General features: G+C 52.2%; 2 protein-coding genes across 3 annotated transcripts; one reads left to right on the top strand and one right to left on the bottom strand.

Moving 5' to 3' along the window:
• Positions 1–7,966: 7,966 nt before the first annotated feature.
• Positions 7,967–29,401, top strand: LOC140905785 (uncharacterized). Of its 2 annotated transcripts, XM_073329257.2 has the most exons (5): positions 7,967–8,339; positions 19,680–19,804; positions 23,901–24,027; positions 24,765–24,866; positions 26,035–29,401. In XM_073329257.2, exons 2-5 carry the CDS (start codon positions 19,781–19,783, stop codon positions 26,880–26,882), a joined length of 1,101 nt encoding a protein of 366 aa, XP_073185358.1. In that variant the 5' UTR covers positions 7,967–8,339; positions 19,680–19,780; the 3' UTR covers positions 26,883–29,401. The 2 variants fall into 2 exon arrangements, with proteins under 2 accessions (XP_073185358.1, XP_073185361.1); XM_073329260.2 differs by lacking the exons at positions 7,967–8,339; positions 19,680–19,804 and adding an exon at positions 24,606–24,663 and having other exon boundaries at positions 23,944–24,027.
• A 10,877-nt stretch (positions 29,402–40,278) lies between these two features.
• On the bottom strand, positions 40,279–69,382 carry LOC140906197 (uncharacterized). The gene is given in 19 exon segments (XM_078851344.1): positions 40,279–40,507; positions 41,382–44,880; positions 45,200–45,541; positions 46,175–46,279; positions 48,102–48,812; positions 51,571–51,690; positions 52,118–52,231; positions 53,439–53,552; positions 54,227–54,353; positions 54,904–55,305; positions 57,617–58,065; positions 58,100–58,615; positions 60,461–60,486; positions 61,556–62,345; positions 62,348–62,779; positions 63,374–63,487; positions 65,420–65,533; positions 66,770–66,896; positions 68,599–69,382. Coding segments are annotated over 18 exon segments (5,862 nt in total). The 5' UTR covers positions 68,896–69,382; the 3' UTR covers positions 40,279–40,507; positions 41,382–43,918.
• Between the last annotated feature and the right edge of the window lie 1,063 nt (positions 69,383–70,445).

Genomic DNA, 70,445 nt, shown 5'->3' with positions numbered 1-70,445 from the left:
CACCGCTGCCGGGCGCGGTCAAAGTACCGTGGTCAAACAATGCCTGACATGGACCGCTCTGGTCACCGTTGTGAACTCTACTGCCCCGGGATCATGGAGACCAGAAGCCCCCCACCCCCCTCCACTTTAAAACCCTGCACATTTTCCCGATTGCCCAGCTTGGTGAATACATCTAGCGACTCTCCATTGCTGCGTGCAAGTGCCCAGCTAACCATGCTGACGACGCGCTCCAGACGCACTCCAGGAGATCTGGGTCTTCCTGGGCCGGTGGGGAGAAGAGACCAGCCACAGAAAGGTGGACCTCTATGACCAGATTGCTTGGGGGATGCAGGAGAAGGGGTCCGACAGGGACCCGCAGCAGTGCCCTGTGAAAGCAAAGGAGCTGGGGCAGGCATGTTGGAAGGCCAGAGAGGCCAACAGTCAAGACGCAGACCTGCTGCTTTTACAAAGAGCTGCATGCCACACGTGGCACAGACCACCACCGTGGATACCGCCGAGCAGCCTGAGTCACAGGCCCCTGCTGTGAGCACGGAAGAGGAGGAGGAGGAAGATAGGGGACAGGTGACTGGGAGGCCCAGCTATGCCACAAGCCAGGACCTGTTTGAGACGCCACCGCAGTCCAGTCCTTCCCGGCAGCCAAGCACAGGTGGGCCCGACGCAGGGGAAGGAACCTCGGGTAAGTGTGTAAATGTATTTCCCATCACAGCGATGTACCAACGGCGCCTCCAGCTTAGCAGTACACAGCTGTCGACTGTTCATTAATTTACTCGTACTGGAGAGGCAGTGACAGACCAAAGAGAGGGAGCCTTGTTATCTGCCCTTTGTTCCCCTGTAGAGTTAGGCAGGGCAGGCATGTGGACCAGTTCGTTTATGTTCACAGGGACGTCCCTTGGATCCTCGGGAGAGAGCTCAATGCAATGTCCATGGCGGTGCTCTGTGATCCTGTCCCAGAGGGTTCTAGGGATGGGTGCCTTGTTTCTTCCTCCCCAGAGGGACACTTTCCCACCACGCCAGTCAGTGATAACTTCGTCAGGCACCACTGTCTCTGCAGAGTATACGGGCCCAGGTGGCTTAGGGATGCCAGCAGCAGCTGTGCTCTGTGCCTGGGTTACTCAGGAGCGAGAGATCTGCTGCAATCACCACTGTCTGTGGTGCCAGGATTCAGTGCTGCTGCTCTGTACTCATAGCTTCATGCAACCGAGTAATTCCCTCCTCGTTTCCCTCACCCATGATGGGCCACACTCACCAGGGCGGGTGCTGTGGGTGGGGCCGGGCACAAGCACTCCGAAGCAGAAGTGTTAATAAACACGTCTTGTTTAACACTTTAGGGAAGCAAGGGAAGTGGGCGTTCCCTTGACTTTTGCTCTCTGTTGTGAGTATACTGACAATGGTACCTCTGGGTGTTTTATCTGTAGCAGGTGCTACTGGGGCCTTGAGAAGTTCCCCCTCGATACCACCAAATGCTTGAGCCAGGTAAGGAGGAGAAAGAAGAGGTCTCAAGATGATGCCATGTTCAGTGAGCACCTGCAAGCTAGTGCTGCATCAGCCTGTGAACAGAGGGGCTGAAGGATGAATTGTGCAGGTAGCCAGGAGAGAGAACGGAGCCTGTCTCCTGTCTGCTCTGAGTCCCAGTAGGAACCAACTCTAAGGGGAAAAACAATTGAAGACCGTTGGCAGTTTTTCAAAGAGACATTATTAAGGGCTCAAGATCAAACTATCCCACTGCATAGGAAAGACAGGAAGTCTGGCAAGAGACCACCCTGGCTTAACCAGGAGATCTTCTGAAATGATCTGAAACTCAAAAAAGAGTCCTACAAAAAGTGGAAACTAGGTCAAATGACAAAGGATGAATATAAACAAATAACACAAGTATGTAGGGACAAAATTAGAAAGGCCAAGGCACTAAATGAGATCAAACTAGCTAGAGACTTAAAGGGTAACAAGAAAACATTCCACAAATACATTAGAAGCAAGAGGAAGGCCAAGGACAGGGTAGGGCCATTACACAATTGGGGGGGGGGGGAAATAACAGAAAATGTGGAAATGGAAGAGGTGTTTAATGACTTCTTTGTTTCGGTTTTCACCAAGAAGTTTGCTGGTGATTGGACATCTAACATAGTGACTGCCAATGAAAATGAGTTAGGATCAGAAGAGGGTAAAATAAGGAAAGAATAAGTTAAAAATTACTTGGACAAGTTAGATGTCTTCAAGTCACCAGGGCCTGATGAAATGTATCCTAGAATACTCCAGGAGCTGACTGAGCAGATATCTGAGCCATTAGCAATGATCTTTGATCAGTCATGGAAGATGGGAGAGATTCCAGAAGACTGGAAAAGGGCAATTCTAGTGCCCATCTATAAAAAGGGAAATAAGGACAACCCAGGGAATTACAGACCAGTCAGCTTAACTCCTGTGCCCGGAAAGATAATGGAGCAAATAATTAAGCAATCAATTTGCAAACATCTAGAAGAGAATTAAGTGAGAAGCAACAGTCAGCATGGATTTTTCAAGAACAAATCATGTCAAACCAACCTGATAGCTTTCTTTGACAGGGTAATAAGCCTTGTGGATAGGGGGGAAGTGGTAGACATGGTATATCTTGACTTTAGTAAAGCTTTTGATACTATCTCGCATGACCTCATAAACAAACAATGGCATTTTGGGATGTATAAGTAGGGGCATTGCCAGCAGATCGAGGGACGTGATCGTTCCCCTCTATTCAACATTGGTGAGGCCACATCTGGAGTACTGTGTCCAGTTTTGGGCCCCACATAACAAGAAGGATGTGGAAAAATTGGAAAGAGTCCAGCGGAGGGCAACAAAAATGATTAGGGGACTGGAACACATGAGTTATGAGGAGAGGCTGAGGGAACTGGGGATGTTTAGTCTACAGAAGAGAAGAATGAGGGGGGGTTTGATAGCTGCTTTCAACTACCTGAAAGGGGGTTCCAAAGAGGATGGCTCTAAACTGTTCTCAATGGTAGCAGATGACAGAACAAGGAGTAATGGTCTCAAGTTGCAGTGGGGAAGATTTAGGTTGGATATTAGGAAAAACTTTTTCACTAGGAGGGTGGTGAAACACTGGAATGCGTTACCTAGGGAGGTGGTGGAATCTCCTTCCTTAGAAGTTTTTAAGGTCAGGCTTGACAAAGCCCTGGCTGGGTTGATTTAACTGGGGATCGGTCCTGCTTTGAGCAGGGAGTTGGACTAGATGACCTCCTGAGGTCCCTTCCAAACATGATATTCTATGAAACTAGGAAAATGCAACCTAGATGGAGCTACTATAAGATGGGTGCAAAACTGGTTAGAAAACCATTCCCAGAAAGCAGTTATCAGTAGTTCACAGTCATGCTGGAAAAGCATAATGAGTGGGATCCCACAGCGATCAGTTTTGGGTCCTGTTCAATATCTTCATCAATGATTTAGATAATGGCATAGAGAGTACACTTATAAAGTTTGTGGATGATACCAAACTGGGAGGGATTGCAAGTGCTTCGGAGGATAGGATTAAAATTCAAAATGATCTGGACAAATGAGAAATGATTGGAAGTAAATAGGGTAAAATTCAATAAGGACAAATGCAAGTACTCCACTTAGGAAGGAACAAGCAGTTGCACACATACAAAATGGGAAATGACTGCCTAGGAAGGAGTAGTGCGGAAAGGAATCTGGGGTTCATAGTGGACCACAAGCTAAATATGAGTCTACAGTGTAATGCTGTTGCAAAAAAAGCAAACCTCATTCTGGGATGTATTAGCAGGAGTGTTGTAAGCAAGACACAAGAAGTAATTCTTCTGCTTTACTCTATGCTGATTAGGCCTCAACTGGAGTAATAAGAAAAGGAGTACTTGTGGCACCCTAGAGACTATCCAATTTATTTGAGCATATGCTCAAATAAATTGGATAGTCTCTAGGGTGCCACAAGTACTCCTTTTCTTTTTGCGAATACAGACTAACACGGCTGTTACTCTGAAAAGTGGAGTAATGTGTCCGGTTCTAGGCACCACATTGCAGGAAGGATGTGGACAAATTGAAGAGAGTCCAGAAAAGAGGGACAAAAATGATTAAAGGTCTAGAAAACATGACCTATGAGGGAAGACTGAAAACATTGGGTTTGTTTAGTCTGGAGAAATGAAGACTGAGGGGGGACATGATAACCGTTTTCAAGTACATAAAAGGTTGTTACAAGGACGAGGAAGAAAAATAGTTCTTCTTAACCTCTGAGGATAGGACAAGAAGCAATGGGCTTAAATTGCAGTAAGGGAGGTTTAGGTTGGACATTAGGAAAAACTTCTTAACTGTCAGGGGGGTTTAGCACTGGAATACATTGCCCAGTGAGGTTGTGGAATCTCTGTCATTAGAGATTTTTAAGAGCAGGTTGGACAAACACCTGTCAGGAATGGTCTAGATAATACTTAGTCCTGCCATGAGTGCAGGGGACTGGACTAGATGACCTCTCAAGGTCTCTTCCAGTTCTATGATTTCTATGAAAAGGAGAGGGAGATGCACCAAGATATAATGGGGCTTCTCTGGCAGCAAACACAGATGCTGCAGTCTGTTGTGGACCTAGAGGTACAACAATTCCAGGCTCACCTCCCTTTGCAGTCCGTGGAGAATGCCACTATAACACCTCCCTCAACACTTCACATGGCTTCCGGGGCTGCATCCCTACCACTCCACTGCAGGGAACATTAAGGATAACCACAGCTTCATATACACTGACCTGTGAGAGCCATGGTTGCTGGATGTGTAGCTACAATGGGCATGAATGTTCCTTCCCATTCTCTAAGCTCTGTTTCATACATTTATTAAGGTATAATGTATTTGCTTTAAACCTGAAAAAAAATTGAAGTTTTTATTACTCATTTTGTGCCCCATTGTCCTCGGCTGGCCACTTGCTCCAGGAACTGACCCTTCCTGCCCATGCATGCCATGGTCCATTGCCTCCAGGAGGGCCCACAAAAGGCTAATCTGTCCCTGACTCCACCTCCACCCTGATGGCAACTTTCCCCCCTTTGCTTCACAGATATTATGCAGCACACAGCAGGCACCTCAAACCATTGGGATTTTTTTCACTGCGATCCAGCCTTGTGAGTAAACAACACCAGCACCCTTTCAGTCTACCAAAGCCACATTCAACTGCCATTCTGCACCTGTTGAGCTGGTAGTTGAATCTTTCCTTGGTGCCAGTGTTCAGCTTCATGAGTCATAGGAGTAAGAGAGAGGCTGCATCCTCCAGGATCACTGTTGGCATTTTAACATCCCCAATGGTAATCTGCCCGTCAGGAAAGAAAGTCTCTTCTGCAGCTTTCTGAACAGTCCTGTGTTTTTAAAGATGCGAGTGTCATGTACCTTCCGTGACCCGCTAACACTTATGTTGGTGAAGTGTCCCTGGTGATCCACCGGCATTTGCATAACCATAGGAAAATAACCCTTTCTGTTGACTTACTATGTGGCAAGATGGGTTTATGCTCTGGTGTCCCTGTGCCACAGGGCTGGGGTGAGCTCAGCACACAGATCCAGGAATATGGCCTTGTGCATCCAGAAGTTCTGCAGCCACTGCTAATCTTCCCAATCCTGCATTATGGTGTGAAACCAGAAGTCAGTGCTTGTTTCTCAGGCCCAGACACAGCGCTCCACCATCTGCAGCTGCTCCGTGAATGCCACCAGCAACCCTGAATTGGTTCTCGCTGTGTCCCTCTGCAAACTGTCCGTATTCCCCATTGAGCTGGTTCATCTTGTGACTCTGCAACGACTGGCAATTCATGGTCCCTGTGCTTGCACCACTCACGACGCTGTGGAGGCTCCATGCTTCGGCCAGAGATGACAGCCAGGGAGGAGAGCCCGGCAGGTTGGTGAGATTTTTAAAAAAGGTGTGAACATTCTGGGATATAAATGACATTATGGGATGGAGACAGGGAAGGATGACCATGGAGAAGTGGGGGCGGGGAGAAAAGACTCTGAAAGGTTCCTCTAAGCGGCCAACCTTTAGGCTCACGTCCAGACTAATGAGTTGATCTGGCTGGAGAGGACAGGCCAAGGAATTCACGCCAGTCCCCATGCTGAGCCAGTAATCCCCGGTAGCTTCCCCAAGGAAGGAAGCTTAGGAGGCACACTGAGCACCCACGTACGTGAGTCCCGGTGGCCTGGAGAGCGACACGCTGGTCCTGGCCGCTGGGCACTTTGGGGAGCGGTTTGATATCTTGGGAGCAGGTTGTTAAGCACATCAGTCCCTGCTCAACACCGTTGCCTGCACCCCTTCACTGCATGGGGTGCTGGGCCAATAACTGAGTGTGGGAACAGCACTGGCCCATGGTAGCTACTGCGTATTGCAACCAGTGACAGATGGTCCCCGTCCCCTAGACGCCCCCTTCCCCCCTGGGCCCTGGCCACACGAGCAAACAGGCTGTGGAGTCCCAGAGCCGCTGCCTGGTCTCTGCCAGCGAGGCAGCCGCTAGCCATGCCCAAGCCCTGCCTGGAGGGGGCCCCGCAGCCCCTGTTACCAGCCAAGGGCTGCAGGAGCAGCTGCGCTGCCGGGCTGGGCCTGGGCAGAAGGCTTTGTCCTCCCCAGGGTTTTCGTGGCTTTGCACGGCGGCCCGGGCCACAGCCTCTCCTGCCCGGAGGCTTGTGACACATGGAGGGCGGAGGACCGCGGTGTAAGGAGAGCAAAGTGAGAGGCCATTGCTAGGCTGCGGTCCAGGAGAGCTCTCCAGAGAACGAGCTCAGAAGGTGGCCGGGGCAGCACTAGGGCAACTGCCCCCCGCCCAGAAATGGCAGTAAACTAAAGCCACCTTCGCACCTGTTCTCTGGGTCCAGCCCAGCTGGGAAGTAGCTGCCAGACTTTCCAGCTGCCATCAGGGGACCATGCTCTCTAGGTCCAGCCTGCAGAACAACTCCACTAGGGGGCTCCAGGGGTAAGGGCCTCATTTGCTATGGGCAAAGGGGGGCAGCTGTCCCCCTCAGCCTCAGTTTGCCCCTCCCCACCCCCCCATGACTTGTCCTAGGTCTATACGTTCCTCTCCCCCACCCTCAACTTTGCCGGCCAGAACAGAAGCCCATATACTGCTCTATAGACCTACACAGCTCTGCCCCCCACCCCCGAATTTTTCTGAAATGACGCCCCTGTCCAAATAATGGAGCAGGCAGGCAAGGACGTAGAGCTATCCCTGGGGAGAGGCTGGCAGATGCATCGAGCGGGACATTGGTCGTGCTCCATCCTTCACTAGCTCGGCAAGGAGAAGCTCCCAGGAGGCTCTAGCCATTGTAAATATTTGAAGAACCTTTAGGGTGGTGGGTCGCTCGGGCCGGGAAATGGGAGGGAATGTCTGCGCGGCAGTCGGGAGGGGTGACAGCAGCACTTGGGAGCATACCCCAGCTAGCTAAAAAATAGCACTATGGCCCTGGGGCACTGGGGGCAGCATGGGTAGCCACCCGAGCACAAGCCAGGCCTGGGCCTACAGACGATCTCGGGTGTACCCTCAGAGAGGCAGGAGTGAACCAGGGAGCTCAGGAATGAACCCAGTGCTGGAAATGCCAGTTTAACATGGGGAGAAGGCATCCAAATGGCACTCGCATTCTTAAAACCTCACAGTCCCCAGTTCTGCTCGGGGTGCCCAGCTAGACTTGGGGTGCCCAGTTCCGCTCAGGGTGCGCAGTTCTGCTCAGGGTGCCCAGCTAGACTCATGGTACCCGGTTCCGCTTGGGCACCCAGTTCTGCTCCGAGCACCCAACTAAGTGCAGGGGCAGGGCCCTCAGCTAGTAACAATCTCTCTGAGCCTGGGATGGCTTCCATCCATGTCTGATTTTCTCCAGATTTCTTATTAACCAAAGAAGAGGTCAGCTGGCCTGGCCCATGTCAGCTTGCCTGAGCAGAGCAGCAGGGAGAGACAGAATACAAAGCCCCCTTAGCCAGCCAGCCGCACCCCCACCAGTCTGTCCAGAGCATCTGCGTCAGTAGGGCCCAGGGAGCCGGCTGGGGTGTCTGGCCGTTGGCGCGTCCTGCCGTGAGCAGGTGTATCTTCAAATGGCACGGTCTGGCTGATTTCACCCAGCTCTCTGAGCCCAGCTGCCCCCTGCCTCTGAGTCTCTGCTGCGAAGCCCTTCACATGAATAGCCTCGGAGCAGCCTGGAAGCCGGATGATCTTGCACAGAAGGGCGGTTTCTCTCCGGGAGCAGGAATCTCATTGTCCAGGAGCTCGGGGGACGTGCAGGTGGAAACACATTTTTCTGGTGTATGCCGTTAACATGGTTCCACTGATGGGCTGACGTCGCCATTGGCCCACAGGGCACCAAGCCAGGAGTGTGCTGGCCGGACGCTCAGGACAAAGACACACTCACAGGTAAATGGTGTCTAATAAAGTAGGCTCCCCCATTAGCTAAATCACTTCTTTAGCCGGCTTTCCTCCCTGAAGCCCAGGCTGTGCTCGTGCTAATGCTGAACCCTTTCACAGCCATCAGCTGTGAGGGGGAGTGTGGTCTAATGGTTAGATCAAGATAGTGGGTGCCAGGACTCCTGTGGCAGCTTCCCGGCTCTGCTACGGAGTGACCTTGGACAAGTCAGTTAATCACTCTGTGCCTCAGTTTCCCTCTCAGTGAGGTGAGGGTGGCAGCTTTGCCCTAGGTTGCCGTGGAGCTGCAAGGTTAATGAACAGCTGCCTGCAGAGCAGTGGGAGGAAAGGCCTTGGGGCTGTGAGCACAAACTGTTCTTTGCTCTAGTGGACTAACCAGCGTGAGTCTCAGATCCAGCCCAAGCCAGATTCTAGTGGGCTCTGAAGATGGCCTTGTTTCATTACTGACCTAGGGGAAAACTCCCCTGTCCGCTGCATGCTGAGCCAGGGGCCAGCTGGGGTCAAGCCATGTGGCTCGGCTGAAATCAACGGAGCTACGTGGATTGACACTAGCTAAGGATCCTGCCTGGTGGCTTTCGGTGCCTATGTGAGATTCATGGAGGGAGGAGAGCAGCATATCAAAGTCATGAGGGTTCACCGCATCTTGCCAGCTCAGAAGCCATGCAGGCCTTGTTGTTGAGTCTTCTGAGATGAGCTACATGTGATGTGTCCACGTCCCTGGTTTTTGGGCAAATCGTGAGCCAGAAGACCCTCTGTCGCTGTAACAAACTGGCTCTTATGCTGCCCCCCACTGGATGGAATTGGAACTGTCCCACCTGTGTGTCACAGACCCTATCTTGCTAACTGAGATTCTCCTTCAATTATGCTTGTGGAGCGGACTGATCTCAGTTCTAGCCCCACTGAGGCCATGAAGTCCCACCTGGGCAGCAGGGAGCAGGATTCTCGCAAGTCCCAGTTGGCTTTGCGTTTGTGCAATGTTTGGGGTTTGTTTGCCAAGCCGGCAACAGCGTTAAATCCAATAGCAAACAGCGGGTGGGTGTAACTGCGAAAGCTTTATCAATATGCCGCAGTTCAGTGGAGTGGCCGAGCGATGGCAGCAAAGCCAAAGAAAGCAGCCGTGCTGCACGGACACCAAGAACCGTCTGGTGTCAAAGCGAAAGACATGCTGGGCCCCGGGGATGATCTCACTTGGCAGCAGGGTGTCAACGCTGAACTCTGAAAATCTGTTCCTGCCTCTCATGAGCTATGCATGAGTGGGATTGCTTTTGTGTACCCGTGGAATAAGACACACTGTGAGATCAGTGTCATGGGCCTGCTGCCCGTAGTACGTTCCCCAGCTCTGCGCGCGCACACACAAGTTACAAGTATCTGAACAATTAAAAACGGGGGGGCATCTCAGGAACGCCTGGGTTAAGTGACCAATTTGCACCACTCACTCTAGCCTGGTCGGCCTGCTGATATACCAGTTGTAGTTAGATGAGGCCCTGAAACAAAAACCCTGTATCAAGGGCCTGGTATGAGGCCTAAGGCCTGAACTAAAGTAATGGTCAAGACTTCGTTAACATAAAGCAAAGTTAAGCTGTGAGCCAGAGGCAGGCCCTGCTTACAAAAGCCGGCAAGGAGAGGGCTGATGTTGCAAAAACACACATAGCCAAAAGGTCCTAGGTACTAGAGATATAAACATGTGTCAGGATGGTACCGAGAACGCTCGGATATGAGCACATTCCACACAGATAACAAGGCGCATGCTGACCCATCCTAAAGACAGGGGCAAAAGGGTAATATGATGGATGGGGTTGTTTTGCTCTAACCAACGTGAACAAGGTGAGAGGTGGCACCTTACTACGTAGAGGGTTTGTACCTCAATACATCAGGAGTGAGGTGTAACTTGTTTGTAGCTCTGCATAAGACTTTACCCCGAGGATATGTCTCTGTCTGGCCTGGGGCAGTGGTAAATCACGCCATGGACTGAGCCAGTCCATTGTCAGGGAGCACATATGTACTAGCAGAACTGTAGACATCTGATCCGGGGCGCTAGAGACTGTGTTTCGTTTGGCAATAAACCTGGCCGGGTGCCTTCGTACCTTGTCGGAATCTGTGGTCCTTGGGGTTTCTCTCGGGGTCTGCTGTGTCAGCGATCCGCGCAGAGCCGGAGCAGCACACAGAGGGAACACACGCACGCAGCTGGCTGTTATCAACATTGGACACAGCAGAGCACCACACCGGTGACGTCTGACAACGTTGGTGACCCCGACCGCTGATCTGGTGAGTAAGTGAGCTGTCTGCTGTAGCAATCGCGATCTAACATGACAGAAAACCACGAGCTGAGGAACCCCCTTATCCTCTCCCTTCAAATCCCCACAGAGTTTGATAACTCGTGGACCCGCTGGATTGCCAGTAAAGGGGGTCCATATGAATTTAAAAAAGAAAGTGGGGAAACTTGAACTGGCATTTGTAAAGCAATGGTAGAAACAGAAGCTCTAAGAAATAATAGAAGTAAAAAAGCTAGGATTTTGCAATGAATGTCCATGGCAGTCAGATGGCTTAAACAACACGCCGACATACTGGCCAGGCACGTAATGGAGCAAACCAGGCAAGTTCAAGGGATAACTAAAGCCTTGGAGGAAGCAACCCAGGCAGTCAAGCACTGGAAAGCCCAAGTTTTTTTAACAGGGCAACAGGCAGTCCAGACTCACGATCTGCTCGAACAGATAAAGCAGGAAAACAAAAAATTGGAGACAGCTGCGGAAAACCTGCAGAAGAAAAACGTTCCGTCCCCTGTTGCTCAACAGACTTTGAGGGTTTTTCCAGTCCCAGAAGGATGGGGGCAGAAATGGAAGCAGGTGGCCCTAGCTAAATTAAAAGATGGAACATGGGACAACTGGAATGGAGGCTGCACTGGGGACATGTGGATGACCCAGCTGGATCATCCTCTCTTGACCCGTGGGCAGGGGCCACTGCACCGCAACCACCACCTTATGATGAGAACCAGGTTTTGGACAAACCCTCCCCAAAGCCTAGACCAATTCCTGTTAAAACAGGAGAAATGAGGGAAAATGGGAGAGAAAGCCCTACCGCGGAACCTGACCCTGACACCCCACTTTACCCTTGACGCTACCCCACCAACTAGTGTTCCACCTCCATTGAGGTTATGGAACGCAGTGGAAACAGCAACAAAAAAAATTAACAGACACTTGAAAACAGCCCTACCCCCATGGCAATTATGCAGAAAGGAAAATGGAGGCACCCAAGTGCGGTACAGATACACCTCACCCACCTTGAGCGAGCGGCTTAACAGCCAGGCTCGATGCTTTAAAAATTAATGAACTAATTGCGTTAGCTGGAGCTGTCAGCCCCCCGCCTTCCAAGAATTTTAATGAGTTTATCGCATGGCTACGTAAATGCTCGCAGCTGTTAAAAGCAGTGGGAATTGATGTTATAGGAACCAATTTTAGTACAAACCCCGTTGGGACCACTGAATTGTCATACCCTTGGTTTTGATGATGATGTTACGCAAATGGTTAAACGTGTGGGGCTCAAAAGCATTTTAAGTTATCCAGTGGATTCGCTGCACTTAAAGGAATTACAGGAATGGCAGGAGAGGCTCCGGCCAAGATGGCTGACAGAAGACAAACGTATGTTAGGTTAACAGTGGGGGATACTGATCTCGAGGATTTGAAGCAACTTGTTTTGGAGGCACTGCCTTCTGGGGTGACCGAATGGATGAATGCTTGGTGCGAGAATGGAGGCAGAGACGTACCTTGGAATGAATGGATTGGAAAAGTGGAGACTGCGGTTAAACAGCAGGAAGGAACTCCTGTCAATGAGCTGCGAACACAGTTAGGACAGTGGAAAATCGGGGGTCCTGGATACTCTCCCTGTGGCCGTGGCCGGGGTAGGAGACGTCGTCGTGGAATGAACAGAGGTAGAGGAGTAAACGGAGAGAGTGAATGGGTTTCGCCTGAAACCTTGAAACGGGAGACTCCAGATCTTAAAGGGGAGAATGAGAAGCTGCGGACGCAGCTACAGGCATGTCTGGTTGGCAAGGGGTCTCAAAAGGGGGAAGAAAAGGCAGCGATGAAGGTGGCTAAGGCAACTGTGGCTAAAGCAATGATCCGATTGCTCATCATTCACTACCACAGGACAGTGCTTCCTGCAACTCAGACTGTGTTTTCCAGCCCCCCATGGCAAGAGATGTCTGGGGACCCCCACGCTGAAGCGCCTGAGTCAGGGATGGGCTTGCAGATTTTCTATTGGGCGTAGGGGCTGGAATGCCTATAGTAAAAGATCCATTTAATGTGTATCCAATAGTGGATTCCATACAGATCCAGGGCATATCAGGAACTAAGCAAACATATGGGGCCTGGGTCACTTGCTGGAGGATTCTCTGCACCTTGAAGTCTTTAAACCATGATTTGAGGATTTCAATAGCTCAGACATAGGTGAGAGGTTTTTCACAGGAGTGGGTGGGTGAGATTCTGTGGCCTGCCTTGTGCAGGAGGTCAGACTAGATGATCATAATGATCCCTTCTGACCTTCATATCTATGACTCTATGAATCTATATGATGTTAAAACCCTCCCTCTCCGGCTTGGTGTACGTACCCTTCAGGAGAAGTGTGCTGCTGCAGGGAGAGACAATCTAATTGGGGTAGAAACCATCAAACGATTGGGATTAATTCTGAACGTCCCAAACATGTGTATCATACAAACTCTCACTGTAACGGGAGAAACAAATAACGCTCACGTGATCCCTATGGGACTTGCTACTCAAACGGCGAAAGCAATAAAGCCCAAACAGCCACCTCCTGCACCAGAAGGCTGGGAAGGTTGGTGAGCTGCAATTCAAACCATCCGAGCAGTGAACTCCCTAGATAAAGGGAAAATACAAACCGCCATTACAGTAGAAGGAGACAACCCCCATTCATCAAACAATACCCAATACCTCAGAAAGCAAAAGAATCTTTATGGCAAGTTACAGAAGAATTGGAAAAATGAAAATTAATTCGAAGGTATTCAGCACCTAACGCAGCACCAATCTGGCCAGTCAAAACCCTGCTGGCACATGCAGATTAACTATTGACTATCGGGGGTTAAACAGAACTGCCAAGCGGGGAGCCCCCAGTAATGGCTGCTTACTCAGAATTGTTGGAGATGGTAACCCCTGACGTGAAGTGGTTCTCAGTACTCGACGTGGCAAACAGCTTTTGGAGTTTACCTTTAAACCCAGAGTCTCAATACAGAACATATTTTGTATTCTAGGGTATATGCAATGTTGCTGGAATGTTTTGCCTATGGGGTACTGTGACGCACCCACAATATTTCATGCTGTAGTGAGAAATATGAGAGAGAAGGAGGGGCTGTTACAAATGGGAAGGATAGTCCAGGATGTAGATGACGTTTTAATCGTCAGTGAAACAGAGCAGGAACACAGTGTTAATGTGGCAGTTATTGACTTGCTGCCAAGCATAGGACTTGAAACTTAACCCCTCTAAATCCCAGATTAAAGAGAGAGAAGTGCAATATCTTGGAATTCGACTCAGTGCAGGGGGAAGGTCTGTGGATAAGGAAAGGGTAAAGTGCGTTGTTAACCTCCCTATGCCAGTAGATACTAAATCTTTGCAATCTTTTTGGGGGTTCACTAACTTCTGCAGAGAGTTTATGGTTGGGTATGCAGAGAAGGCAGGTCCCCTGTACGAGGTACTTAAAAGACCACAGTGGACCTGGACAGAGGAGGTAACTAATGTATGGGAGAGCTTGAAAAAAGGGTTAATGGAGGCACCTACCTTGGTCGCCCCTAACAACGAATTCCCCTTTGTATTGTACCCTAGTGTTAAGAATTTCGGTATTGTTAGTGTGCTTACCCAGGACACTGATGCTGGGGAGAGACCCACTGCTTATTATAGCAGAGCATTAACAGGTCCAGAAAGCAAACTGGAAATGTGTGAGCAAACTGCTCTCGCTGCCTATTGGAAACTACAAAAAGCTCAGGCAATTATCAGAGCGAGCAAGGTGATTATAAAGAGTCACCATGAGCTGGGAAAATTACTCAGTCAGGAAAACCTGTCTAAAGGACGTGTGAGAGGAGACAAGGCCATTCAATGGGTCTTTGCTCTCATGTCCGAGAATGTTGGATTAGTCCCACTAAAAGAACCTGAAATATCTGTATGGGGATTGACTATAAGCGATCAAGAGCATGTTTGTGAACCCCCTCCCCCCCCAAACGGGAATCCAAAGCACACCCTGTCTTTAAAGCAACCCCAGCTGAACAGGTGATTGGAAAAACCATTTGGTTTGTGGACGGTAGCTCATATTACTCTGAAGGAAAACGAGTCACTGGTTTTCCAGGGATTTGTTTAACTGGAAACCTACAAAGAGTTAACTTCTTCCAGTACAAATTGAGCAAAGGGGGAACACAGTCTGCAGAAGTGTCAGTGGTCTTAGAAGTTTTAGCTAGAATGAAGAACAAGCAAACAGAGCTAATAATAGGAACTGATTCAGTTTATGTTTACCAGAGAACCGCCATCTACCTACCATGGTGGAGTAGTGTAGGTTTTACAGGAACTGACAGATCCAAAATTAAACACAAGACCTTATGGCAGCAAATAGAGAAATTGGCAGGGCAGTATCAGAGGATCCGGATGGTTAAAATAAAAGCCCATAAGAGAACAAGTCCATTGAAAAAGGGAAATTGAACAAGCAGATAAAGTGGCTAAGGAAGCACCCCTCACTGAAACGCTGTGGGAGCCCACACCCATTGCAGTAATCACCCGGGCTCAGGCAAAACAAGAACAAGAAAGGGAAGAAAACAACCAGAAAGGAAAGGAGTACTTGTGGCACCTTAGAGACTAACCAATTTATTTGAGCATGAGCTTTCGTGAGCTACATCCGATGAAGTGAGCTGTAGCTCACGAAAGCTTATGCTCAAATAAATTGGTTAGTCTCTAAGGTGCCACAAGTCCTCCTTTTCTTTTTGCGAATACAGACTACCACGGCTGCTACTCTGAAACCAGAAAGAGCTACAGTTTTTACAGGACCTGCAGGCAAAAGATGACTTAATACAGCAATGGATAGTAGCAGTGGCAGGGTGTCCCGTTGAGAAAGGAGGGAGACCGAATTCTGGCAAAACCAGAAAAGGAATGGGTCCTGGTAATCCCTCAGCAGATGCAGTACCTCCTTTTAGGATGGGTCCATGGTTCAACTGTGGGAGGTCACCCAAAACAGGAAGAGGCGTTAGAAAAATTTAAAAAACTGGGATGGTGGCCTGGAATGAAAGAGGATTTAAACCTGCATATTCATAGCTGTTTAACGTGTGCTAAGCAAGACCCTGCTAGAAGAAAAAGACGTGGAGAGTTAATGCATCAAGCATCAAAAGGCCCCCTTCAATGTTTACAGGGTGATTTTGTGGGACCCTTGCCTACTGCTCCTAGGGGAAAGATTTTTGTTGATAATCCTGGATAGTTTTAGCACCACACTGGTGATGTCTGACAACACCAGTTTTCAGGCCGGTCTGGGAATGGATGTGAATTTTATACTTGGAGAAATCCCCATTAAATGGTCACTGCTACTCAAGCGGAACTAGGGTGCACCAATGGTGCTGCCCATCGAGATCATGCAGGAAAAGCAGGCACCAGTCTCTCAGGGTGACAGCTGAACTGCGGTCTCTCTGCCCACAAGAGAGCTTCAAACTAACAGCAAGCGCTAAAGAAGTGGAAACATTAGACTGAAATGATAAAAGAATCCCCCATGGGTTAACAACCACCTTTGATCACAGACTCGGACGGCATGGGACAACCTTAGATTTTAACTTTGGGAGGAGAGAATGCATGTGCAGATGCATTTAATTATTTGCATTCCTTTCCCCCATTTTAAGGAATACGTACATAGTTACAACTGGGTCTCTTTTTGAACTGCCTATGGATTAAACACCTGGGAAATTTAACATTGTTGTGGATCCTTAACTGCACCTTAGCAGTGACTGTTTCCTTTCCCCCTCCTCTGTGGCCAGATAAAAATTCTTTGCGTGGTTTACTGCCCTCCCTCTTGTTTCAGGCTGGGGTAACTGCATGTAATCAAGTGGAGTTACTGCAGGTTTATGACAACTGACAGCAGAATCTGGGCTTGTGTTTATATAAGGATGGTGTAAAATGAAACTCTGACACTGCAAGCGCCCCAAGTCTGGTAGGGATGTTTGAAAACAGAGCCACGCTTTGTTTCCTGCACCCATCAAAATGACCTTGGTACAATAACATGGTTGGAAAACTCACAAACATCTCAAGGCCCCATTCCTTGAGCTTCCCCTGCCGCAGCGAAGCAGTGGGACAAATCCAGGAGGTGTTACTTAGATCTCAAACAAAAGAACTCCTCTCTGACAAACTAATTCGGGGTTGAGGAGTTCATAAAACTGAACATCTCAGAACTACAGCAGGGCTGGTGCATACGTTGCAGTATGGTCTATTGTGTCACTTTCTTCTTGTCCTTCAAATCACTGCAAGGAGGTCTCCAGTGGCCTGAAGACATCAGAATGGGAAAGGATCGTGACATGTTGGCCATTGACATCACTTTACCTTTAGGCGGTTTATTTCTTTTTTTCTGTTGGTGTAACCGCTCGTTCAGCAGGTTGGTGTTTGTAAACTCCAGGTTCTGCTGTATGGGAAAATTCCCAGGGGGAGTGAGACTGAGTGAAAACTGAGGCCAGAGTGTGAGCTCAGGGTCTACATCTGGAATAATTCCGCTGCAGTGGTGGTTGCCGTAGCGAGGAGTTCTATAGAAATGCCCTGTAGACACCGGTGGGGTCACCCCTGATTTAAACCAGCATAACTGAGATTGCAGGCTGGCCCATTTGGCTTCCGTGAACATTTGTTCCAAGGATCTGATTCTCTGGTCTGCTTCACACCCCTTGTGCCATTCTGGCAGCAGAAAGGAGCCACAAACTGAATAGAACTGGCCCCAGGGAGCTAAGTCCAGCATAAGAGGGTACCCTGGCCAGCACTGAATGGCTGAAAGGGCTCTAAGACAGTCCCTAGCAAGGGAATGTGTCCAGCACAGGGAGGGAATATGACCAGGAATGCCTGGTGCTCTGGCTATTCATGACTGACAAATGGCCCATAGAGGGCTGCTCTAACTTGCCTGGGAAGTGAAACAATGGCTTACAGTCACTTCTTTTCATACCACAACACGACCACAAACAGGGATGGAGAACTGGGGCCTGGGTGAGGACCCCCCTCCTCCCCACATAGTGGGCCCAATGTGGGGAGTGGCCAGCTTTAGGGCTTCAAGCCCAGGCCCAGAGGAAGTGGGGAGGGAGCAGCAGCATCTCCAGGAAGTTTTCCTGCTGACCAAGCCTCTGGTGGCCAGAGGGAGCCGAAGCTGGAGTGGAATCTGGGCCACCCTTTGACACGGGGCCGACCTGTGTGGACGCAATGAGAACATGGCACCTGCCCTTGCATGCAGGGACTCTGCTCCCAGCACAAGTCTCCCCAGCTACTTATGCCGATGATGCCCAAGGGCTGAGCAGGGCGCAGGCTTGGTGGGGGGACGGAGTCACCTCGCACCTAGTGCAATATCAGAGTCTCCCTTACAACTTTCTCACGCGGCCGTATCAGAACCTGCTGATGGTGGGGTCAGCTGTGAAACCCCAGTGGGCTTCGCTGGAGGAAAAGCCTCAAGTCCATAATTTCAGAGGGCCAAATCCTGGTTCAGGCAAAATCGCCACTGCCTTCAGTGAGAGTTTGGCCACACCCAGGCCTTCAGGGTTGGGCTTGAAAACTTCACCCAAAATCATACACAGATGCAAATTATTCCACTAGCTGAGCCCAGGCTATGAAACGATCTGGTCAGATCTGGCTGCCTGATAGGCCAACACATCAAAGGGGTAAAAAATCCCAGGCAGCGGCAGGCTCCTTCCCTGGAATTTGAAGAGCATTTTGGCAGGTGACTTTTCCCGTTACTCTTGGTCAGCAGCTTCAGAGCCCTGACCGGAACTGTGGCCTCAGTGACACCAATGACAAAACCTCCACTGACTTCAATGGGGCCAGAATGCCAGGCAATGAGGAAATGGGCCTGTCTTAGGGCTTGGGCATTGGGTGTTGGGTTCATCACCACAAGAAGTTAGTCAAACGTCAGGTCAGTGAAGAGAACACCAGAAAGCCAGGTCACGGGGGCTGATGGTTAAGATATGAAAAACAGCAATAGTAAAGTCTTGCGCCAATATTTTCAAACCTGTGTACCAACATCTTAGACACCTAAATACATATTTAAGCTTCTAAATACAATCGGTTGGGCTTTCTGCAGAGCAAAGCACCCAGCACTCTCACTGAGAATGGGTTTGGTCCCTCTGGAAATCAGACTGCTCTCAGACAAGCTGCCTGTAAATGTATTCAGGTGCCTGACTGTGTTTGGAGCCACTGGTCTTTTATCATTGGTAGGTCCCAAAGCATATTACAAGGTGGGTAAGCATCATCGGCCCTGTTTTATAGATGGGGAAACTGAGGCACTTGAAGGGTTCCTCGTAGTGCTGAGGTCTCAGAGCACCAGGGAGCTGAGGCAGGAAATGTCCGTGATTTGGCAACACTTCTAGGCCCACAACTGGAGGCCTCTGCACAATAGTGCATTGCACCCTATGGAGGTGGGGTTGAAATATGAGTTCAGGAGATCAGGGCAAATCCCTGGTCTTATCCCCAGGCTCGTTAATGTCTACACCGGGGAGATGGGATCTAGCATTTAAGTCTCATCTGAGCGATTCCCACACACTCAGATGTACCCCAAGCCGCCAGCTCAGCGCTGGCCCCATGGCCCGCTCCAGCAGAGGGGCGAGTGGGACGGGAACGGGTGCCTCTGTGGCTTCCCTCCCCTATCCAGTGTCCGGCGCTCAGCCCAGGCCCTGCTGGGAGATGTTATTTATCCCCTCTCCCCCTAGGAAGCCAGGGAGGGTCTGTGCTGGGGACTGTGGCTGGCACACGCCGCCGGCATCCCACAGCAAGACCTGGGCAGAACTACATCTCCCAGCGTCCCCCTCTAGCAGCAGCCCACACGGCCCCTTCCTCCCAGGCTGTTACAAATGGAGATGGCTCTGATGTAGGGAGATGCCCCTCTGATTTGAGGACCATCTCGGCAAAGGGGGATTGGACCAGCCAAAGCAGTGACCCTCTGGAGCCCTGTTTGGGGTGCCCCAGCTTGACCCCCCTCACTGGCCCTGAGGGCCACTCCCTCCCCATATCCCCTGCCCTTGCTATGAGCTGTGGCAGCTAATCTTCCCCAGCCCTGTATTCATCAGTTTGTGGAGTGGGGCAGGGGGCAGTCTGCACCGGCTGATTGGGAACTTGCTTTTGCAGGCACATGAAAATGTGAGCGATGGATCCCTGCGAGGTGGACAGATCAGGGTGACGGCTGCTGACCGGCTCCCAGCCCCGGACACCTCGCGTTACCTGCCGACATGTCTGAAGGGCTCTCCCGCAAGGTAAGGGTTGGGTGTGCGGTCAGACCCGAGCAGCTTGTGGTTACTGGTCCCCTGTTGGACAGGATCAGTGCCCGGGGTTCCCTGTGGCCGTTCCCAGCCATCTAAACCGGACACCCCAAGCTCACCCAGGCCTCACCCCTGATTGAGGAGAACAGTCCCCAAGTCACCAATATGTTTATCATTGTCCCCCCCACCTCCCCCCAGATCGACTAGTCCAATGGAGCAAAAAGACATGCCCCGTCTGCCTCTCTTGGCAGCTTTCAGACATTGGCAGGTGCCAGTCGATCGTGGCCCCAGCACATCACAGACCAAGGCTGGTGCTAGGCCCTGACGGGGGTAAATTAAGCAACATGTCTGACATGTCAGTAGGTATCTGATTTGAAAGTGCCTGAGGCCAGGGCTCTGGGAGTCATGGCTGATGTTCCCTGGTGTTTAATTTCCATGCTGGGCAGGGGGGTGGGGACTCGAGACCTGGCTGCATGAGCAGGAACCATTCCTCTGAACCCCCCAGCATCGCAAGGGTTAAAACAACACACACACACACACACACACACGCACGCTCGCTCGCTCGCTCGCTCCCCATCCAGACAGCCTGAGAGACAAGACTCTTGTGTTCCCTTTGCCTGTTTTAAACACAAGTCTCCAGCCCAGCAACAGGAGACAAAGGACCGGGTAGCTCAGGCAGCTCTGTCTATAAATCCCTAGCATCAGCTGTGCCTTTCCCTGTCTTTGTCCTATTATGGGGGTCGATTCTGCCGGGCACGGAGCCTCCCTCAACTCCCACTAGCTGCACAGAGAGCGGAGAGTGCTCAGCACCATCCGGGGGAAAGGTGCACTTCTCAGGATCAGCCCCGTTGCCTTATACCCCAGGGACCTGACTGGCTTCTACAGAGCTGTTCTGGCCCTAGGCTTTACCTTAGGTGGGGAGCCAAGGGCAGGCTTTTCTGACCCACCTGTCCACTGGCTTCAAATGTTCATCCCTGCCTTCTCTCTCTATTGATCACTTGCCATGGAATGACAGGTATGCACATTGCTCCACAGCTCCACGCCCTTCCGTTCCCCGTTCCTCCCAGGCTGGTAGAAACAGCTTCAGTGTGTTCTGGCTCTGGGAAAGTGCCTTGAAGCCATGAGTGGGGCTTTACATGCAATAGGGACAGGGCACGTTCTCGTTAAGGTAGATCACAAACTGGGCTTTCCGTGGCCTCGTAAACATTAGACGCGGGAGGAGAGATGAAAAAGGGTGGGACTGTTCAGCTGAAAATAGAGGTGCGTGAGGGGGGGAATATGAGAGAGGTCGAAAAAACCAGGACTGGGGTGGAGAAAGCGAACATTTCCCCCTTCACACAACACAAGAACCAGGATCACCCAATGAAATTAATGGGCACCAGGTTTAAACCAAACCAAAGGGTGTTTTTCTTCAGACAAGCCACAATTAACTTGTGGAACTCATTGCCATGGGATATTGTGAAGGTCAAAAGTATAACTGGGTTAAAAAGAAGAGTTAGATAAGTTCATAGCAGACAGGTCCATCAACAGCTATTAGCCAAGATGGTCAAGGACGTAACCCCATGATCTGGGTGTCCCTAAACCTCCAACTGCCAGAAGCATCTGGCCGTGGCCACTGTCAGAGAAAGGATACTGGGCTAGACACATAGGCGCCGACTCCATGGGGAAAAAATGGTGGATGCTGAGCACCCACCGGCAGCCCCCCCATCAGCTCACTCCCACCCCACCCCCAGCACCTCCCACCGCCGGCAAGCCCCACTGATCAGCGCCTCCTCACCCAGCCTCCTGCACGCCATGATCAGCTGTTTTGCAACGTGCAGGAGACTGGGGGGATGGGGGGAGGAGCGAGGCGGTGCACTCGGGGGAGAGGGCGGAACTGGGCAGGAAGAGGCAGGGCAGGGTGGAGCGGGGGCAGGAAGAGGTGGTGCAGGGGTGGGGCCTTGGGGGGGAAGGGTGGAGTGGGGGTGGGGCCTGGGGCAGAGCTGGAGGTTGAGCACCCCCCAGCACTTTGGAAAGTCAGTGCCTGTGGCTAGATGGACCATTGGTCTGACCCAGTACAGCCTTTCTTATGTTTTTAATATTCTGTTATGTAATTGAGTCCATCCATGACAATGCAAAATTGTTTCTTATTGTACGTGACTGGGCAGAGCTCAGTTATCTGGATAGGGTGAAATTCACCCTGTGCAAGGGATCAGCACAAGTGGAACTTGAGTGGTGCCTAGATCTTGTAGGGCTGAAATTTGATGTAACTGGTCTTTGTGCTGGTCCCTACAGGGGGTGAATTTCACCTGTACTTTGTCACCAGTTCTGAACCTTATTCAGTTCTTGGCCTCAAGAATATCCTGTGCCAATGAGTTCCACAGATTAATTAGATGTTGCATTTTTTAAAAAAAATGCTGTCTTTGTGTCCATTGTAAATCTGTTGCCCTCTCTCGCCATCCTTTCTAAAGCGAGGTTTCTAATAGGGAAGGGATCCTCAAGGGTTATTATCATCCCGCACACTCAGATGGTGACCTCCAGACCCAAGTCCAACACTTTCCCTCTAGCAACTTGGGCATGTAGAAAAATCAGGGTAAGAGATTGGTAAGGAGACAAGACGGAAGGAAGCTTGTTGAATGCGATCTAGTTAATGGCCAACCGGGACCTATTTTTAGGCTTGGAGTGAATAGGTAGGGCCAGAAGGATTCCTGTTCTAATCCCATTCACTTCACTGGAGCTATCCCAGGGGTGGATCTGACCCAGTGTTTTGCCTATCTCCATCATAGACGATAAACTTTCTAAGCTCCTCTTCCACGATGGCGGGGGGAGATACCCAGAGGGCCTCTGACAGGGATCTAGCAATGGTGGTGAGTCGAAAGTCCAATGCGGTGCTGGGATTGTGTCTAGACAGGGGCTCTGCTCTGCACCCGCTCCCACCTGCTTGCAGTGAGAGGGCTAAGGGGGGCAGAAGGGTCTGACGTGACTTCCATAGCGGCAAACCCAGCATTTGGCACTGCCCGCACTGGTCAGCTGGCCATCTTTTCACGAGGCAAAAGTGGGACACGTGCAGGAGCCCCGCCCCCCTCCATGGCCCCGCCCCTGCTCCTGCTTTTCCCCTCTTGGCCCTGCCCCCTATTCCTCCTCTTCCCACTGAGGCCCTGCCCTCTGGCCAGGAGAGAAGCCAGAGCTGGGCAGTGATAAGAGCCACCCAAGGCCCCACCCCTGCTCACCCCTCTCTGCCCCCTGCATCGCTCACCCATAGGGCTGGTAAAAAGGCCCTCCCACTTTGAAAAGTAATGGGGCCATGGGCCCCTGGCCGGCATCCTGGCCAAATTCCAGCTCTGATCATTCTGTCCTGCCTCCCTGAATTCCCCCGGCAGCTTCAGCAGGAGACAAGATTCTTCCTGCCCCAGCCACAGGTCCAGACTTTTGAGTGAAATGCCCTGGAAAGTTGCCTTAGTCACCACTGTCAGTTATCTGTTTGGCAAGTTGGAAAGGCCTCTGGATGGTTCACTGCCCCACGAGCCACCAGACTGAACTAGAGGGGAACTGAAAAAAAAAATCCAGAAACCGGCAACAGCTGGGGTTTTAAAACATGCCAACAGACAAAGGCAGCGGTTAAAAAAAGCAACTCTGATTTCAGTCTGACTCATGGAGACGTGCCCAACGTCCTGCTGCCATCTCCCTCTTCTCCCCCGTCGGGGCCAATCACGCCTCGTGCCGGCTGTTGACAGTACAGTCCTTCAGAGCACCGAGAGGCCCCAGCTGAAAGAGACTGACCCTTCCCCAAGGGACGTAGTCTCATAGACAACACAGGCCATTGATGGAAGGGGAAACAGAGGCACAGAGAGCAGAAGGGACTTGCACAAAGCGCCCAGCAAGTCAGCAGAAGACCCAGGAACACAACCCAGTTCTCTTGTATCCCAGCCCAGCCCTCTGTCCATTGAACCGTATCTTGTCTTAAAATTGGATTGTGCACTCCTGGGGACGGGACTGTGTCTCCCCATGTGTTTGTTTAGCCCCTGTCCCAGTGTGGGCCCATGCGCGGGTGGGTGCTGCTGTTCTATAAATGAGACTAATCACACCAAACGTGCACTCGTCGCTGTTTCAGGTCCCCGTGACGTTTGACGACGTTGCCGTCTATTTCTCTGAGGAGGAGTGGGAGATTTTGGCAGAATGGCAGAGGGAGCTTTACAAGGAGGTGATGAAGGAGAACCTGGAGACTGTGCTTTCTCTAGGTAAGACAGTCATCTGCCTTCCCTGTACCCGGTTCCTCCCTCCTGCATTACTTTGGACAGGACTTGCCGGTGTTTTGTGTTACACTGTAATGAACTGGCTGGGGTGCAGAGGTGCACACTTCCCTCTAGTGGATGAGATTAGAACTGGCCAACTGTGTGTCCTAGGCCCCATACTGCTAACAGCTAAATAAGATTGTCCTTTAGCTCAGGTAGTAGAAGATTGTGATTTCGGAGCAGGGGGAGCCATGTCATAGCATCATCCCACCCCCAGATTCCAGCTGGCTGTGACAAGCAAACTAGTTAGAACAGTGAAGTCCCAGATGGCCCTGTGTCTGTTACAATGCAGGTGTAGAATTACACACTTTCCTTCTCACGTTCCTCCCAGTGACATTCAAGGAAATAAAAAAATATATCGATAGCTTAACGAAATGTCCCCCAATTAAACTCCCACTGTGGCGCATAAGTGGTCAGACTGTGTGGAAGGCTTTGTGGAAGAAGGGTGTCTCAAGAAAGAGCCAGTGTCACCAACTCGCGTGATATTATCATTCATATTGTGATATTTGCTGTTCTTCTTAAAGCCCCAACTCCTGGAATCAGGTGATTACATGAGAGTCTCAGCTTTCCTTAAAAGAAAAAGTAAGTTTCTAGCCCTCCTGGTCTCGGAGAAAAGCTCTGCTGAGTTTCTCAGAGACTCCTCAATCTGAACTCTAAAGCTTGTCATCGTCTTTCTCGGGAAGGATTCCAGATCCCCAGACCTGGCGTCGTGTCCCTGACGGAGCGAGGGGGAGAGGCTTGTGTCCAGTATCCCAAGGACCCTGCACCTGAGACCCACTTTGGGGGTAAGTGTATGGCTCACAAGGTTCTGTGGGCCAATCTGACGTGGGGTCCGTTTCTCTTCTCCTGAAGGTTTTGCACAGGCTACGTCGAGGTGGCCAAACTGCAGCTCTTTTACCATTAAAGTGAGGCTCACAGAGCCCCCCAAGCCTCTCCCACTCTCTGCCTACCAGACGGGGGTTGGGAGGAGAGCTCAGGGCTTCTGTCCTGCGGGGGAGTGGTAGGGCTAGGGGCTTCTGCCAGAGATGACTGGTGCCTGCTGAGGGGGGGCACAATTTAAAGGTTCGCCCCCCCTCCAATAGCTTGAGTCATGCCACACCAGGCATGCCCCTTCTCTTCTCCTCAGGGGGGTGTTAGCTCCCCGTGGAGAGGCAACGGCAAACAGCTGGGAGCTGCAGGGAGGGGCCTCTGCTTTAGCTCTGTGGGAAGCGTCAGCCACAAAAACTGCAGCTTTCCTTGCAGCTCCCAGCTGGTTTCCTCTGCCTTTCCCCACAGCTGCAGCTCCAGGTGCTGGCTCCAGCAGCTGCTGTGCAGGTCTCGCCATGTGACCGAGCAGGGCCAGCAAATATCTGGGGGGTACGTGCCTCCATGTGCCCCCCATGCATCGCCTCTGGCTTGTGCCCCACGGGTAGGGGGGTGTCTCAGGGATTCAGCCCCGGGGAGGTGTGTCTGCTGGGGCTCGGGGCTTCAGCAGGAGCAGGGCTGAAACCCCAAGCCCCAGCAGGTGCACCCCGTCTCTCAAACTTCTGAAGGTTGTCGTACGTGGCTCGGAGGGTCAGTAAGTTTGGCCACCCCTGGGCTACTATAAAATCTGCACCCAGCATCTCAGCCAAAATCCTCGTGGAGTGGAACCATGTTCCCGCTGTTCCCCCTAGGACGCCCAGGGCTTGACTTGTAGTGGGGACATGGCGAGCGGTACAGTGCTCTGAGAACCAAGGCCGTGACACACAGACTAGTACCAAAGGACTGGCCACGCCCACAACCACCCCAAGGCTGTGGTTACCCATGAACGTGTAAGACAGAGAGAGACGTCCCCAAGTGATTGACCTGCCCAAGCGCCCTCCAGCCCCAGGACAGCGCCCCCAAGAGGGCCGTTTGCACTGCGCGGACTGAGCAGTGAGGCGCGGGGGCTGGGCTGTTTCGGTGGCACCATGCTGTATTGGAACCTTTCAGGAGACAGCTTGCTAGGCCCTGACCAAGAAGCGGACGCCATCGAGTGGGTTGCGGAGCAGCCTAGAGAAGCCCCTTCTCTCCCCAGCTGTGATGCACGTGTCCAGTGGGGCTGGAGCACCTGCAGCGAGTTGGGACCGCGGGGGCAGCCTGGGTTACTGGGCCGCTGGGGAGCTGGCTCTGGAGCTGTGCCCGACGGGCGCGAAGACACCTCCGGGCTGCAGCCGAACCGCCAGCAGAGCCAGGCAGAGGAGCAGCCGCGCCCGCGCCCCGGGGCCCGCACACGGGCGAGAAGCCCCACGCCTGCGCCCAGGGCGGGAAGAGCGTCGTCAAGCGGTGCGCACCGCGGGGAAGCCGCACCGGGTGCGAGAGGACCTTCATCCTGCGCTCCAACCTGGTGCCGCACCTGCCGGAGTGCCCAGGGCCGGAAGGGATTCATCCGCCACTCCCAGCTCCCGCGCCCCGGGGACGGGGAGCCCCCCTGCCGCTGCCTCAAGGGCGTCCACCAGCCGACCAACCTGGCCACTCACCAGTGGACTCACCTGGCGGAGGGGGCCCTGCCGTGCAGCCAGCCGGGCCGGGCCTTGCTGAGCCCCAGGGAGAGCTGGGAGCAATGTTCCCTCTCAATTTTTGACAGGCCGTGTGCGCAGAAAATCTCTTCTGTGCAAATGGCTGTGCGCGCGGTGTGTTGCCGTGTGCACGGGGTTTGGGATCTGCGTGCGCCCGCACACGTGCACAGCTTGCAGGGCACGGGGCCTAGGAGGGAAGCAGCCGACGCGGTCGGAGGCTGGCGGAGCCGGCTCCTGTTCAGCCAGGCCTGCATTCCTCTGGCAACACCAACAGGGTCCTAGGTGGGCAACACTCAGCCAAGCACCGTACCTTACCCAGCAGCCAGAGCGCGGCTCGGCTGAGCACCCGCACGGGCCTCTCTGCAAACTGGTGTGAGCACACGCATGGTCCTGTCCTGCTGCTCTGATTATTGCTTTGTACTGCAGAATCATCTGGTCCTAGGCCAGGGGCTAGGCGCTGTACAACACAGAACAGAAAGGCCATCCCTGCCCCAATGAGCTTACTTCTAAGAGAGGAGAAAACAAACAGCTGCAGCCAGACAGGCGGGGAGCACAGGGAAACAATGAGACAGTCCTGGTCAGCAGGATCAGCAGTGAGCTCGGCCCCCCCACTGCCGAACCGAACCGGTGTCAAGTTTCCTAGAGAGTTTTCCTCTCGCACAGTGTCAATACCTTCCATCTGTCTCTATCCTTTACCTCCTCCGTTGCAGCGAGCCACACACACAGGCTGGGCGTCCCTAACTCCTCTCTCTCTCCTTCTGGCAGTTGTAAAGCCCTCATCACTGCAAACCCCACCCAAGGAAGGGCTCAGTCATAGTTTACCTGCATCGCCCTCTGCCTGAGCTACCAAACATTAGCCAGGCGGGGGTGCTGCTCTTTCTCCTGGGCATGTGTCTTTGAGTCCTGTTGCTCTCTGGGAGGCCGGCTGTGCTCTGCAGATGCATTAGGTCCTCCAGCTGGGCTCTCCGTGTGGGCACCATAGCACTTGTTTCACAACCTCTCTGCTGGCACCCTGCGCTTCTTTAGGTTTTGCTCACCTCACAACAAGCTACCTCAACTTGCTCAACAACCAAGCTAAAGCTACCTCAGCCCCCTTCTGTTCCCGGCATCTCTCCTTGCACATGTTCCTCTCTGTGGAGTCTTCTCTCAGCCAACGTGTCGCCGAAGGGCTACTCCCAAACACAGCACAGGCTCGGCCTCAGTCCTTACCAATGGAGGACATCCAGCCCCAGGACAATATACAGCCACCGTTTCCTGGTGTGGGTGCCATCTGCACAGGACCTGCTTGGTCCGGCCAGTTCAGCTCCCCTACCCCTGCTAGGCAGGCATGTTAATCAACGGCCTCCTGTGGGAGACCCCCTCGGAGGCTAGCAGAGTGTTAGGGATCCAGCCCGTGGGCCGTAGTTTGCCCATCCCTGCCCTAGGAGGTTAGCAGAGTGTTAGGGCGTTTTCACTCACCCTTAGGACACAGGATGACAAGATGTCTCTTGGCTCCCAGCTATATGAACCTGTAATATCCAAATGCAATTGACGTCACCCATTTTACTGGGATTCTCCTCCATTTAGAATCCAAAAAGTCAGCGACAGAAGGACCTAGTTAAATCACATCATGTTTATCCCAGCGGACAACACAAAGCTGTTCCCCGTTCCATATTTTCCATGCCTTTGCCAGGCCAGTCTTCAGTGATTCCAGAGACAGGGCTTCCACTGCTGCTCTTGGGCAACCCCATGCGCTGGGTGTCCCTAAAGCTCCGACTGCCAGAAGCCGGGATTGAACAGCAGGGGATGGATCACTCAAAAATTGCCCTGTTCAGTTCGCTCCCTCTGAAACATCTGGCACTGGCCACTGTCACAAGACAGGATACTGGGCTAGATGGACCACTGGTCTGACCCAGTGTGGCCGGTCTTATGTTCTTAAACTAGTCCCCAATGTAACAGAGGTCAGTGGTAAGATGCTTGTGGCCCTAGAGCGTTGAGAAGCTATCGGGGGCAGCAATGAGCACCAGTTTTCTATGCAGACCTGGCCATGCAGCCTCTGCAGAGTCAAAGACCAACACAGGGTGGGTTCCCCCATCACGCTGCTGTTCACGTCTCGCTAAGTTCTTGCCGTTTTCATGCTCTAGCTGTCCTGTAACATGGGGAGAGACACAGCCTAGGGATTAGGCCACTAGAAACAGCTGAGTTCCAGCCCTGGCGCTGACAGTGATACCTGGGGGCAAGTCACTTAACCACTCTGTACCTCCACTGCTTCCTCTGTGAAATGGGGGTGAGAGATGTCATGAAGCGCCATTAGGGTTTGTACCATGTTACCGTGCTTGGCTCAGGTCTATGAGAGACAGGGAGGGTCAATTTCACTGAAATCCACAGAGCTGCCTCAGTTTCTGGCCATAGATCATTTGGCCCTGAATCTCTGCGGTTTCAGGAAACAGAGGGAATCTTCAGTGAAATTACTAAGTGGAACAGTGTTTCAAAACTTGACATTTTTGAATAACAGGGAGTCCATACTGTGTTTACAGGCGCAAAATAGTCATTATTATTATGAATCATTAATACTAATAACAACAAACAGACAAAATGATGCTTGTTACATGGCTATTTGAGGGGTGCAAGGAAGGAATATTGCTTTACTTACCTCCCCCCACTTTATTTCTGGTACTAGACTGTTTGCCATGCCAACATTTCTGTGAACACAGATTCATTTCTGGGTTTCAGAGTAGCAGCCGTGTTAGTCTGTATTCGCAAAAAGAAAAGGAGGACTTGTGGCACCTTAGAGACTAACCAATTTATTTGAGCATAAGCTTCGTGAGCTACAGCTCACTGAATGCATCCGATAAAGTGAGCTGTAGCTCACAAAAGCTTGTGCGCAAATAAATTGGTTAGTCTCTAAGGTGCCACAAGTCCTCCTTTCCATTTCTAGGTCTGACTCTAATGCCTCTCGTGGTAGAGGGCTGAAGTGAGGTGATGGAGCCTTTAGGACGGACCCTCTATATACTTGCTTTCCTAAGTTTAAGGCAGACACTTAGGGCCAGCATCTGATCTCAGTATGCCAATATAAATCTGCAGTGACTCCGCCTAAGTCATCAGTCAGACCCTGAGGTCGGAAATGCCCCTCGGTCCTGTATAAGCATGTAACTATTGGGCGGCATTTCCTTCTCGTGGTATGGGAGTGTGTGTGTCAGTCCAGTCTGGAATCTTTTGGGCTCTGTTTTTGCGCGTGATAATGGCCCCGAACATCTGGTGGTAATTCTCTAGTAACCTGAAAGCTCTTTGGCAGCTGTACTAGTTTATCTTAAGGCAGGACCCCCTGATCCTCCCTCAAAACAGAGACGTGAACAGAACTGCAAATGCACCCGCTGCATCCCAGAATTCAATGCCGTAGCCAGTTTGCATAATGGAAAATTGCTTTATCCCGGACCCCCTGCCTTTCCATTAGCTGTTTAATCTCCTTCTCGTCCTAACCCTGTTAAGCCCCTCCACTACAACTGAATTGTGTGGCAGCCATTTTGCATTGTCACACCAGCAGTGAACATATGACATTACAGCAAGCATGTGAACGTTCAAAATGGCTGCTGCTGGGGCCTGCTCCTTTTTCCAAATCTCTGGCCATTCCGAGCCCAAGCCCTGTTTGTAGAGAGAGGATCTTCTTGCTGCTTACAAAGCCAAAGGAAGGCTGGGTGGAGGGGGGAAGGGTCAGAGCTTTTGATCTCTAGGTTTAAAACTGGATGTAAATAAATATCATACGAACTCAAGTCAGGAATAAGGATGATCTGGTATTTGTGTATTTGAGGGGGGTTCTTCACTTTTTAAAGGATTATGTGTTGAGAAATGTATTGAATTGTATTTTAAATATATCTGTGTATATCTAACGTCACCTAATTTCTAATATTTAAATGTTGGTGAATAATCAAGTGGTTGTTTCTATGTTGGTCATTGATGTTAATGAATTTTACTGTAAATATATCCAGGAGATAAAACTGACCAGCTACTGCTTTAAAAAGGACTTTTTCCTCCCAGTGCCTCTGCCTGGGTTTCTTTTTAATGTTCTGGTGGAGCATAAGTAATGCAAAAACCATAACTAATCATGTGTGAATGTCAGGCAAGGGATCATTACGATTTATTTTGTGCATGTGATAAACATAAATGCTTTAAATAAAAACCAAACCAGACCCAACACCCATGCTATGTTTGTCAAACTCTACGTTAAATTAAATCAAGTTTAGCAGTAGGACCCTCTCGTTCTTTTGCGTTAGCTGTTATGGATATAAAATGAATGTTTAAAAAGTGCAGTGTGCTTGTGTTTTATTTACAGATGGAGTTATTTACAGAAATATGAATGAATAAAGGAAACTGTTTGTTTTAAAAGCACAACATGTAATTAACCTGTGGAACTCACTGGCCCAAGATATCACAGAGGCTAAGAATCAAAACAGGGCTGTATATTAGCAAACATCCATAGCTATCTAAAGGCAGATTTTTTTATGAGGGTGATAAAAGATTGTGCTTCAGGGCATAACCCAACTATTATGGGTTTAGGACAAATTTTCCTCCATAGTATGGCCACATTTTTACATACTTGTCCATTACAGGGTTTCTCTCACTCTTCTCCAAAGTATCTGGCACTGGCCGTTGTAGCAGAGAGGACACACAAGTGGACGGACCATTGGTCTGAACAGGTATGGCAATTCCTGGGTTGAGTGTCTGGGAGAAATACTCTGTAGTAAATGGTTATACTAAAGCCTCTGTCCATAGCTTGAAAGCGGACTGGTTGGTCAGAACTGATTCCCCTCTGCCTCATGAGGCTTCCTTGTCTGTTTTCTGTTAACGAACTCATCACCCGCTGGAATATATTTTCCACGTTCCATATGTAATACATGGGAGTTGGGGAAGTTCAAAGACTGAGCCAAAGTGTCAGGGGTTTTGAGCACCACAACTCACTTTGAAGGCAGCCGGCCCGCTAGCTATGTATTTCTAGTACAACAGACCTGCTGGGATCTAGGCCCTATGAAGTGCTTTGTATTTGGAGCATTAATAATTATGGGCCACAGTTTTTGCTTGCCTAACACTAACTGCCTAGGGCCTGACTTCCAGCATTGCTCAGTGCTTGCCGCATTTCCCACACTCGGTACATTTACAGACGGTCTCCTGTATTCATTCCCCGGGGTTCGACAAGACTTGGTTTCCTACAGAACCCTTTCCCACTCGCCGTATGAGGGATGGGCCTTTCTCTGGCATGGATTAGTTGGTGAATTTGAAGAAGTGGTTTCAGTCTGAACCTTTTGCCACATTCCCCACATTTATAAGGATTCACCGTTGCGTGGCTTCCCCTTTCACATTCTGCAGCCTTCGGGTCCATTTCTCTTGCAGGGTTTCTCTGACGACTTTTTGGATTTCTTCTAACTCTTGCAGGCTTTCCCCCTCTCAGAGCTTCCCATAATGGTTTCACTGGCTCTCTCTGAGGCCATTTTGAGTAGGTCTAATTGTTCAGCACATTCCCTGTGGTGGTTCTTTTTTTGGTTTGTTTATTTGGTGAACCTCTCATCTGCTGCAATAAAAAGAGGGTCAAGACATTATTATGGGAGGCATTGGTAATCCTAGAATCATAGAGATATAGGGCTGGAAGGGACCTCAAGTGGTATCTAGTCCAGCCCCTGGTGCTGAGGCAGGACCAAGTAAACCTAGTTCATCCATGACAGGTGTTCTTAAAAACCTCCACTGATGGAGATTCCACAACCGCCCTTGGAAGCCTTTTCTGGTTCTTAATTATCCTTAGAGCTAGAAAGTTTTTCCTAATATCGAACCTAAATCTCCCTTGCAGCAGATTAAGCCGATTACTTCTTGTCCTACCTTCAGGAGACCTGAAGAACAATTACTCACTGTCCTCTTTATAACAGCCGTGAACATATTTAAAGACTTATCAGGTCCCCCTCAGTCTTCTTTTCTTAAGACTAAATATATCCTGTTTTTTAAAACCTTCCTTCACAGGTCATGGGTTTTCTAAACCTTTGATAATTTTTGTTGCTCTCCTCTGGATTCTCTCCAGTTTGACCACATCTTTCTTAAACTGTGGCACCCAAAACTGGACACAGTTCTCCAGCTGGTGTCTCTCCAATGCTGAGGACAGCAGGACAATGGGTCTTACCTCTGACACTCCTGCTAATACACCCCAGAATGATATTAGACTAACCCCCACCACGCCTAGTCACCCCTGGCTCCCCCGGTACCCCTGTCCCCACTGGCTCCACCAACACCCCCTGCTGTCCCCGCTTCTGAGGCTCCTGCCTCCCCCAAGCATGTTGCTAGGGACCCTAATGGGAAGTCAATGACTACTGCTCACCAGTGAAATAGCACACACTGAGCTGCAGAAAACAGGGCTGGTACCTAGCCTACCCGGTGGCCTTGGTCACCCTGCACACAAGTCTCTGGGACGAAATAGCCCCGAGGCTGCTCAGACTCACACCAGTGTGTTATGGGAAAAAGGCTACTTGTGAAAACCGCTGGACTGCAGTTTTGGAGGGACAGAGCGAGATTCACCCGCATCACTCCAGCTGGCTGCCTGCAGCCATGCCCTGCAGCCTGGTCCATGCTGGAGCATCCTGCCCTCCCAATGGGGCGAGAGTTACACCTGCCAATGCACAATATACCTAGACCCCAAAACGTATGACGCCGCCTAATCTCGGGGGTTCTGTGCCCCCCCCCCCTCCAAGCCAGCAGCATTTGGGAGTCAACTGAGATTTTAGCATCCGTGTAAAAGGCTTTCGGAGCCCCAGTTTGGTCTCTCTAGGAAATCTCTGCAGTGTCACACACTGCCAGGAACGCGAGGGGAAAGTGTCCAGGGGATGGACTTTTATTCCCCCTTCAGTGTGTCACTGCACAGAAGCAAACACACCAGCTTCCTACCTGAGCAGGGCCTCTGGGCATCTCACAGTCTGACTCCCCTTCACATCTGCCAGCTGCAGCTTTCGTTTCTCGGCTGGAACTCCCGGAGCTTTAGCGCTGCAGGTCTCGCCCCCTCCAGCATGCACCCCTGCTCCGGCTGCTGGAGGGAACAGGGGTGTGAACTAGAATCAGTGACTGACTGGGAGGGGAGACGACTGGAGCAAGGCTGCTTGGCTGGGGGTGATTGGTGAGTGGACCCCCTGGGAGAGTTAAAGGCTGAGGAAAGCAGGTGCAGCTTTTCTTTAATAACGAACCAGTGAGATCTTCCCCCTGTGGAAACACCCCTTAGAGGGGCCTTTGTGGAGGAAACAGCCACTGAGATCCCCTTCCCCTCCCCCCACATCAGTCCACAGGGTGTGCCTTTCCCATGGAATAGGCTGGGGGGTTCGCTCCACAGCCCCACAGATTCTAGGGGGATGCACACGAGGTCGGGGTCAGCTGCATGGAGTCCCTGCACCTGAATGGGACTTCAGCACATGCTTAAAGTTAAGCATGTCATGAATTGCTTTGCTGACGTAGGGCACAAATTCCTAACGCCCCCATCCCTCCACTGCTGCACATGGGCCCCGGGACATGGGGTTAGCATAGAATGGGGGGCGGGGGCCGTCTTGCTAAAATATTGGCAGCACCTCACTGCCTAGCTCCTGTTGCCATCTCACTTCTTAGAGCTGGATCAAAGTCCCGTTCGACTCGACGGCAAGAGTCCCTTTGAACGGAGCGGTGCGGGAACGGGCCCTTCGAGTGAAGGATTTCAGCAGCCCAGCTCACGTCGGTGTGATTTCTTTCTTGCATGGCCAGGTTTGGGGTAATGTTCTGTTCTTCACTATACCAGTCAGCCCTGATGTAGAGCTCCCCTTTCTGGAGCACAGTGTGCGCTGTTTGGCACAGTCCAGCTCGGTCTCAGCCCCTTTGACAGGTCAGGCAGCATTCAACCAGCTCTCCAGAAACAAGCAGGGCACGGGTGTGTGTATGGCCAAATAACCCTGTTAGTCCGGACTCCTTGTTGTTTTTGTGGATACAGACTAACACGGCTACCCCTCTGATCCTCGGCATCCAAGAGGGACGGCTATCCAATTCATTTCCTTTGCTCTTCGGACTTTGAAGCTGTCCTGCCTTGTTAGTTTTGTGATTCCAGTTCTTCTGAGGGAGCCAGTGCCAGATAGCAAGGGGGGCTGCTCTCTGCCTTGATTGCTCTAATTTAGGACTTGTCTACATGGCAGTCCAGACCACGTGGGTGTGAACTGTAGGGCGCTCTGATGTGTCGCACTTTAACTGCCTGTTGTGTTAATTTAGATGGAATAAAGAGGTCCAAAGGGTCCAAGGTGTCAGGGTGGCCCTCTCACTGTCCAGCATTAAACAAGGCTCAGGGCTTGGGGTGACACTGCCTTCGTCCCCGAGAGAACTGCACGGATGTAGTAACAATGGTGCAAATGGCCCAGGCACTGGGTTAGTACGGAGTCAGGCTTAGGCCAGTGCCGCTTAATCTGCTAACAGAACCAAGTTCGTTCCACTGCGTTCGTTCCACTGGTTGGATTGGTCCAGCGCCTCTACGTGAGGGGATTGCCGTGGCTGAGCTACACGGATGTAGCTACAGCAGGGCCAATGTCCTTCGTGCAGACAGGGCCTAAGGGAAATCGCGTCTAAGGCTATGTCTACACTATGGAGCCTATGCCTGCTAGTGTAGACACAGCCTACGCCGACAGAAGGAGTTTATCTGCCAGTGTAGGAACAACACCGCCCTGAGGGATGTATCCTTAACCGCCCTAACCCCCCCTCGCTGCAATTTAATCCCATTGCTTCTTGTCCTATACTCGGAGCTTAAGAAAAACTATTTTTCTTCCTCGTCCTTGTAACAACCTTTTATGTACTTGAAAACGGTTATCATGTCCCCTCTCAGTCTTCACTTCTCCAAACTAAACAAACCCAATTTTTTCAATCTTCCCTCATAGGTCATGTTTTCTAGACCTTTAATCATTTTTGTTGCTCTTCTCTGGATTGTCTCCAATTTGTCCACATCTTTCCTGAAATGTGGTGCCCAGAACTGGACACAATACTCCAGTTGAGACCTAATCAGCATGGAGCAAAGCGGAAGAATTACTTCTCGTGTCTTGCTTACAACACTCCTGCTAATACATCCCAGAATGAGGTTTGCTTTTTTTGCAAAAGCATTACACTGTTGACTCATATTTAGCTTGTGGTCCACTATGAACCCCCAGATCCCTTTCTGCAGTACTCCTTCCTAGGCAGTCGTTTCACATTTTGTGTGTGTGCAACTAATTGTTCCTTCCTAAGTGGAGGACTTTGCACTTGTCCTTATTGAATTTCATCCTATTTTCTTCAGACCATTTCTCCAGATCATTTTGAATTTTAATCCTATTGTCCAAAGCACGTGCAACCCCTCCCAGCTTGGTATTGTCCGCAAACTTTATAAGTGTACTCTCTATGCCATTATCTAAATCATTGATGAAGATATTGAACAGAACCGGACCCAGAACCGATCCCTGCAGGACCACACTCATTATGGCCTTCCAGCATGACTGCGAACGACTGATAACTATTCGCAGGGAATATTTTCCCAACAGTTTTGCACCCACCTTATAGTAGCTCCATCTAGGTTGTATTTCCCTAGTTGGTTTATGAGAAGGTCAAGTGAGACAGTATCAAAAGCCTTACTAAAGTCAAGATATATCACATCTACCGCTTCCCCCCCAACCACAAGGCTTCTTACCCTGTCAAAGAATAGTATCACTGTACCATAAAAGGAAAGAACACAAACCGTGTCAATAGTAAGCTTATGAAATGCATAGAGGCGTCTGTTTCCAGCAGTTGACAGACGACACACGGATAAGGACATGCAGGGCGTTGGGATGGGGCCGAGACTGTCTTTGCTTTAGATTGTAATACAATTTTCAATGCCTTAGGACACCCCATATTGCCTTTCATGGTCCTCCTCTCCCTCCTGGGGGGACTGTGAGCTATCAGCTGATGAACAATGCATTACAAAATGCAGTTTTTAAATTTCAAAAGCAATCAAACTCCACAGGGCAGGGCCTGTTTGTTAAGCTGTGTCTGTACAATGGGGCACTCTCTCTAGTGAGGTCTCTGAGCACAGCTGCAATCTGTGTTCACTAAAATAACAAACTGTATGAAGTCTTCACAGAGTACTCAAGTCCTAAGTTTAGCTTTGGCCTTCCTGATGGCGGAAGATAGACTCACACAGAGCACAGGATTTCAAAGGGTCACATTTCTTTTCGTTGTTGGCTTTTAAAATGGATTTAATGCTGACAAAAGGTCAGTGTGATGGGTTGGACCCCCCTTTCGGGGTGCCACCCGATGTGCTGGGGTCCCACTGAGCCAACCCTTTCCACCTGCCTGGGTTTCCTCACCCTGTTCTTCCTAATGACCCATCAAGGCTGATTGCTTACTGTCTGGTGGGCGTTTCCCAAGTACACCCACAGTTGTAATTGTTACATAGACAATATTCCTAACTTCAGATACGGAAATGATACACGCCTACCACTTGGATAAACACATTCAGTAAATCGCAACCTTTCCATTGATACCGCACATGACCCATCTTGCATAGAACATACCTTAGTTATGCCACAATCACATCCTAACAATATTTCTATGAAGAATATGGGGAGGGGGTAACGTCACAGCCAGATTTTTGTTCCTCTCGTTCTCCCAGAGCTGGTTTCAGAGCCAGATCTGAACAGCGGTCCACGAGGAACCAGACTGAAACCCACTAAGTCGGGGCGGGCAAACTTTTTGGCCCGAGGGCCACATCTGGGTATGGAAATTGTATGGTGGGCCGTGACTGCTCATGAAATTGGTGCTTGGGGTGCGGGAAGGCTCTGGCTGGGGTACGGGCTCTGGGTTGGGGCTGGGGATAAGGGGTTCGGAGGGGGATCAGGGCTGGGGCAGAGGTGCGGGAGGGGGTCGGGGAGCAGGGTCCAGGCAGCACTTACCTCAAGCAACTCCCAGAAACAGCGGCATGTCCCCCATCCGACCCCTAAGCGGAGGTGCAGCCAGGCATCTCTGTGCGCTGCTCTGTCCGCAGGCGCCACCCCTGCAGTTCCCATTGGTTGTGGTTCCCGGCCAATGGGAGCTGCGGGGGCAGTGCGCGGAGCCCCCTGGCTGCCCCTACACATAGGAGCCAGAGCGGGAACATGCCGCTGCTTCCGGGAACCATGCAGAGTGGGGCAAGACCCCAACCCCGCTTCCCAGCATCTGGGGCGGGGCTGGGAACCAGCTGGTGCAACAGCTATCACAAGCCATGGGCAAATACTAAGAGCAGCCCCCAAGCTGCTCCTGCCGCTGGGCTTGTGAGCTGGTCCGTTGATTCTTCCAGTCGATCAGGCACTCTGCTACCTGTTCGGTGGCCGGGAGACTGGCTCTGCTGCAGGCCCTGATTGGTGATGCTAGCAAAGGTAACGAGGCCCTGCTTGCTGGCATGGCCCTCCCTGCACTGGGCACAGTAGTACGGACTCTGCCCGCTCCATGCATGCTGAGAGAGCAGCGGGCAGTGAAGCTTTCCCAATGGCCTGTGAAAGCCCTGTGCCATCCCCCGCACACCCCCTGGTGGCCAGTTGTGGCACTGCAGGTGCACTCTGCCTTCATTTCCCCAGATGGGTTGTCAATAAATTCACTGTCTAGGATCCAGACAAGGGGAAGCTAAAACAAACTAAGTCCCCTTTGGTGAGGCCTCAGCAAAGGACCCGTTGTAACAACAGCTCATTAGGCCCTTAGCTCAGAGCTCCTAAAGTTTCTAGGCCCAGTAAGACCAGACCCCAGGCCAGGAGCCAAAGAGAAAACAAACTGCCCACTACACCTTGCACAGCTTCCAGTCTGCTCTCCTGCTCCTGTTTACACAATCCAGCCCCAGGGCAGGGCAGAGACCTGTTTTATTACCCCCAGGCTGTCTTGGCAGGGGTAGTACGCTCCTTCACAGGCCCCTCTCCCGTGCGATCCCTGCCATGTATGCTCAGGGCGCTCCGGGAGGCAAAGCCTTTCCCACATTCATGTATCTGGTTCCTCTCCAGCGCGGCTCCGCTGATGATTTGTCAGATGCAGCTTCTGAAGGTAGCTCTTCCCACACCCGGCGCGCCCGTGTGGCCACTCTCCGGAGCAGATGCACCGGTGCAGACGCAGGAGCGGCGGCTCTTCCCACACTCCGTACCTTGGTATCTGTCTCCCACATGGAGGCCAGGATACCTGGCCAGGTAGTCCTCTGAACCCTAACCCCGCTCTCTCCTTCGTTGCATCCATGTCGCCTTTCGTCCTTGGGGGTCCTCCCAAGCGCACAGAGGCAGCACTTGGAATGGCAGCTCTTACCATACCCGGAGCATTGGGCTGGATCCTGCCCTCCGTGACTTCAGGTGCTGGACAAAGAGCTCCTGAAAGCAGGTCTCTTGCCGCAGTCGGGACACCGGTACCTGTGTGGAACTCCTGTTGCGTAGCCAGGAAGAAAGCCTTTCCCTTGGAGATCTCTCTCCTATGTGGGTTCTCTGATGCTCATCAGGTATGGACTTGTACACAAAGCTCTGCACTGGGAACATGTATACGGCTATTTGACCCTGTGCTTTATCTGATGGATGCACAGATAATCCTCACAAATGAAGCTTTTCCCACACTCGGGGCACTGGAGGGTATCCTGTCCACGATGGGTTTTTAGGTGTTTGGTAAGGTGACATTTGTACGCTTCTCTTGCTCCTCGCCTGCATGTGTGATCTGATGGGCCCGGAGACCATTCTTAGCATCCAGGCTCTTCCCACACACCGTGCATGCAAACAGTCTCTCTCCCCGTGACATTGCTGGTGTTTGCGCCGATAACTCTTGGAGATGAAGCTCCAACCATACTCTGTACACGTGTGTTCCCCGACATGAGATCTCTGGTGCAACGAAAGATAATGCCGGGAACTGTAGCAGTTACCACACACTGGACATTTATAGGCTTCCTTTGTGTAGTGAAGTCTCTGGTGCAACAGGATTTAAACTTTTCCCGCATTTAGAGGCTTTGTGTAGTGGCTCCCCTTGGGGACAAACTGGGTGGGATTACGGGGTTTGTTGGAATGTGAATGTTTGCCCACTCTGGAAGGGCTCTTCCCTTCAGCGAATTCTCTGCTGTGCCCTCAGGTATTACTTGGAGCTAAAGGTTTTACCACACTCGCTCCATTTGCTCTCCCCTGTGTGGGATGTATAGTGCAGTTGAAGGTAACGCTTACAAAGGTAATTCTTCTCACACACCATGCATTTATGCACAATCTCCTCCTGCAGGTGACTTTTCTCATTCATGGAGAGATCACTCTTTAATCAAATACACTATATCCACCGGATCACCCTTGTCCTCAAAGAATCCTACTAGATTGGTGAGGCATGATTTCCCTTTACAAAAGCCATGTTGACTCTTCCCCAACAGATAGTGTTTATGTGTCGGATAATTCTGTTCTTTACTATAGTTTCAATCAATTTGCCTAGTACTGAAGTTAGGCTTACTGGCCTGTAATTCCCAGAATCACCTCTGAAGACTTTGTTTTTTTAAATCAGTATTACATTAACTACCCTTCAGTCATCTGCTACAGAATCCAATTTAAGCGATAGGTTACATATTACAGTTAGTAGTTCTGCAATTTCATATCTGAGTTCCTTCAGAACTCAAGTGAATACCATCCGGTCGATAAATGCAAAGTTATGCACATTGGAAAACATACAAAATGATGGGGTCTAAATTAGCAGTTACCACTCAAGAAAGAGACCGTGGAGTCATCATGGATCGTTCTTTGAAAACATCCGTGCAATGTGCAGTGGCAGTCAAAAAAGCGAACAGACTGTTAGGAATCATTAGGAAAAGGCTAGAAACAGAAAGGATCATACTGCCTCTATATAAATCCATGGTACACCCACACTTTGAATACGGCATGCAGTTCTGGTCGCCCCATCTCAAAAAAGATCCATTAGAACTGGAAAAACTACAGAGAAAAACAACAAAATGATTAGGGGTATTAAACAGCTTCTATATGAGGAGAGATTAAAAAGACGAACTGTTCATCTTAGAAAAGAGACAACTGAGGGGGGATATGATAGAGGTCTATAAAATCCTGACTGGTGTGGAGAAAGTGTTATTTACCCCTTCACATAACACAAAAATTAAGGGTCACCCAATGAAATTAACAGGCAGCAGGTTTTAAACAAACAAAAGGAAGTACTTCTTTACACAACATCCAGTCAACCTGTGGAACTCATTGCCATGTGATGTTGTGAAGGCCAAAACTATAAGTGAGTTCAAAACAGAAGTAGGTAAGTTCCTGGAGCAGTGGTCCCCAACCATTCTGTGGGAATAGAACATTCCTATTCCCAACAGACTGTGGTGGGCGCCAAACACCCCGCCGCCCAAATGCCGCCGAGAACTGGCAGCGGAGAGAAGCCTTGCTGTCGAAATGCCGCCGAGAAACGGCAACGCTTCTTGGCCGCCTTTTGGCGGGTGGTTCTCAGGTGGCCGCGCTTGGCAGCAGCATTTCGGCAGCACGGTGTCCTGTGGGTGCACACAAGTGCCCCGGCGGGCACCATTGCACCTGCAGGCACCGCACTGGGGACAGGTCCATTAATGGCTATTAGCCCAGATGGTCAGAGATGCAACCCCATGCTCTAGCTGTTCCTAAGCCTCTGACTGCCAGAAGCTGGGAGTGGATGACAGGGGATGGATCACTTGATAAATTGACTGTTCTGTTCATTCTCTCTGAAGCATCTGGCCACTGTCAGAGACAGGATACTGGGCTAGATGGACCTTTGGTCTGACCAAGTATGGCTGTTCTTATGTAATTACATAGATAAATTACTCCTTACCTAGTAAGATCAATGCTTCACAGAGCTCCCTCATCACCTCTTGGTATAGCTCCTGCCATTCTTCTAAAATCCCCCACTCCTCCTGGGAGAAATAGACTCTGAAATCCTCAGAAGCCAGGAGTGGAAGATGGGGGACATCACTCGATAATTGCCCTGTTCTGGTCATTCCCTCTGAAGCACCTGGCACTGGCCACTGTCAGAAGATAGGATATTGGGCTAGATGGACCTTTGGTCTGACCCTCTATGACCATTCTTATGGTCTTTAGTGGTGAAGGGCTGACCCACTGCTAGAGAGCAGGACAGAAAGGGGGCTGTGTCTGCCCTGTGCCACAGAGCTGTAAAGTATCACATTATAAAAGAGGCAGGGGAGTCCTCTGGTCCCTGTTTAGCCAAACTCCACATTTCATACTCAATCATTCCTCAGAGCTCAGCTCCTCCAGCCCCCAGGTTATTAGAGCTGCATTTCTCTGAAGGCCTTCCAGTTTAGCAGTGTCCGCACTGCCATGCGTAAAGCTGGCCACAGGACTCCATGAGCAGCCAAGGCAGGGCCAGACCCACCCCTGCTGCAGGAGGGGCCACGTTCCCATACGCACCTCAATATTGCAATGCTGCTCTTAACAACTGGTTCCAGGAACACCCACGTAGGGCCCCACAAAGAGCAAACCACGCAGACCAGGGAAGGGGGAAAGATCAGGGTGGATACTGGCCATGTCAAGCAGTGTGATTTGGTGACTCAGATCAGCCTGTTTTGCAGCCATTATCACATTGCAAACTCGGGTCTAATTTGCTTCCTGCTACCTACCCTACATCCCATTCAGTCATTGCTGCTTCCTAGATTTCTCCCTCCCATTGGATCGTTTTTCCCCAGATGCGTCAGCTGCATTTTCCCAAGTGCCTGTCACACGCAGGCTCAGTCTACGCTACAAAGTTCTGGAAGCAGAGCTATGTTGGCTAGCAGTGCCGGGGTGGGGGGGACCCCACACCCCCTAGCTATGCTGGCAAAACCCCCAGCGTAGATGCAACGATCAACCGTTTCTGGCAGCAGAGCTCATACGCATTGCTGCTGTAGCCACATTGGTCCCGGGATGCTAGAGAGAAACTGGGTGAGGTCAGATCTTTCATTGGACCAACTTCTGTTGGGAACAGAAACAAGGTTTCAGCCGTAACAAGCTCGGAAGCGTGTCTCTCCTCCCAACAGAAGATGGTCCAGTGAAAGATATGATGTCCCCCGCCTTGTCCTGGCCTAGCGAACGGCGTTCAGGGACATGGGGTACCTGTTGGTAAGAGAAAAAAAAATCTCCCTCCATTAGGGGGCTCTGCCGGCACAGCATAGCACAAGGGTCCCCAACGCAGTGCCCACGGGTGCAATGTTCTGGGTCTGCACCAGAGAGGACGGCTAGTGGGGTCCCTTTTTTCCCCATTTCTCCTCCTCCCCTTGCCTCCACCCTGCAGACTATTGCACGATTACCACGGCAGGCCCACCTTAGGGCACCCTCTGCAGGCAAACTTCCCTGGCACAAAGGGCAGCCGGGCAGCCCGTGGCGGCTCAGCGCTGGGAAGAACGCCGCTCCCAGCCTACCGAGGTGGAGTGACCGCAGCCTCAGCAATGCCCACCGTGGTGGGAGTGCTCGTGTGGACAAGGTGCCTGCGGCTGCCAGCTTCTGGTCCCCGTGTCACCGAGAGTTAGGCCCGGCTGGGCAACGTGCGCCCGTGTAGCTGCAAAGGTGCAAACCCCTAACGCAGAAGGGCTGCAGCTGTTCCAAATGGGACTCGCCCCAGCACTGCACCAGGGCAGCGTCCCTGCAGGAGGGGGCTGCAGTTCTCCTGAGCACGGCAACCTTTGCAACGGCATGCAGGGCGCTCCCAGGCGCCCAAAGGCCAGAGAAACACGTGAGCTGCAAATTCAGCCGGCTGCGTCATCCATGCAGCTCCACTTCCCCCGACGCCACTGCCCGGTTCTTTCTTCACGCCAGTGCTGGCTCCCCAGTGCCGACAGCCCTGCTGTGAGAACAGGAGAGAGCTGCCCGAATTGCCTTTGGCTTGGGGAGAAAAAAAGGCCTAGTCCAGCAGAATTCAGCCAAACTTTATTCTCCATTGTGCAAGAGAAACAGAGAGAGGGACGAGGGCAAGGATGGCTCCCTACATCCCCAGGAGATCTGAAAGCAGCTGGAGAGGTTCAGGGCAGCAGGAGCGGCAGTGGAGAAGGCTGTGATGCCCGAAGATGTGACACTGCTCCGGGTGGCAGAGACCAGGCCTACATGAGCAGAGGGGGCAGAAGAGTGCAGAGAAATGTGCTCAGTTCAGTTTCACAGAGGGTTTTAGCCACAGGAAGTTTCCTGCTAGAGGAAAGCAATGTGGTCTAGTGGTTAGAGCACAGGGCGGGGATCCAGGAGCCCCAAGTTCGATTCCTGCCACTGCGTGACCAAGTCCTTTCACTTTTCCTGCCCGCGCTTGGGGAGAGCCAGGCTCCTCTGGGCCCAGCCCAGGGGAAACCTTGCACAAGGGCTGAGTATCATCATCAGCTCCCAGACCTCCCCTCAGCTCTGCTCTCGCACAGAGGCATCTGGGTGCAGGCTGGGGGCCGGCCCTGGCTCAGCACTGTGAGTTCGCTGATGGTCTTTGAGGGACTCCTTGTAGCGGAAGCTCCTCCCGCACTCCCCGCACGGGAAGGGCCGCTCGCCGGTGTGGACGCGCTGGTGCTTGAGCAGGTTCTGCTTGCGGATGAAGCTCTTCCCGCAGGCGGCGCACTGGAAGGGCCGCTCGCCGGTGTGGACGCGCTGGTGGTTCTGGAGGTGCTCCTTGCGGCTGTAGCATTTCCCGCAGGCGGTGCACTGGAAGGGCCGCTCGCCGGTGTGCAGCCGCTGGTGGTTCTGGAGGTGCTCCTTGCGGCTGTAGCTCTTGCCGCACTGGGCGCAGGCGTAGGGCCGCTCGCCGGTGTGGATGCGGGCGTGGTAGGTGAGCCGGGAGCGGTGGAGGAAGCTCTGCCCGCACTGGCTGCACTGGTGGGGCTTGGCCTTGCCGTGGGTTCTCAGGTGGATAATCAGGTTCTGCCGCTGCTTGACGTTCTGGCCGCCCTCGCTGCGGGCACAGGGCCTCTGCCCACTGCGCGTGGGCTGGGGGAAGCTCCTTCCGTACTGGACTGGCTCATCTGCCGGGGAGCAGGCCTGAGATTTCACGGCACTCAAGACAAAGGGCCTCTCTCCTGCCCACGCGACGTAAGGGGCAGCCGCATCTCGGCTCTCGCAGGGAACTCTGCCCCAGCCAGGCCCCGATCCTGCCCCCACGGAGGGCAACGGAGATTCTGACCCTGGAAGCAGGACTGGCTGCTCAGAGGATTTACTGAGCGCAGCTCCGCACTGATCCTCCACCACGTGGGCATCCCAGGGATCTCTCTGCTCAGGACTCCAGAAAACCTGCCTTTCCGACATCATCTGGTGCTGCTCGCGATGGGGGGGATGCTCCTCAAGACACTGCACCTCCGTTTTGGTCACAGTCCCACCTGGAACACAGAGAGAATCCAGCCACCTTTGTGCCAGGAGAACGAGCCCCCGCTCGGCTCCAGCCGAGATCAGGTCCCCTCTGTACCTGGCATGGTCCAAACACATGATAAGAGACATCCCTGCTCTGAAGAGCTCCGGTACTATGCTGCTAAGGGCGATCTGAGAATCCACCTAGACAGACAGAATCTAAACTGACCCGTGCGGGATGGGGAGAGAGGTCTGATCGTTATCCTGAGCGCTGCCCTCTCTCATTAGCTAGAGTTTGTGAAGCCTGTTAAGAGCTATGGGCCAAAAGGCCACATTCAAACTATCACTCACTGGTGCTTAAAGCCATCAATGTTTCTCTTTCCCCGGAGTCCTGCCGGCTCCCAACACAGGCCTCTTCCCCTTCTTCTGTCTGGGCCACAGCTCCCTTGGGGGAAACTAGAGATTCTGTTGGCAGGAGAGAGAACAACATTACAAAGTGTCCCACGGAGATCAGAAAAGCAGCTCCCGAAACAGGGCTCCGCCCAGTGGCGTTCTCTCTGGGGGGTGGGCTAATTGGACACACCTGAGGATCCGGAGCCAAAGGAAACCGGGGTGGGCTTGAGACCTGCTGAAAGGTCACAATGGCAGGTTTAGCAGCTGTGACCGGTGGGAAGCCAGGAGTGACGATCCATTATGGGGAGGGCTTACGTGTAAAGCACCGGCACCTTGCGGGGGGTGCTGTTGTACAGGGATCAGGAAGCTGCTACGGGAAGCAATGAGACTCTGGAGCAATTCAATAGCAACCGTCTTTTCCACCTACGGCTCCGCCACAGTTCGAGGGGCGGTGGCTGAGTGGCTAAGGTGCTCCACTGCAAGCCTGAAGGTCGTGGGTTTGCGCCTTGCTCAGGCCACCTCACCCAGCTGCCAACTGCGTCCCTGGTTGGCTTAGGGCAGTCCCAGGCAGCTGCATGTGATGCTGACCACAGCGCTTCTTCGCGTACTGTTGGCTATGAAACCGACATGCCGTAACTGCCTCAGCCCCATGAGCCGTTGGCTTGTGGGGACAGACTTCACCTGTGGCCCCAAGCACCTCCCAACCTTTCCTGTATTTATCCTCCCACAGGGGCAGCCCTGTTAGCCTCATTACGCAGATGGGGAACCGTGGCACAGCGTGATTCTCACAGGCAGGGAATGAACTCAGATCTCTGGAGTTACAGGCTGACCACTGCACCGGCCTTCCTCTCTCCTCCTTATATAGGAGTTTAAGAGGATTTGGTTAGGTCTGTTTTTCTTTCCAACTCCAGCTACTGTAGGTGGATTACTGACCTGTCCCGAGTCCCGTGGGGATCTCTCTCTCTGCTATGTCCCCCCGGTCCCTGACACATGGCTCTTCCGTCCAGGACAGGAGGTAAGGTTTGGAAATAGCACCATCTGGAAAAGGACATCAGAGGCGGTTACATTTCACCATCAGTCACTGGGTCCCTGCCATGTTACGAGGACTTGGAACCAAGAACCTGTCATTGCCAGAGGCCAAAGAACTCTACTGAAGACACACGACTGAGCCAGTGAGGACTAGGGTAGGGACAAGATGTACCAGAAGGACCCAACAGGAGAACATGGGCGCAGGCCCAACACAGACCAGATCAGAGCAAGGTCATACACACATCAGCCAGTCAGGTCCATGGAGACTCTGGACCACCTCTTGGGCACTGGGGGACGGGAGATTGGTGGTAACCCCTTCCCCTGCAGCATGCATCTTGGGTAGCCAGCTGTAGCAGGGGCTTCCTCTCCGTGCGTGCAGAGGCCAGGACGAGGGACCACTGAAGTCCTATGGATTCAGTGGGCCGTCCAGGTGAGGCGGCTCCTAACTGGAGATTACAGAGTGTTTCTCGCACCCGCCAGGCTAACAAATAAGGAAACGATAAAGTTCAGGGGCGGCCAGCTCATGGGGAAGGGAGCAGCAGTTTAAGGGCATGTTGCTGTGTCAATACCCAGTTCTTGGTTAGCATGGTCTCCCCGCACACATCCAAGGACTCTAATAACACCCCTGCTGATCAGCACAACCCGACAGGGCCAGAATCACCCACTTCCACGTGCCAGGTTCTGATGTGCTTCTGCCTGGCAGCAGGTTCGTTTGGCCTGTAGCGGCCCCAGCGGGCAGCTCGTGGGGGACCAAGTGGGGGTCTGTACTAGCGTGGCACACGTCAGACGAGCCCAAGCCCGCGGATGCCAGTGGCACTCACTGCCCCCAACGTGGGCAGAAGCAAACCCGCGAGGAGGGAGTTTCTATTAGGTTCCGATGGAGAAAAAGGGGCCGGATCCTCATGTACATTAGAAGCCCTGCCACCGCTCCGGTGGCATAAAGGAGCTTGGAAAGTGGGTGGAGCTATCACGGCGCTTTTATACTGGCAGAGCTTTAGCATAAACGAGACTCCGGTCAGGGTGCACTGGCCCTGGTGGGCCACCATCAGTGTGAAAACCCAGAAGGCAGCGCATTGCTGCGCTCATGACAGTGGTCTCCCCTAGGATTTCATGGGGCTGGCCAGCTGCGTAGGGTTAGCTGTAGGAACGATCCAACATCAAGAACAGCCCAACACAACTTTATTTTGCATTGCATCTGCCATATAAAACTACACCGCCAAACACTTGACAGAGTTTAACTGCACGCTTATGAAATTAAAATGTAAAAACAACGGGGGCGGGGACACAGAGCAACGGGTGAGAAAGAATCAATCTACATCCAGAGGGAGGAGAAATGTGGGGAGAGGCGGTTCTGGGGGCAGGAGCTGCAGAGAAGAAGGCTCTCACACAATCTTGCCGCTGTGGGTGTGGAGCGGGAGAAAGGAAGCGGGTTCTAGAGAAGAGACCCAGGAGTGAGGCCATGGGGGGGTTTAGAACCAGAGCGGGACGTTAGTGGGGACTCGGGGGGACGGGAAGGGACGTGGCTGTTCTCTGGGTGTGGGAGAAGGCGGGGAGCAGCATTCGGCGCATGCACCAGCCTTTCCGGCTCTCTCTGCAGGTTGCGTGGAAGGGGCTGGTCCAGGGGATGGGAGATGGGTATGAAAAACGTGCTGGGGGTCCCTCCGAGGACGTGCCAGACACCCCGGCTGCCTCGCGCCCCGCGGACGTATTTGGTAAAAGCTTTGTTTCTGGCACGGTTTTTCACTTCGCTGCCTTGGATTTAACTCGTGGTCGGTTACGACCCAGTCCCGAGCTGCCATGTGGTCTAGTCCACGGAGTCCCAGGATCTAATCCCCAGTGCCTAGGGCCTGCGGGAGCCCAGGCGGGGGCCCCAGCTCCGCGCCATGAACCCGCTGATGGTCTTTGAGGGACTCCTTGTAGCGAAAGCTCCTCCCGCACTCCCCGCACTGGTAGGGCCGCTCCCCGGTGTGGATGCGCTGGTGCTTGAGCAGGTTCTGCTTGCGGATGAAGCTCTTCCCGCAGGCGGCGCACTGGAAGGGCCGCTCGCCGGTGTGCAGCCGCTGGTGGTTCTGGAGGTGCTCCTTGCGGCTGTAACACTTCCCGCACTCCTCGCACTTGTAGGGCCGCTCGCCGCGGTGGATCATCTGGTGCCGCACCAGCCCCGAGTGGCAGTTGAAGCTCTTGCCGCACTCCCCGCAGGCGTAGGGCCGCTCCTTGGCGTGGCTCCGCTGATGGATCTTCAGGCTCTTCTTCACGCTGAAGCTCTTCCCGCACTCGGCGCAGCCGTGCGGCCGCTCCTCCCCCAGCACGCCGGCTCCCCGCGGGATCAAGGTGCCCGGTAACTCGCCGAAGCTGCCGTCCGAGCGGAAGGATTTACTCAGTCTGTTCTCGCCGGGGTCGGCTTGCTGCGTCACCGAGCCACGCTGGCTCCCGTAGGCCGGGGCCTGGTAGAGCGGCTCCCCAGAGCCCCCTAGGAGCCCCAGCTCTTCCGGGCCTGCCTGGCGGTGACGCTGCTCCTCCGACTTCACCATGAGCCCGTCGCCTGCCGGAAGAAAGAAAGAGAATCTCATCCCTGGCTCTTTGGGGGAAAAGGCCCCGATCCACAGCACGGTCCCACGGAGCCGAGGGTCTCAGTGGCCTGGGCTAGGATGAACTGGGATGGAGACCAGCGGTGAGAAGGGTTTGAGCTCTCTTGGTTACATCCAGCTGCTTGAAGAAGGCCAGCCCCAGCCCCGGGAGAGAGGGTCAGTATCTGGCCCAGGGGTGGATTTCATCCAGAGAGAATTGGGTCACTGCCACCCAAAGCACTCTCTGGCCCCAACCACATAGGAAACAGGGCTTTGCAGATCATTCCCGACAGTCCTCACAGGGCCTGGGCCAGGGCAGCAGGACAAAAATCCCCATTTGTTTTAATGTGTCATAACAGTACTTTCCCCTCCTATCACATCTCCTAACCGAGGAGCACAAAAAATTCAGCAAACATTAACCACTTCACCACCAGCTAGATGAGCTAACAGTCCCTACTGGCCTCAATCTCTGAGCATCCCAGGAGAGCTGGGTCCCAGCTCCTAACACCTACTGTATGCTCCCTCCCAACTTCCTGCCCGAAGGAGAGGCTGGGGGTAGGGAGAGAACCCAGGAGTCCCAACTCCCTCCCTCCAGAGCATCTTTTGTCCCCATTCTACTCTATTCTAGGCAGGTCCTTACACCATCCTGATCGCCACAGTATCTGAGCGCCTTTCAGTCACGCTTTAAGCGGCGTGACGACCCTCCGTCACGTGGTGATCAGACAGTGGAGCGCTAATAAAGGTTTCTGGCTTGGGAAAAGATTGTTTGTGCCAATTTTCCACTCTAAGCATATTATTAAGATCTCAGCTGAACAGGCACCTGGCTGGCACGCAGGAGATGTGGGTTTCGTTTCCAGCTCTGTCACATCCACCTTGGCCAAGGCATTCGTCTCTCTGAGACTCAGTTCCTCATCTGTACAATGGGGATTTCTCTGTCTGGTCTGTGGAGCTTGTGAGCTCTCATGGCAGGGCTGTCTCTCGCTACGTGGCGTGCAGAGCCCAGCACAATCTCAGTTAAAGAGTCTAGGTGCTACCAAAACCCAAAGGAGCGCTCATCACTGGAAACACCCAGCCAGACACTCAGCTATGAAAACCAAACAAACCCAAAGTCGTACTTTCACAGCTGAGCACGTTAACCAGTTGCAGGCTAAAGCCAAAACATCCCAGATGGGTGCCTACTCCTAGCTAGGAGCAGCCGTCTCCCAAGGTTTGGGCACACATGGAGTTGAACAGGTGCCGGGGGAATGTACCATGAGACTCCAAGGTCTCTGGCCAACGGCAGAGGTATTTGAAACAGGGGTTATTCTGGGTGGCAGACGCGGAAATGAAAAAGCATTTAATCGCTTCCCAACAGCTATAATCACTGAGGCTCTAACCACCTGCGCACACGCAACCCTCCCTGGGACTAAACAACGGGGGAAGTTCCCCACTAGGCCTCACGCAGGCGCTCTGCGCAGGGATCAGCTCCGGGCCATCTCGGATAGCGCATAGGAGAGGAAGGCAGCATCTAAGTTCCCTCTAAGCTGCACAGCCGCGCAGCTGCCTACTAAACCCGGACAGGGGCTCAGGGCTGTGGCGGGGAGAGGCGCCCCTCCCTGCCAGCCCCAGCGCGGACCTGCCCCAGACTTGCCGCCGCCAGGGGAGAGGAGCCCCTCCCCCGGCCTGGCCCAGGCCCACCGGAGCTGCCAGGGAGAGGAGCCCTTCCCTCGGCCCAGCTCAGCTCTGCCAGAGCGAGGTGCCTTTCCCGCAGCCCCGAGCTGCTGTGGTGAAAGAGGGCTGCGGGGGAGAAGGGGGTCCTCTCTCCCCACCACAGCCCCAGGATAGCATGCACCCCAAGGGACCACTGTGATCATCTAGACCCGCCCACAAATAAACCCTAGAGCAGATTGTTTTTTGAAAAACATCCCATCTTGATTTAAAAGTGGTCAGTGCTGGAGAACCCACCACAACCCCTGGTAAAACATTCCCATGGTTAACGACCCTCACTGTTAGAAACTGCACCTTGTTGCCAGTCTGAACTTGTCTAGTTTCAGTTTCCAGCCATTGGGTTGTGTTAGACCTGCTGTCTCTGCTAGCCTGGATATTGGCTCCCCATGGAGGTACTTGCAGACTGTCATCAACTCACCCCTGCACCTCCTCTTTGTCAAGCTAAACCCACTGAGCTCCTTGAGTCGGTCACTGTACTAGGTCCGGCTCCACCAGCAAACCCTCTCGTAGCATCTTTTCGCCAGGAATGCGGATACCTACTCCCCAAATGAAATGAGCTATGCCAGCAAAGAGACTTTTTGCTGGGATAACTGTGTCTACACTGGGGCTTTTGATAGCACAGGTGTGTGTGTGTGTGAGAGATTTTTCACACTTCTCACCAACACAGCTATGCCTGCCGAACATTCAGGTGTAGACCCAGCCTGATGCCACTTCAGCCACAGCCAGCTGAAGACTCTGTGAAAGGCCGTGTGGACGAAGGAAGGAAGAGGGAAGCTGCCCAGATCTAGACCGATCAGGAAGCTTCTGCAGGAATCACTTGGAGGGAGATTCTTTGGCCATCTTTATACACGAGATCAGACGACACGATCACACTAGTCCCTTCCGGCCTTAAAAATCTATGAACTGGTGTCTGCCACGAAGACAGGACAAACCTTCCCAACTGCAGGAGCGCTCCCAAGCGGCAGCTGGACTGCTGATTTTTGCGCTTTAGCCCCTGGTTTTGGCTTCTTTTAAGCCATTGCTCACCTGGGCCAGGGCCAGTGAGGATTTCTCTTTCGGCCAGCTCCCATGAATCCCGGACACAGGGCTCTTCCTCTTGCTTAATCCAGGATAAAAAGTCCTGGGCAGAAATCAGAGCGTCTGCACCTGAGGGAGAAAATGAAAACACGCTGCTTTCTAATATCCACAGAACACTCTGCTCTCAAGTGGATGGCCGGACTCTGCGTTGGGGGGAGCCAGAAGGGATGCAGACAGGTGCACGAGGCCATTCAAACCTGTCCTGTGCCCTGGAGGTCAGACCGCTCACAAAAAGGAGGGATTAGAATCAGAAGAAGCTGGCATCTAGGATGAAATGGAGGCCTCCCCTCCTTCCCCCCCCGCCTCCAAAATCAGAGGCTGCTAAATTTGGGCCTCAAGTGACTTGCCCAAGGTCATACAAGTCAGTGGCAGGACAAGACCCATGAAATGGATGAGCAAAGCTACAGAACCAGCAGAGTTCTGAGAGGAAGCTGTGCTCAATTTCCTGCTCTCTCACACACTCACTATTTGCAAGTTGTTTGCATCGATTAGTCACCTGCACAGGGATCCGCGGGGATGCCTCTCTCCTCCGAGAACTGCTGCTCCCCGACAAAAGGCCCCTCCTCTTGTTTGATCCGGGACAGAATGTCGGGCGTTGACATCAGAGATTCTGTTCAAGGGATAGAGAATTAGAAGAGGTTCGTGTATCGGCCATTGAACCCTTCGCACCCATCTCAAAGCAATGCCGTTTCCGCACTCCAGAGGGGGCATGTTCTGAATCGACACGAACGTGTTAGCAAGGCTCTTGGCTGAGGGGTGAATACGGTACACAGCATATCATCGTGCTATGCATGGACGTGACATCACTGGACCTGCTGAGGTGCTTTAGAAATAATAATTCATTAAGCTCCGAAATCTCTCTGTGAGGTAATTAAGTACTAAGCATTGATCACTTCCACAGGTGGGGAAACTGAGGCACAGAGCAGCTATGCCTACACTTTCCAATAGGGACCTAACTTTAAACTAACTCATTATCCAGGTGCTGAGCATCCAGAACTTAATTTGAAATCAATGGGAGCTCCAGGTGATCAGCATCTCTAAAAATCACACACGCGGGGTCTCAAGTTGGGCACTAAAAAAATGGGGACCCCCAAAATCAGAGGCCACTTTTGAAAATCTGAGCTTAAGTGACTTGCCCAATATCCCAAAGCAAGTCAGTGACAAAATTAGGAACAGAACCCAGGAGTCCTCACTCTAAGCCTCAATGCTCACCAGCTAGAAATCACTGCTTTCCCAGTACGGAAGAGCTCACATAGCGGGTCGAACCAATGGTCCATCTAGCCCAGCATCCTGCTTCCAACAGGGGCCAGTACCAGAGCTTCAGGGGCAGTGAACAGAACAAGGCAATCAAGGAATGATCCACCTGTCTTCCACTCTCAACTTCTGAGAGCCAGAAGTTTAGGGACACCCAGATCATAAGTTGCGTCCCTGACCCTCCTGGCTAATGGCCATTGACAGACCTATTCTCCATGAACGTATCCAGCTCTTTTTTGAACCCAGTTATACTTTTGGCCTTCAAAACTTCCCCTGGCGAAGTGAAGCAGCAGTTAAGCCTTAAGAGAAGTGGTTTAGAGCCCACGGTACAGCCATCACCAGAGATAAGGAGCGAGCAGTGAGAGGCTGAGGAGTGTAGCCAAGTAAAAGGGTACACCAACGGGAAGGTGTCCTGAATGGTTAAAAGACCAAAAAGAGCCGAAGAAGTCAGGACTGGAGGAAAACCATGAGCAACACGAACAGGCCTCGAACGGGACACAGACACATCAGCTGCAATTCGCATTCCACTCCCTGTCTCTGAGTGCTTGAATCTCATTCCTCACCTGTGCAGGGCTCTGGAGGGATTTCTCTCTCCTTTAAGTTCTGCTGATCTTGGACACGTGGCTCTTCCCCTCGTTCAATCCGGGGCTCGGGGTCCGCTTTGGAACGGGTACGGTCTGTTCACAGAAAAGATACCAGTGGAACCCAATGTTTCATTTTACAGCGTGCGATTGTTAGAGACCTTTCATTTATTTAAAGCCAACCCCATTTCATCACTGGAGGGGACGGGGGGAACTTTGCAGCAAAAGCTATGGACAAAGACCCTGTGGGAAGGTAAAGCATTCAGGGGAAGGTGGGCTGTGCTCTAAATTCGAAGATCTCCGTATGGAGAGGAGCTCACAAAGTACAGATGGTAAACCACTCACCTATTCATAAAACTACAGCAGCTCAAACCAGTCCAAGGCAGGGAAAGCAACACCCGCCTGTACGTCTACTCACCTGGCTCCGCATTAACAAAGCGGATTTTTCACTAGTGCCATGCAGAGCCATGCTGAACATGCACAAGTAAAGATCAGTATTGGGGCAATTTTAGCCCTGATGTCAGCAAGCACGACTCCAGAGATGATAAACCCTGGAGACGGATGGATTGGACCCATGACAGGGCAGGGGAGTCTCTCCCATTAAATGGGAGGGAGTGTGGATTGGAGGTCTAATTGCTAACCTTCGGGAGAGTCTAGCCACTGCCCTGGCTGAAATGAAAAGGCCTTGCGCTCTGCCTGGAGCTGGGGCTGTCTCCGGCACATCACAGATCACACACACCGTCCGGTAAGCAATGAAAACGCATGTTTACCCAGCGAGCTCAAAGATTCATAGTTCTCCTTCACGAGGTTATTGTACAGCTCCTTCTGCCAGTCTTCCAAATTCTTCCACTCCTCCGCAGAGAAATAGACAGCCACGTCGACAAACGTCACCGGCATCTGCAATCACAAGCGTGTGGGAGGTCAGTAGAACTGGCCTGCGTTAGGCAGGAGGTCAGACCAGACAATCGCAATGGGCCCTAAAAATCTACCTGTGTAAGCTGGGAGTCTCAGTCCAACGCCCAGGGAACAGTGTCCATATAACCAAAGTCAGCATCCCTTTTGGTGCCAGTTGACACCTTTGTTGGCAGTCTCAACAAACAGGCCAAAGACCAAATGGGCCATGGAGGCTGAACTGCTCTAGTTCAATGGTTCTTCCAGGAGAGGGTTGCGGTGAGACAGCGGAGGGAAGCTCGGAGCGCTGCCCGCTCCTCTCAGACACAGGAAGACTTCGGTCTCCAGTGCCACCAAGCCAACACCTTCCCCCAACATCAAACAAAGATTCACAGGAAAGAAAGCGGAGTTACACTGACCCACTGTATTATCCAGCATTACTGCTCCTCCTCATTCCAAGCAATTCCACAGCAGTAAACACAAGGACCTACACATCATGGAGATATTACAGAACATTTCAGCACATGCTTCTCAGCACTAGCTGCGGTATCGTTACCTTGGGGACCTCCCCTTTAGTGCCTGGGGGGAGTCTCAGGACCCAGAAGTTCCTGTTCTTCAGCAGGTTCTCCACGTTCTCCAGCCTCCTCTGCAGCAGCCCATATTCCTGGATCAGAGTTCCCAGCACGGCCCACTTACTCTCCAGCTGGTTATTGAACTCCATTGCTGTTTTTTCACAGTCTATTAATTTCTTCTCGGCCGTCCCAGATCTCCCCTCCAGGCTCAGCAGGCGTGTGGCCAGCAGATCGATCTTCCGCTCCATGGCCTGCACTGTGGCCACCACAGTCCAGAGAGAGGCCTCTGCCGTGTGCAGCTGTGCTTCTCTCATGTGAGCGCGCTCGGGGACAAGGGGCGGCTGCAAAGGCAGCAGATGTTGCGCCTCGACGTTCCATTCCTGAATCTGTTTGCAGGGAGAGAAATCAACAACGGCTGAAGTCGTGTTTATTCAGTGGCAAAACGCTAAAGGATCAGGGAGGATGCAGATCAGGATCCAAACATCCCAGTGTTTATCTGAACCTCACTGGCTGGGATTTGGCCTGGATCTCTCAGGAACTCAAGCTCTCGTCTGTGAATTCCAGTGCATCCTGTTGCCAGCCAATCTAGAAATGCAAGGCCATACTTCCCCACTTCACTACTTGGGCTTCCAACCCCAACTGGAAAGAAAGTACAAAGACTGGCAAATATTCACTGGCCAAAAGGAAAAGAGGCAAACTAGGTCAGTTCTTATTGTAGTGAATTCCTCCTCCCACAACAACATTCTAACCTGCAGAGGAATGTCCAGCCAGGCCAGGCCAGCCCAGGGAAGCCTGGGGAGAAGAGAACGTGATAGATGAGAAGCACGGCCCAGGGAGGAAGGGAGCACGTGCAGGGGACGCAACAGAAATTAGCTTCAGTCACAACAAACAAAACACACAGCACTTGAGTGGCATCCAGACAAAACATCTCCCTGATGTTACACTGAGCACAGGACAGTGCGCGGGTGACAGTTATTTCAGTGGAGCCTATCTAGGTATTTATACCATGTTCATCAGTGGGATAGCTGGAATAGTCATTTGCTCCCACTAACACCAGTTAGGACCTGATCCAAAGCCCACTGAAACCAATGGGAGTCTTTCCACTCATGGTTATCACAGCAGGAGTTAGGAAGCCTAACCGAGGATCAAGGCTCCGTAGTGGTAGATGCTGCACAGAAAAATGACAGAGACTTTGCTCCAGAAAGCTCACAATCTACAGGTCAGAGACAGGACACAACAGATGACTAATCAAATGAGGAGGGTGCAGGTTGGGAGGATGAGGGCAACACAGAGCAAAAGAATTTAGCAGAAAAGTAGAAGCCATAGTCTATGGACTCTACCTGGCTTTGGGCAGACCTTTCAGGGCCAGCAGGAATGAACGGCCAATTTTCCATCATGGCAAATGGTGAAGAGGGAGGTGCCCCACGGATCTGCACTAGGATCAGTGACTAAGATATTTACTAATTGGGAAGAAGGGGGCAAAGGTCTGACGATGGCAAAAGTAATTCAAGTTAGTCAGGACTAAAGAAGGCTCAAGAGAGACATTTCCAGCCTAGGCGGATGGACAGCACAAGGGCAGATGAAATTCCTTGTTGACAGACACAATGTAACCCACTCTGGAGGATGTATTTTGAGCTTCCCGGGCACGCTGTGTGAAATCCAAACTTCAGTCTACCAAATCAACATGTAGCTGTGATCAGAAAAAGCAAAGACAATGTCAGATGCACGAGGAGCAGGACAGAAAACTATACTGAGCAGATTATTGTTCTAGTGGGCTGGGAATTTTTCAACAAACTTTTTCCCTGACTAGAAAATGCTGATTTGTCTAACCTGAAATTTTTCACAGAAATGGATCCGTTTTGAGGAAACTTTTGTCAGGAAGGTTTCCCGAGTCTAGGATGGAATTGCTGGTCAAAACCAGAGAGCATCTCACCCCAATGGTTAGAACAGGGATTTGAACAGAGGTCTCTGACATCCCATTACTGGGCTATTGGCTATTCTAGAGGGAATCTCTCATTCATGTTTTTTCACAGAAAATTTCAAAAGGTCCCGGTTTCCTTCTGATGCAGAATGAAAATAAATTTTGAAACCTCAAATTTTTTTTTGCAAAATTGAATTTGTGTTTTCCGCCAGCTCTAGTTTTTACACCATCATACAACTCAATGGGACGCCCTTGGCTGGACTCCTGGGGTCAGTTCTGGTCACTCTTTCTCAGAGAAAATAAGCAGAGTAGAAGAGGATTAGAGATGGACAACAAACAATTAGAGGCCTGAAAAAGACTTCCTTAGAGATTGAAAAGCTTGGGGATGCTTAGTATAGACAGAGCAGGAGACGATACAGGTCTACAGAATACCGAATGGTCTAGAAACAGTCCGTCAGGAACTCCTCTTCACCTTCTCTCGGAGCATAAGAACAAGGGGGCGGTCAATTAAAGTGAAAAGTAAATTACTTTAAGCAAACAAAATTGTGTTAGTCGGTGGAACTCACTGCCACAACGTATGTTTGAAGCCAAGAGCTCAGCGAGGATGAAGGCAGGCCTGGACATTCCCATGAATCATAAAAGCCTCCCAAGAAGGACTCATGCTTCAGGGAATGAGCCAACTGGGCAAGAGTCTGGAGTGCTGTTGATTCCCCAGCTCAGCTGAAAACAACTTTCCTGCCCCAGTGAAGCCCAGGTGTCCCTTTCCCAGTCCTGACCTGCGGCTGCACCATCCGGCCCAGGAGTCCCCACCTAGCCTGAATCCAAAGGTTCAAATCCCGGCAGGGGCAAGGCAGTCCCCTCACGCCCGCTGTTCCGCGTGGACAATCAGGCGGCCAGGGCACTTCCAACCCGAAAGGCCTCACCCCACCGCCCCTGCTCAGACCGACCCACGCTGCTGGGGCCCTCCGCGGATGTCCTGCCCCCCCGAGGGGGCTGCCTCTCGGCGGGGCGCTTTGGGGCCGCCCAGGAGGGCCGGGACGAGGGGAAATAACCCTCTCAGACAGCCCTCGGCGGGCGATGCGGCGGGGGGCGACTCGCAGCCCCCCCCCCCCGGGCCGGCCCGTGCTGCCAGGAGCCGCGAGCCGCCCCCAACCCGCGCGCTGCGGCCGGGAGCCCCCGGGCGGGCTCGGCGGCACGAGCCGGGCCGGTCCCCCCCCGCGCCCGGCTCAGCCCGCGGGCCGCGCCCGGCGCTCCCTTACCTGGGCGGGGGCCCACTCGGCCATGGCCCCGCGCTGGCTGGCTGGGGGGGGAAGCGGCCGGGCCGGGGCTCGCTAGGGGCGTGGGCCGGGTCCCGCGGCCATGCTGGGGAGGGAGCGGCCCGAGTGCAGCCTGGGAGGGAGCCGCCGCCGCCGCCGCCGCCTCGTTGGTCCTGCGAAGAGCGCGGGCGGCCGGCGCGCCAGGGGCGGCGAGCTCCGAGCAGTGCCGCCTACCGGGCGCGGGCGCAGCGAGCTCCGAGCTCGCCGCCGGGCCCGCTCCATGCGCGGGAGCCGGGGCGCAGGGGCTTGTCCTGTATCCGCCGGGGCGAGGGGCCGGCAGGGGCCGTGCCGGGCCAGCGCCCTGCGGGGGCTCCGGCCGCCGCCCCGGCCTCAGCCAGCGCCGCCCTCCCGGGATCGGCCCCGCCGCCCGGCTCCCTGCCCCGCGGCCGGCGCCCCCGCCTTTAGCCGCAGCCCGGGCTGCTCTCCCGCCGTCCTCGGCACTCCCCCTCGCCCCTGGGGCTGCAGGGAAACGCCCGGAGAAAGGAAAGAAATATAGCCACGAATGACTGACGTGTGGGGGCCCAGCCTTGATCCCGCGCCGCTCAGTGCTCGAGGGCAGGCAGCTCTTCGCGGGATCGGAGCCCCCGGGCTGGCCCATGTCAGCCGGCGTGGGCTGGGGGGCTATAAAATTGGGCTCTGGGACCCCCTCCCCCAGCCCTCGCCCAGGTGACTACACTGCCCTTTCACAGCCTCGCCAGCCCCTTGTATTGCAGCGTAGACATACCTTTGGAGAGCCAGCATCAACCCTTTCTTCAAACGCAGCTGCGCGACCATGAGGGCACTGGTCCGGGGATTCTAGCAATCCCCAGCTCCTGCTACAAAGGGTCTGGACTGAGTCTCTGACCCCTCTGGCGCTTGGGGCATAACCCCCTGCTCTGTCACCTCTTCTATTTCACTGGTGCAGCCCTAAGCCACCATAGCAGAGTGGGGGATGCTGCCCATTCTCACAGCGGAGCTGTCAGAGGAAAGCAGGAGCAGTCAAATCACCAGCCACAGGTGCTAGGATACCCTGAGGTTGAGGATGGTATAAATCCCTAGCCAGAAGAGAGAGACGTGCCTCAGTTTCCTGCTCTGTGCAGAACAGTGGTGCGTAGCTAGTGGCCCTGAGTCAACACTCTCTCACAGGCTATGCTGGTGCAGTTCACGCAGTGGAGTCACACTGGTGTGACAGAGAGACCCAGGGCCAGCATTTGCAGCAGAAGAAAGTCTCCGTTCCATGAAAATGGTGGGAGGGGGAATCCTGGCTTTTCCACTGACTTACTTAGGCCAGTCACAGCATCTCCATGCTTCAGTTTCCCATCTGTAAAATGATAATGACACTGAGCCACCTACCTTCCAGGAGTGATCCAAGGATGAATTAGCTTAGCATCTGTACAGTGCTTTAAATATGTGAAGAGCTATATGAAAGCTGATGACCTGATCCCCTTCTCTTCTACCAGTGTCAGTCAGGGGTAATGCCACTGGCCTAAGACCCACAAGATAAGAACCAAATCCTCACTAGAACTGTCAGTGTGCTCAGCCCTCCAGGGATGGATCGTTTTACTACTTAGTTGCTCTAGAGCAGTGGCTCTCAATCTTTCCAGACTACTGTATCCCGTTCAGAAGTCTGATTTCGCCTTGTGTACCCCAAGTTTCACCTCACTTAAACTACTTGCTTACAAAATCAGACAAAAAACAAAAACAAAAGTGTCACAGCACATTACTGAAAAATTGCCGACTTTCTTATTTTTACCATATAATTATAAAATAAACTAGAATATAAATATTGTACTTACATTTCAGTGTATAGCATATAGAGCAGTATAAACAAGCCATTGTCTGTATGAAGTTTTAGTTTGTCCTGACTTCACTAGTGCTTTTTATGTAACCTGTTGTAAAACCAGGCAAATCTTTGTTAGTGGAGAGCACCTCCACTAACAAACTGACAGGTTTCAGAGTAACAGCCGTGTTAGTCTGTATTCGCAAAAAGAAAAGGAGTACTTGTGGCACCTTAGAGACTAACCAATTTATCTGAGCATGAGCTTTCGTGAGCTACAGCTCACTTCATCGGATGCATCCGATGAAGTGAGCTGTAGCTCACGAAAGCTCATGCTCAAATAAATTGGTTAGTCTCTAAGGTGCCACAAGTACTCCTTTTCTTTCCACTAACAAACTAACCCTCACAGCAGGCCAGGAACTAATCCTCATTTTAACCACTGGGAAACAGAGAGAGCGAGAGAGAAGTGATTTGCCCAAAGTCACAAAGGGAACGAGTCCGCACTAGGACAGGAATTCCCTGCCCCCAGTCCTGTGCTCTGACCTCACCTATCAAAGCGGAGTAGGGCCCCTCACTACTCAGATACAGCAAAGGAAAAATAATCATGACAGAACTTGAGAACCAAGAGCACCATCTAGAGGCTGCAGACCCAAACGCTGGAACAGAACTGCTTTGCCCAAAATAATTTTTATTAAGGTGAAAGAACATTATTAGAAAACTATTTTTTAAACACATACATACACGTAACGTTATCATTCTAGATCACACACATACTGTGCACGTTAAACCATATGGTAACAACACACCACTTTTTAAACCAGAGATAAAGGAAGGTACTGTTTTTACAAAGAGATGACCAGAACTGCTGGCCCCGGAGCAGGGAGCGTGTTTTCCAGCAGTCACATTAGTAGGAACAGCAGAATCCCAGAGTTTGTAGGGATGGGGCTTTTACCTGCCAAGATCTGCACTCAGGCTGTATTGCAGGAGAAACCCCAAAATTACTTGCAAATTACATCATTTTGCCAGTTACACCCATTTGCTAACCATTGACTGCTGGCATCTTCTTATTTCTCACAAGCAACTCATGGGATCACCAGGCCTTGAACATACAACTTACACTGCCATTTACTCATTCATTTGGCCCCACTCATTCTGTCAGTGCCTCAATTTCTCTTCCCTTCAGCGTGTCTTCCTCATGCCCCACAGCTGTTTCCCTCACACCACTGTATGGTTATCTTTAGGGATGTGGCTTTCATGCTATGGCCCCCAATTCTAACCTCAGATACTGGGGGTGCAACTATAAACATAAAGCAACAGGAGTTGTTTTCTTGTATCAAAAAAGCAGACTGGCAGCCCACATTCCCTTGGCTGATACTTGCCCTGCACAAACAGCCTGTGGGTAAGATTGCTCTTGCTTTTAGGTTTAAAAACGCGGCCGTGCTCCCTCACACCCACGCAGCTTCGTCAGGCCACATGGCTGTGACAGGCGGGAGCGCACACAGGTTCTCGTGGGCTGTGCAATTTCCCCTGGGGCGTAGCGACAGACAGGTGCTTGGGGCTTGCCCATTTCCTGTTGCGTTACCGTGTTGCTGTTCTCAATGTCTATTCACCGGGCTGCCATCAGCACCAGGGTTTATTCTCACCCCACAGTGCCCATCTTCAATACCTGCCTGGAGCTGGGCGCAGCCTGCGGGTGACCCAGCTCAGTGCCATGAACCCTGGCGTGATCCTTCAGGGACTCCTTGCAGCGGAAGCTCCTCCCGCACTCCCTGCACTGGTAGGGGCGCTCCCCAGTGTGGATGCGCTGGTGCTTCAGGAGGTGATGTTTCTGGATGAAACTCTTCCCGCAAGCAGAGCACTGGAAGGGCCACTCCCCAGTGTGGATACGCCCGTGGTTCTGGAGGTGCTCCTTGCGGCTGTAGCTTTTGCCGCACTGGGTGCATTTGTAGGGCCGCTCCCCGGTGTGGACCAGCTGGTGCCGGACCAGGTAGGACTGGCAGATGAAGTGGATACCGCACTGGGAGGGCCGCTCCTGGGCGTGGCTCCGCTGGTGGACGGCGAGGCTTTTCTTCGGGCCGAAGCTCTTGCCGCACTGGAGGCAGGAGTAGGGCTGCTCGCCGGTGTGAACTCGGTAATGCACAGCCAGCTTGGAGGGCTCGGCGAAGCGCTTGGCACACTGGGCGCAGGGCTGCTCCCCCGAGTGGATGCGGGAGTGGTAGTTGAGCCGCGACCGGTGGATGAAGCTCTTGTTGCACTGGCCGCACGGGTAGGGGCGCTCCCCGGTGTGGGTGCGCTGGTGCACCGTCAGGTTGAAGTACCTGCGGAAGCTCTTCCCGCACTGGCTGCAGATGAAGGGCCGCTCCTCCGTGTGGGTCCTCTGGTGCTGGGTGTAGTGCTCCTTGCGGCCAAAGCTCTTGGCGCACTGGGCGCAGGGCGCTCGCCCGTGTGGGTGCGGCGGTGGCTGCTGAGTTTGGACTGCTGTGCAAAGGTCTTGCCGCACTGGGCGCAGGCGTAGGGCCGCTCCCCGGTGTGGGTGCGCTGGTGGGACAGCAGGGTGTCTTTCCGGGTGAAGCTCTTGCCACACTGCAGGCAATGAAAGGGCCTCTCTGTGGGCGGGCTGAGTTGGGGGACAGCAGTGCCCTGGGGCTCAGCGATTTCATTCCAGCCGCCCCTGCATTCCTTGGGCTGCCCCAGGTTGTTCCTCAGCTGCATCACCGGGCCAGGCAGACTCTCACAGGGTGCTCCCCGCTCAGGAGTCTGCACCTCGCTCTCTCTGGATGTCCCCAGTTGCACCCCATGTGGCTCTGGGCTGTCGTGGCCTTCCCTGACAGTCCCCTCCTCCATTTTGATCACAAGCCCATCACCTGCTGCAACAAAATAGAATGGTTTTTTCCCCCCATTTCATCTACTTGGGGCACAAGAAAACACTGGGAATGTAGTCGCTTAATACATGTGATCATGTCCCCTGTGTTGGGCATAGCAAATACAAGAGCTTCCTAATTCCCGACAGCTGTACCAATGCCGCCATGACCTGCTGGCCCTAACCCCAACGTGTGCTGAATTGCCCAAACAGCCAGATTCACGGGGCAGCTGATACACTACAGTGACCGTTTCAATTTTCCCCTTCTCCAGGCCCGAGCCCAGCACTGACCTATAACCCCACATGGATCAGGGGCTAAGGCACAGGGCTGACATTTTGGAGTGGAAGAGACCCCAGTCTTCTGATCACTGACTCTGCGTGACCTCGGGCAAGTCGCTTTTGTGCTTCAGTCTCCCAGTCTGTAAAACAGGAACAATGGCATTTCCCCTTCTTTTCCAAGTCCCTATGGATAAAAAAAGTGCTGTGGAAGTGCTAAATATTTCCATCCCCTCCTGCTCGGTGTGATACCCACAAGAGATTTGCTGGACTCTCTCATTTAACTTCTCTCCCGGTTTACAGAGGCTGTTACTCTAGAACTCACACATGCTGGGATCTGCAGGGATTTCTCGGTCTTCCAATTGTTGCTGATCTCTGCTGCACGACCCCTCCTCTAGTTTAACCTGAGATAAAACGTCAGGTGTCGGAACTGGAGAGTCTGTTCACATAAACAGAGTTATTTTATTGCTGTAACACCTAGCAGCCCAGTCACAGCCCAAGCCCCCATCCTGCTAGGTTCTGTGCAAACACAGATTTGTATAGACTTTACTCATGCAATTATAATGCTTCACAGAATCATAGGACTGGAAGGGACCTCAAGAGGTCATCTAGTCCAGTCCCCTGCACTCATGGCAGGACTAAGTATTTTCTAGACCATCCCTGACAGTGGTTTGTCCAACCTGCTCTTAAAAATCTCCAATGACAGAGATTCCACAACCTCCCTGGGCAATTTATTCCAACGCTTAACCACCCTGACAGGAAGTTTTTCCCAATGTCCAACCTAAACCACCCTTGCTGCAATTTAAGCCCATTGCTTCTTGTCCTATCCTCAGAGGTTAATGAGAACAATTCTTCTCCCTCCTCCTTGTAACAACCTTTTACGTACTTGAAAACTGTTCTCATGTCCCCAGTCTTCTCTTCTCCAGACTAAAAGTAATACTTGCATATTATTTTTCATGCAGAAAGCTCAAAATGCTGTACCAAGATGGGTACACATTAGTATCCCCTCTCATACACATCCGCTTTGAAGGCACTAGGAGGTTGACCTGGCTTGCCTCAGGCCACAAAGCAAGGCAGTGGTGTACCAGGAAGAGAATTCCAGCCTCCCAATTCCCAGTCCTGAATCTGATCCACTAAGCCACAGAAGCCACTGAACACTTCATAACAGATTTCAAAACCGACTGCAAACTGTGGGATGCTTTGGTATCAGGTATATTCCTTCAGCTTTGGAAACATTTTTAGTCATGCCTTTTTGGCCAAGTTAATTATCACACTCTTCTTCTATCACACTCATTCCTGGACCTCATATGAGAGGCGATGGCTTAGCATCAGATTTGAAATACCAAAACACTCTGGAACCGCAGGTTCAAATCCCAGGAGAGTCAACTGAGCTCTTAATCCTTCTCAGGTAGAGAAATGGAGTCTCATGCTGTCTTTACAATGTATGTGGGTGAGGGCTCAGGAAGGTATTTCAGAGAAGACCTTAAAAATAGAGGTGCTCTCCAGAGATGATAGGAGCTCAGACACATTCCTCAGGAGTACTCATCCTTAGCCAAAGTACCCTCTCCCTACTACTTCTGTACAGCATGCAACGTGGTCGCTATGGCCTTCCATCCCAGAGGTGGCTGCATTTCAGTGGTGCTGTGCACGTGTAGTTTGTGATGGCTGTTGGATGAAAGGCCCTTTGTAAATGTAAGATACTGTTGTTTACACAGAGGAGAAACATTGCTTTGTGTTTTAAATTGTCTATGAAAAATTAAAAGTGGATCTCAGACCTTTGCTGGGGTGAGGCATGCGCTGAATGGACATGGGCATGGACATTAAGAAGGCTCCAGATGGGACAAAGGGAAACTTTAGGGTCCAGATGTGCGGAATGCCCAGAATGCTGAGAACACAGAGTGTTAGATTCAGAGTCAGTTGGGAATGAGATCGGTGGAGATTCCAAGAGTGACAGCTCTCGCAGGCAAGGATAACAGAAATCCATGGGCAAGGGGATTGTGTCGGAAACCATGGAACAATAGGAGCTACCGAAAGCTTTATTCGATTTTTCGCTAAGTAACTAAAGTGAATAAACAGGACAAATGGGGAGTCCTGGGCTGTCAATCTAGCCTCTTCCAGGAGCATCGAAACCACATCATACATATAAAAAGAAAGTTTAAGTGGAAGGTTGGATACCAGATAAGCACGCAGATACCAGTGAGGGGCACTGTGCAAGATCCTAGAGAGAGTTTAGTCCTTCGTCTGGTAAGTTTACAAAGGTTAAAGAAAGCAAACTGTTAGCTAGTGATCTTTTAATCTGAAGATATAATTAGTCATTTGACACAGCACATAGCAGCTTCACTCCACTGTCCGTTTCAGATCTATTACTCACCAGTGCTGAGATCTGCAGGGGTTCCTCTCTCCTCCAGAGCTCCCTGCACCCTGACACCTGGTTCTTCCTCCTGATCAGTCGGTGATAGGATGTCAGATTTGGAGATGGTACAGTCTGTTCATGGAAAGAGACATTAAAAGAGAAAGTGTCTAATTAATATTTGCTAGGCACCTGGCAGAAATTTTAAAAAATTCTAAACCAAGCCCCACAGCATCAGTTTCTCACCAGAAGGAAGAGAGCAACCTGAACAGATTCTAATGTTAACTAAGACCATACAAGAAAGTACATTAAAGCCTTGGTGGGAGCAGGGTTGTAATTCCTAGAAGAGATGCAGGTTCCCAGAAATGATGCAATTTGAAGACTTCTTCACTGCACCAATATAATCCCCTTGTCCATTGACAAACCTGTGGAAAGGCCAGAGTCTATTTCAAAGACAAGGCCAGGCCAAGGAAGGGATACGGGGAGAGGAAAGACATAGAATGGTTTATATAATTGCATGTTTCTGAGCCAGCAGAAATTAAAATATAATTCTGGTTTATTGCTAGTTAATTACTATATTGGGGAAAAACAGCTCCCTTGACTCATGCCACAATCTCCTCTGAAACCTGTGGGCGCATGCACACGTGTGTAGGGTTTTAAGTGGTATTAGTAATAAATATGGAACATTATGTTAAACTGCTGGAGGCTACCACTGTTCCCTTGATAACCTATGCAGCTTTGATTCAAGAAAACACCCTTTCAAGGCAGCGACGGCACATACACCCTGCACGCAGACTAGCCCAGGGTTTTCTATGCGGGGGCGAAGCACATGCATAAATAAATGCAACCTTCAAATAAACAAACAGGACGAGACCTGAAGGTATCAGAGCCAGGGCTGTGTGTGTTCCAGGCTCCTTTCAAATGGAGGATGGGTGGAACTGACCACCGAGCAAAGGCTCTGTGGGACCTATATGTTCATTCATAGAATCATAGAAGGTTAGGGTTGGAAGGGACCTCAGGAGGTCATCTAGTCCAACCCCCTGCTTGAAAGCAGGACCAATCCCCAATTTTTGCCCCAGATCCCTAAATGGCCCCCTCAAGGATTGAACTCACAACCCTGGGTTTAGCAGGCCAATGCTCAAACCACTGAGTTATCCCTCCCCCCGAACCCAAAGGAGCTGTCACCTCCTAACTATTTATTTATGCAGCTCACCAAGGGGAAAAACAAGGAAGAACTAGCTGAGGTGCTGTCCCCATCTTTCTTTCATGCCCTAGGCTCCGGTTAGGCCTAAGCTTTAGTCAGTGAACCTGGCAACCTGACACTTTGCTTAGCTCACAGCTTCTCATCAATATGTGAAATCTGATTTTTACCCAAGGAGATCAAAGAGTCATAGCTGTCTTTCATCCAGTTCTTGTAAAGCTCCTTCTGCCATTCTTCTAAATTCTCCCACTCCTCCCTGGAGAAGTGGACTGAGATGTCTTCAAACATAACCGGGACCTGAAATCACAAGCATTACACGCACAGCACTTTCTGCTGCCATCCTATCCGCACACACCTTGCTTTTTATCTTATATTAAAAGACAGCTGGCCAGGCACCAACAGTGACCAACACCCAGCACGTCCCACCAGCTGTTTGGTTATATACATGAAATGTGTTGGGTTAGTTCCTCTCAGACAGACAGCCACATCACAAATGGCACGAACTGGTACCCATGCTGGTATTCTTGCCAGAGGAGACCAGGAATGGACAAGGACAGGGAATTTACTCTTTGATCCCTACAAGTGAGGATTAATGGGAAGGAGCATGGACTAGCGGTAAGGAAGGAAAACTCAAATTAGCAGGCTTGGGATCTAACCTCAGCTCTGATACTGACATGCAGTCTCATAAGAACATAAAAACGGCCATACTGGGTCAGACCAATGGTCCATCTAGCCCACTATCCTGTCTTCCGACAGTGGCCAATGCCAGGTGTTTCAGAGGGAATGAACAGACCAGGTAATCATCAAGTGATCCATCCCATCTCCCTTGACCATCCTGTGCCTCTGTATCCCCATACGTACAATGGGGATAATCATAGAATCCTAGAATATCAGGGTTGGAAGGGACCTCAGGAGGTCATCTAGTCCAACCCCCTGCTCAAAGCAGGACCAATAATGCTGCTTCCCCAGCACTTTAATGTGCTTACAACCCAGCTGAAAGGTGCTATACACATGTAAAGGAGACTTCTCCTTCTAGGCTACCTCTTTCTGCTGCTCATGACAGGTTACACCTGATTTAAACTATGCCCAACTGGAGACCAGACTGGAAAGCTAGATAAAGATGCCTTGGTCTAAAACAAACTGTGGCATTTATATATCTGCCCACAATTACCCAGTTCTCTCTCACCATTCAGTGGAGGAGCTACGGCACTGTTCCCCCACAACAGGCCCACTATTTCACTATCTATTGGATACATTCATGGGTCCATCAACAGCTATTAGCCAAGATGATCAGGGATGCAACACCATGCTCTGGGAGTCCCTCGCCTCTGACTGCTAGAAGCTGGGACTGGATGTCAGGGGATGGATCCTCAGTAAAATGCCCTGTGCTGTTCACTCCCTCTGAAGCATCTGGCACCAGCCGCTTGTTGGAAGACAGGATACCGGGCCAGAAGGACCATTGGTCTGACTCAGCGTGGCCATTCTTATGTTCTCTGCTGGATGCTTTGTGGCTTGCTCTGTCTGAGGGCCAGCAAACGGCAAAGCGGGAAGCTCAGCTGACTGGCAGTAAGTATGCAGCCCGATTGGAAAAGCATTTTGGAGACCATGAGAGTAAGGGCAGAGAACGATAAACCTGGTTCGTCAATCAAACACTAGGCAGGTGTTTACCTCACCCAATCACGCTCCTAAATCAGACTGTTCCAGGGTGGTGCAGAGATCACGGGAATATTAAAGATCCTGTCAAACGGTGATCATAGAATATCAGGGTTGGAAGGGACCTCCGGAGGTCATCTAGTCTAACCCCCTGCTCAAAGCAAGACCAATCCCCAACTAAATCATCCCAGCCAGGGCTTTGTCAAGCCTGACTTGATCCAGCACCAAGCTTTACTTCTGCTCCTCATTGTGAGCTGGGATATTTGCACTCGGGGCCTAAATACCTTTGAGGATCTGGGCCTCAGATACTACAGTGATGAGACCACGGAGGTCCCTAGACAGTTACCTTGGGGACTTCTCCCTTAGCGCCTGGGGGGAGCCTCAGGATCCAGAAGTTCCTGTTCTTCAGCAGGTTCTCCATGTTCTCCAGCCTCCTCTGCAGCAGCCCATACTCCTGGATCAGAGTTCCCAGCACGGCCCACTTACTCTCCAGCTGGTTCCCAAACTCTGCCACTGTCTTCTCACAGTCTATTAGTTTCTTCTTGGACATCCCCGTTCTTCCCTCCAGACTCAGTAACCGTGCGGCCTGAGAGTCCACCTTCCTCTCCGCGGCTTGGAGGGCAGCCAGGACAGCGAGGGACATCTCTGCCCTTTGCAGCTGCCCCTCTCTCCGGGGGGTCCCTCCGGCAGCGGCCGCCCGGGGCAGGGGGCGGCCGGAGCCTGTTCAGGACAAGACACCAAGCTGAGGTTGGGGGGCACATGCCCAGCTAACAGGTCAGAGGCACGGAGAAATGGGGGGCCACCATTCCCCAGCTCTGACCCAGGAGAAAGGGGCTTCAAAAGGCAGCGCAGCGGAGCAAAGCCCGGGGCTCACACGCTCCTGCTCTACCCGAAGGCGAGGGAGGGAAGCTCGGGCCGGAGGAGGATCCTGCGGCAGCAGGAGGAAAACAACCCACGGGGGCGATGCCAGCTGCCGCGGGGCTCACAACCCCACCGGGCCCGGCGCGGGGTCCCGCTTTCACCCCGGAGCGAGCCCGGAGCCCCCTGCACGGCCCCCAGGGGCTGCTACCAACCCCAGAGACCGCGCAGATCCCCGGGCCGCGCCGCCCGCGGGCCGCTCCCGGGGCCCGGGCCGGGCGGGGAGAAGCTCCCGAGGCCCGCCGGGCCCTTACCTGGGCAGCGGCCCGCTCGGCCATGGCCCCCCCGGCCGAGCCCCGCTCCCGCTGCGGGCTGGGCAGAGTCCCGGCGCCGCCTCGCCACGGGCCGGCCCCGCTGCCGGGCGGAGCAGAGCGAGCGCGGCCCGCAGGGAGGGAGGGAGCCGCGGCCTGGCTGCCGGGGCCGGGAGCGGCGGGGCGGGGCGGGGCGGGGCGGGGCCGGGCCGGTCGGGGAGCGCGGCGGCAGCGGCCCCTGGCGGCGGGAATCGCCTCCCTTTCCCCGCCCTCACCGGGCGAGAGAACAGGCTCCGTCCCTGGGGGACCCGCCCATCCCCGTGTCCTCGGGCAGCTGGGGAAGCAATGGGGGGGGGGCGGCACCTGCCCCTATTCCACCGCGCGCCCGCCCGCCGCGAGCCCGGCCACGGGCCCCAGCTCAGGGGACCCCGAGCTCTCTGCCCAGGTGCCTTGGGCACCTTCCTTCTGAGCCCTGACAGGTAAAGTCCCCATTCCCACTCCCGATGGGACCATTGGTCTGACGCCCGATGGCTGTTCTTTTGTTATGGTCTTACGAGATTGGAGATGGGGTTTTGGGGTTTACTAATTGAATTGCTCAAGTAAATGGCAGGGCAGCCGTGTTAGTCTGTATCCGCAAAAAAAAAAGAGGAGGACTTGTGGCACCCTAGAGACTAACCGATTTATTTGAGCATAAGCTTTCGTGAGCTACAGATGAAGTGAGCTGTAGCTCACGAAAGCTTATGCTCCAATAAATTTGTTAGTCTCTAAGGTGCCACAAGTCCTCCTGTTCTTTTTTCAAGTAAATGAGGCACCCTCATATGCTTAAACTTTGCCTCACAAAATTTTAAAAAAACAGTATCCCAACTAGCACAGAAACTATGATTCAGAGGATGGATTAAACCTACCAGCAGCCAGGGAGGCACACAGCATCATGAGAAGCCTTAGGCCAGGGAGTGCTTTGGTGAGGAAAAGCAGACATGCTTTGAGGAAAATCTGTTAGGAAAATACAGGCCTTGAGTCTGCT

The sequence above is a fragment of the Lepidochelys kempii genome, chromosome 2 (genome assembly GCF_965140285.1).
Source record: "Lepidochelys kempii isolate rLepKem1 chromosome 2, rLepKem1.hap1, whole genome shotgun sequence".
Lineage (NCBI taxonomy): Eukaryota > Metazoa > Chordata > Testudines > Cheloniidae > Lepidochelys > Lepidochelys kempii.
Note: the sequence above shows the minus strand (reverse complement) of the source record. Positions and strands in the feature narration are given on the sequence as shown.

Coding starts and splice junctions, on each gene's coding strand:
- LOC140905785 (XM_073329257.2), top strand. CDS start 19,781: ATGTCTGAAGGGCTCTCCCGCAAG. Junction 19,805..23,900: donor CTGAAGGGCTCTCCCGCAAG/GTAAGGGTTGGG, acceptor TCGCTGTTTCAG/GTCCCCGTGACGTTTGACGA. Junction 24,867..26,034: donor ACCTGAGACCCACTTTGGGG/GTAAGTGTATGG, acceptor GGAACCTTTCAG/GAGACAGCTTGCTAGGCCCT.